The 58,065-nt window shown below is 46.7% G+C and overlaps 5 protein-coding genes across 6 annotated transcripts; 3 read left to right on the top strand and 2 right to left on the bottom strand.

Annotated features, from left to right (window-relative positions):
• Positions 1–1,181: 1,181 nt before the first annotated feature.
• On the top strand, positions 1,182–7,728 carry LOC306948470 (carboxypeptidase A2-like; the record flags this gene model as incomplete). The annotated part of the gene is made up of 11 exons (XM_079538108.1): positions 1,182–1,246; positions 3,241–3,322; positions 3,997–4,131; positions 4,300–4,398; positions 5,138–5,239; positions 5,387–5,488; positions 5,683–5,793; positions 6,133–6,223; positions 6,583–6,782; positions 7,276–7,360; positions 7,541–7,728. 11 exons carry the CDS (start codon positions 1,182–1,184, stop codon positions 7,726–7,728), a joined length of 1,260 nt encoding a protein of 419 aa, XP_079394234.1.
• A 1,836-nt stretch (positions 7,729–9,564) lies between these two features.
• Positions 9,565–18,338, top strand: LOC306945143 (uncharacterized protein; the record flags this gene model as incomplete). Its single annotated transcript, XM_079533848.1, has 22 exons — positions 9,565–9,629; positions 10,207–10,288; positions 10,972–11,106; positions 11,261–11,359; positions 11,508–11,609; positions 11,798–11,899; positions 12,398–12,508; positions 12,628–12,718; positions 12,832–13,031; positions 13,416–13,500; positions 13,592–13,752; positions 14,804–14,862; positions 15,019–15,100; positions 15,578–15,712; positions 15,794–15,895; positions 16,275–16,376; positions 16,461–16,562; positions 16,674–16,778; positions 17,003–17,093; positions 17,538–17,737; positions 17,961–18,045; positions 18,151–18,338. The coding sequence occupies 22 exons, from the start codon at positions 9,565–9,567 to the stop codon at positions 18,336–18,338; spliced, it is 2,484 nt and encodes an 827-aa protein (XP_079389974.1).
• A 2,045-nt stretch (positions 18,339–20,383) lies between these two features.
• Positions 20,384–27,893, bottom strand: CEP41 (centrosomal protein 41; the record flags this gene model as incomplete). The annotated part of the gene is made up of 11 exons (XM_079539157.1): positions 20,384–20,514; positions 20,899–21,114; positions 21,297–21,411; positions 22,253–22,320; positions 22,601–22,752; positions 22,932–23,070; positions 23,532–23,601; positions 23,969–24,030; positions 26,542–26,589; positions 27,342–27,405; positions 27,861–27,893. The coding sequence occupies 11 exons, from the start codon at positions 27,891–27,893 to the stop codon at positions 20,384–20,386; spliced, it is 1,098 nt and encodes a 365-aa protein (XP_079395283.1).
• A 1,275-nt stretch (positions 27,894–29,168) lies between these two features.
• On the top strand, positions 29,169–33,709 carry MEST (mesoderm specific transcript; the record flags this gene model as incomplete). Of its 2 annotated transcripts, XM_079544546.1 has the most annotated exons (11): positions 29,169–29,322; positions 29,433–29,512; positions 29,594–29,671; positions 29,965–30,101; positions 30,974–31,032; positions 31,182–31,222; positions 31,303–31,373; positions 31,770–31,871; positions 32,840–32,916; positions 33,139–33,202; positions 33,592–33,709. In XM_079544546.1, 11 exons carry the CDS (start codon positions 29,169–29,171, stop codon positions 33,707–33,709), a joined length of 981 nt encoding a protein of 326 aa, XP_079400672.1. The 2 variants fall into 2 exon arrangements, with proteins under 2 accessions (XP_079400672.1, XP_079400673.1); XM_079544547.1 differs by lacking the exon at positions 31,770–31,871.
• A 925-nt stretch (positions 33,710–34,634) lies between these two features.
• On the bottom strand, positions 34,635–54,900 carry COPG2 (COPI coat complex subunit gamma 2; the record flags this gene model as incomplete). Its single annotated transcript, XM_079543813.1, has 24 exons — positions 34,635–34,765; positions 35,437–35,535; positions 35,827–35,965; positions 36,507–36,604; positions 37,380–37,551; positions 37,739–37,878; positions 37,988–38,050; positions 38,702–38,827; positions 39,708–39,811; positions 40,254–40,329; positions 40,756–40,999; positions 41,396–41,491; positions 42,688–42,876; positions 43,382–43,449; positions 44,099–44,232; positions 44,836–44,993; positions 45,830–45,916; positions 46,635–46,727; positions 48,294–48,369; positions 48,726–48,805; positions 50,836–50,907; positions 51,730–51,810; positions 52,426–52,474; positions 54,860–54,900. 24 exons carry the CDS (start codon positions 54,898–54,900, stop codon positions 34,635–34,637), a joined length of 2,616 nt encoding a protein of 871 aa, XP_079399939.1.
• Between the last annotated feature and the right edge of the window lie 3,165 nt (positions 54,901–58,065).

The raw sequence follows: 58,065 nt of genomic DNA, 5'->3' as shown, positions 1-58,065 counted from the left end.
CAGTCCTTCACCAAGATTTTCAGGGTGGAAGGCATGGCTCCAGGGAAGGGCAATCTGAGGCTGACTGCAGAGTAGCTGAACTGTCTCTGTTCTCTCCCGTATTAGTTCCCAGTAGCCCTATCTACGCATTTTACAGCACTTTCAATGCCTGGCTCTTCCTTAGTAGTGTTTATAATGGGATAAAGAAAAAGTGCATCCAACAGCCCTGCATCTCTACCTGTCACTCTGGGACAACCACAGCGATGCTTTCCTGTGATCAAAGGCAAGAGAAGCAGTTCTCAAAGCTCAGCCAGGAGAGAACCTCCAGTGTTGACAATGGCAACTCATACAGCTGGGCACCAGTGTGGAAGGCCAACGAGATGCAGTCCATCCCCCATGAAGCGAGCCATAAACAGCGTCCAGCACAAAGGCAAAGGGAGACAAAGAGCTTTTGGATCAGGGAACAGCCCTGTGGGCATTGCAAGGCTGAGAGGCTCCAGCAGTGGCTGCACCAGCACTTTATTGAGACTTCTGAGAATTCTTCATTGGATAAGGACGTCTGGCAAGGTTATCCAAGGAGGAGAGTAGCTGCAGAGCTGAGTTCCTGAGTTCCTGTTCACCCATGGCTTCGTTTCTGCTCATACTGTGCATTGTCTTCATGTGAAACTTGCTGCATCCTTAATTTGCATGAAGAACTGAATCCATATGAAATCACCACATCTGAAGATTGGAGATGCTAGTTTCAATAAAAAATATATATAATAGAATATATAACTTGTGAGCTGGAGCTCATCCTTCAAAATAACTGGTCAGTTCAAGCATTTTTGATAGGGTGAGATCTTTCTGCTGTGGTAGGCTAGTGGGGTAGGAGAAAAACCCATGGCCAAGAATCTACAGGTAGGATTCCTTGCTCCCAGAAACAGTTGGGATAACATTAAATTTCATTCTACTTTCCTCTTCCTGGAAAAACGTTTACTAGAATTCTTTGTGAGCAAAGCATTGAAAATAATTCTTTACTGGTTTGAACCCGAGTGGAAAAAAATTTCTGGAGCAGAAATTGGCCTTCTGTCTATTGGTTACCTTGAAATGCTGATACCTGTGAGAATTTAATCACATGGAATTCATGTGTTTTGAAGAAGGGATTCCTAACAAATCCTGTATAAATTCCCCTTTGCTAGACTGAATTGCCCTTCGCATCAACCATGAAGCTGATTTTGATCTTCAGTGCCCTCTTTGGGGCTGCCTTGTGCCTGGAAACTTTTGTTGGGTGAGTCATGCTTTTGTGCAAGACCTTTCACTGCAAGACTCTATTTTCCACTTGTTTTTCTTCCTTATCTTTACAAAATCAGCTTGGGGAACATTCTTCGCTTTTTATGACCAACTTGTTCCACAGCTTTGGCTCTCCCTTGTTTGAAGGAATCCCTTTAGTTTCATCTGACTCGTTTGAGGAGAAGAGTTTAGTTGCAGAGTTGAGCTCCAAAATTCACATTCAAGCAAGGCTCTGTTGCAGCTTTGATGCAGGCTAAGGAAAGATCTCAACCAAGACCTGAAGTTGAACCTCACTGCAGCACTTGAGAGAGTTCAGATCTGATCCAGCACAGACCAGAGCCAGAATATCACAGCCTGCCTTTAGGTCTGAAGGGTCAATAGTTTCCCATTGTTTCTGAAGGTTCCTATTTCTCTTTAAACACATAATATACCCTTCAGAGCCTTTCTGAATAACTTGAATCTTTATTTCCAACCATTCTGAAGGTTCTTCTGTATGTTGCATTGCAAAATTATTCCTGATCTGTTTCCTCACTGCCTCATGGACCCCATAGGAAATAATAAAAGGAAATAATAGAAAACCTAAGAGTAATAGATGTAGTGAGTGAACACCGGATTCTACTGAGTAGATCTCTACATTGAAATGTAAGGATTAAGAGAAAGAAAAATGATACACATTATTTACTAAAATTCAAGTAATATTGTTAATATCAAGGCCAGGAGAACCTATTAATCTGATTCCTGGCACAATGCAGACTGGGTTCTTGTGAATTCATTCCTCAGTCACATCCAGAAGTATGGTTAGTGAACCTCATCTCTTCTTCAGGGAAGAATCTAATTCAACATAAATCATGGAGAATCCAATAGTAAGTTAAAGTGGTAAAGTGCCTTCTTTGTAAAAGAATTTTACACCTCAGTTAAGCAGGTCAAGGAAACTGGAGTTAAAGAGTTTTTCTTCTCAGCAGCTGAAGTCACACTAGCAAACAAATACACACATAATGGAGCTCCTATGTTAAGTTTCTCCTTTACCTTTTCCTACAATGTGATTTCCAATTCTGCAGTTACTCATGTTGATTTGCACTGAGTTATCTCCATTTTCCAGCACTGCTTGCACTGAGCCAGGTTGGGATATGGGGCCTCATGGATGTTGCCTATCTCCAACAGTAGCCTAGGGAAGAGGATGCAAACAAACCCATCCCCATATGCCACCAGCAAAGGCAGCATCAGCACTGCTCACTTTCCCTAAAACCACCTGGATCACTGTGTATCATTTTCATGTTCTCAAAACCACTTAGGGACATCGTGATGGCTGCGTTGTGCTGTAGTCAAAATCAATGTCTGAGATTACCCCTGTAAGCAGCAGAGCAAGGAGCTTCCAGGAGGGGATTAACTCCACCTGGATTTACAAGCCACTCTCTCATGGTAACGCAGGGGAATTTGTCAATAGCCTGACTAGACTGAGGAAAAGTGAAACAAGCCCCACATTTAGTGTTCTCTCTGCTTTGTTTGCTCTGCAAACATTCGATGGTTCACAATTATTTTTTTCCTAGCAAGTTCTTGACAAAGAAGAACGAATAGAGAGAGCATGAATCCTTGTAGCCAATTAACAACTCATCCACACGATGTATTGTTTGTGATGAGATCTTGAGCATTCCCTTTATCTTGTTACTAATCCACTGCCCATATACCAGGCTGGTTCTGCAGGTTGTAGATTGAACTCCTGGGCAGCACTGTCAACTAAATTAAAGAAGTCAATGTGGGCACCCTAGTGGGGGTGGTCGGGGTGTGTTGTGTTGGTGGTTGGGCTGGATGATCGTTGTGGTCTTTTTTCAAACTGTATGTGTCTATGATTCTATAACTACTCAACAAATTTGTAATCTCAAGAGTAAGTTCAACCAGACCCCTTCTCAATCATAGGGTCATAGATTGGCTTGGATTGGAAGGGACCTCAAAGGTGATTTAGTTACAACCAAGGCAGTTTCTAATTTATTGCAGGCACCAGGTTCTCCGTATCAAGACAAGAAATGGGGAACAACTGAAGAAGCTACAGTTTTTGGAAACATTGGATCATCTTGAGGTATTTCACTGTCACAGTGGCATTATTTAACACCTCAGTCTGAAGTAGGGTTTAGCCTGGTAGGACTTTGCATTAGATCTGGAAGCTTTGCACCATGACATGGGGAGATACTGTCACAACATGTGTTTTTTAATCTGCTAGTTCCACTGTCAGCCTTGCAGTCAGGAGTGCATCCAAATTTTCTCCCTATTGGGTTTACAGTTGTATTTGAACTGTTCTTGATCTTAGGATCAAAACCCCATTGTGAAAATGGGGATGCTAATACTTTTTTACTTGTCACCCAGAGCAGTGGAAAGAATTTGTTAATCAATCTGCGTTATATTGAAACAGGAAGTATGTTATTAAGTTCTCAGTTATTACTGCTCTTATTGCCATTGGTGAGAATTTTTCTTATCACTTTCTTTAAAAAAATATATTGATTTGAATATTTTAGAAACTAGACTTTAGAACAGCCCAACCAAAGGAGAAATAAAAGCAATGCTTTTCATATTCTTGAAACTACTGCTCCTAAAAGGAAGAGTAGTAAAATGATCTCCATAGAAGGTGAACACTTCCTTCTGCAGGATGGGGAGCAACACTGCAGGAGTTCTTCAACTCTGTTTCTAAACCTTTAGGAAAACTATTGCAAAGCACACTGTCCCCCAAACCAAATCCATTTTCCCTTCTCTTTTCAGCTTGATTTCTGGTTAAATCCCTCCACCCCTGCCCTCCCTGTGGATGTACGAATCCCTGCTCACAGCCTCCAGGCAGTCAAAGTCTTCCTGGAGTCCCATGGGATTGAATACTCAGTCCTGATTGAAGACCTGCAGGTAGGTAATGCTGTGTGATCAGCTTTTAAATCCTGGGGAACCAAATATGACTCGCAGTCTGGCCTCTTTCAATGAGTGTGCAGTGCCACCGTTTCATTATTTGACAAACGTTTGGTCACAAGTTTGGAAGTGAAGCATGCTTTCCAATAATTGAATGGCTTATTTCAGGTTGTTCTCGACAGAGAAAAGCAAGATATAGTTGCCAGTCAACAAATGGAACGCAGCAGCAGCACTTTCAACTATGGAACTTACCATTCTTTAGCTTCTGTGAGTATGTCAGATCCAGATTTTGGGGAAGATTATTCTTTTTTTCTGGCCTTTTTTTTTTTTTTTCATGCTGTCTTCAATCAAACATATTAAGATTGAAAATTCCTTTCTGTCTTCTTCTGGTAGATAGTTTGGTTTTTAAACGTATGAATTTCATGGTCAGTCAGCATGGGAAGCCAACGCTCCCTCACAGAGTGTTGGAGCAGGCAAATGTTGATTGTACTTCTTGCTAAACTTCAACAGAGTTCTGTCAAAGCCCCTCAGGTCTGATCTTCAAATGAAACTGAGAATTAAACGAATGTAAAAAAATACAGGATGCTGGTAACCATCCTGTAGATAGAGGGAAAATATGTTTACTACCAGAAGTTATTAAAGAAGGTTTTGAAAGAAGTTTTTGAACTTATTCCTGTAATAAATGGATCTTGATCCAGGCTGGATGTGGCTCTGGGCAGCCTGGTCTGGTGGTTGGTGACCCTGCACATAGCAGGGGGGTTGAAACTGGACGATCATGGTTGTCTTTTTCAACCCAGGCCATTCTATGATTCAGTGATGGCTAGGCAGTGCTTCTGTCTACATCTGTGATGTTGGGAACAGCACTGACTATGCTGATATAAAGTGTGGTGAGGTTTTGGCAAGACCATGGCAAGGAGATAAAAGTGGATTTCAGCAGGACCTGCAGTTTTCTGGGCAGCGCTGCACATAAACGTGATGTAAAAGGCATCGTGGCTTTTCATTTCAGATTTACCAAGAACTGGACAATCTTGCATCTGAGTATGGCAGCATTGTCAGTAAGATCCAGATTGGGGAATCCTATGAAAATCGGCCGTTGTATGCGCTCAAGGTACGGTACATCCCACATCACAGTGTGCGTATGAATATAGCGGTACTAACATCCATGTGTGGTGTACGTACAGCACAGTTCAGCCTTGTCTGTATGGGATGATTTTACTGGATGAGGGTTTTAAATACTTCCTCTTTTGTTTGACAGTTCAGCGCTGGAAGAGGAAAGCGCCCTGCGATCTGGCTCGATGCTGGCATCCATTCCCGAGAGTGGGTTACCCAAGCGAGTGCAATGTGGATAGCTAGAAAGGTCACTTTGACAGTGATTGATGCTATTCTGTCTCAAGCATGCCTCTACTTAGAAGTTCACTGCGCCTGCATGTGTTCAGCCTGCTTTGTGGACTCTCTTTTCCCTGCTCTGAAAGCCAGTCTTGCCTCTGTACAATGTTAGAGGGTAAGAAATTTGCTGATAATCACCATGTGATTATCGTTGTGTCTGCATAGATTGCCTCTGACTATGGGAATGATCCATCCATCACTTCTCTGCTGAACAACCTGGACATTTTCCTGCTGCCAGTCGCTAACCCTGATGGATACGAATTCACCCACACCACAGTGAGTAAAGCACATTGCGTGTCTGAGCTGACTGAGAAAGCTGTCATGCCCTTCCAAGCCAATAAAAGTGAGGGAAATAAGCTCTGAAAGTCCATTTCCTGATGTTTTAAGGTGGAGTTACAAAAGAAGCCAAAGACAGTTGTCTAATCCATCTTTCTCCTTCATTGTAAGTTCACCAACCCTTTGATTCTATGACTCCTTGGCTGTCAGCCCATCAGAAATATTCTCAGGCTTGTGTCTAGCATCCCTTCCTGCTGAAGGCAAACTATTTCTAGACAGCAGGGTTAATGCAAGGACTGAGGCCTGTGCCTTTACAGCCAAAGCGTGCCCTTGTTTCAGAATCGCATGTGGCGGAAGACCCGCTCCAAGAACTCAGGCAGTCTGTGTGTTGGAGTGGATCCAAACAGGAACTGGGACGCAGGTTTTGGAGGTAAGGATAAAGTTTCTGGATTCTAGCTGAAAGAAGAAAATTCCCTTTTGTGCCCCTGGATCCTCTTATACTGGACCAGCAATCTCCTTAATGTAAGGGACTCTGGAAGAAAATTATCAGATAGAGTGGTAGCTGTTTTATAAAGATAATTTCATGTTGATTAATTGCTAATGAGCAAAGGATGAAGGAAGTAATCTGTATCTTCCAGAACTGGTGTCCCTTGGGTATTCTGCTCTAGTATTTATCAGCACTTAAAGCTTTTGGATCATAGGAAAGCTCATCTTAGTGTTGATCCACCTTGAACTTCCATGAGCACCAATTCTTGAAGATTTATCTTTGCTCCCACTTTGTACCAACAGGTCCTGGAGCCAGTAGTAACCCCTGTTCTGACTCTTACCATGGACCCAGTGCCAACTCAGAGGTGGAAGTTAAATCAGTTGTGGATTTTATTACGAGTCACGGAAACATCCAGGCCTTCCTCACCCTCCACAGCTATTCTCAGCTCCTGATGTATCCCTATGGTTATAAATGCACTCCACCAGCAGACAACGCCGAGCTGGTGAGACACAATGACTTGGGTTTAACTTCTTCTGTTCTGTCCAGCTGGCTTTCCACACTGAAGTTATCAGGATGAAAACAGGGGTCGTCCATAACAGTAACCATCCATGAGAGCAAGCAAAGACCTGGGGAAATGCAATGCCTTTAAAAGAAAAGCCATGGTCTTACGCAAGCACACGACCTCCCTCTCCATTCTTGGCCTTTGCTTATCCAGTAATCCTTCTTTCTGCTTGAAAGACAGCATCTCAGCTGTAATGTCTGTGATAGAGTATGAACCACTGTCCTAATTGAAGTGGACAGGACTGTCAGTAGGATGAGTAATTAAGAAATTGATTGATTTGGTGTGACTGTATTTTTTTTTTTTTTTTTTTTTGTGGGAGTGAGAACAGGCTGTAAACCAGCTTGGAGATTTTCCTGAGTACAATTCAGGCTGGTGAAATCTCAACATTTAATGTGGCTACACTCTGACTCATCCTTTATCCTTCCCTCTGCAGAACACCATAGCGAAAGCTGCTGCCAATTCCATCCAGTCCCTGTATGGCACCACCTACACAGTGGGGAGCATTTGCACTACTATCTGTGAGTAATTTTGCTCTTCTGATCCCCTCTTGGGAGCAGAGCTCCTCCTGGAGAGTGACTTTGGAGCTGAGTTCTCCCATGGAAACCTCATACTTGCTCCTCGCAGGCATAAGAAGTATGAAAGCAGAACTCTGATCAATCCTCTGTTCATCCTCTGGTTTTTCTCCCTTTCTCTTTCAGACCAAGCCAGCGGAGGCAGCATTGACTGGAGCTATGATTATGGCATCAAATACTCATTTGCCTTCGAGCTGAGAGACACGGGTCGCTATGGATTCCTCCTTCCAGCTGCCCAAATAATCCCCACTGCTGAGGAGACCTGGCTGGGTCTGAAAACAATCATGGAATATGTACGAGACAACCCATACTAAAAGCAGGGATGGGAACCAGCTGTCAAGATCAGCAAGCTCAGAAATCCTCTTCCTTTGGTGTGCTGTAATCATACAGCAGCTGTCTGAATAAAAAACCTGCGTGCGTTCTGAGTGTTTCATAGAATCATAGGATCACAGAAACATTAATGTTGGAAAAGACCTCTAAGATCATCTAATTCAACCATCCTGCCAACAGGGACCTGTTGAGGGACCTGCCAACAGTATTGCCCAATAAACCATATCCCTAAGTACTGTATCTACACGTTTCTTGGACACTATCCCTGTCATGTTGGTTTCTGTGCCTTTCTGTGGGTCTGGTAGACTCCTACAAGGTGTCACAGATTTTAGGACTCAGCCAAAAGATGAGCTTGGAAAGGAGAAGACTGCATCAAAGCATTCTGCCCTATGGTCTCTTGGGTGCCCTCTGCAGCTCCATCTTCATTAATAAATGCCAAATGTGTTTGCACCAAGCAACAATTGCCCTTAGCAGCATTTTGTACCTTTATCAAACCTAACAGGTTTATCTCTTGTCCTCTAATCCCCCAGCAGCTGGTGAGTTACTCATTGCTCTGCGTGCTTGGCAGGAGAGCAAACACTCCTGATACGAGTGAGTGAAATGTTAGTTCAGACTCATTGGCAAGGCATTAAAAGTGATGGTACTGCTGCTATTGGGTTAAACACAGCTGTGTTGGGTACAGAGCAGCCTGTATCCTCCTGGCACTCATTTTTCAACCTGTCCCAAAACCCTGTCCTCCAACTGGTGATAAAACGCTGCTGGGAAAAGCCTGCTGGTGTGGAGGACCAGGGCTGCAGAGCTCCTGGATCCCATTGAGCTGCAGGGACTCTTGCTGAAGTTGCAGACCCATGAAGCTTCAATCCAAACATCCATGTCTTGAGGTTACCTGGCCCTTCTGAAGGCATATGGCTGGAAGATTACATCCTCTTCTGGGGTCTGCAGTACCAACAGGACCCAGAGCAAGTCTGGTGGAGGCCACCAGGAAGGACAGGAGGACGTCTCTTGGTGGGACACTGAGATGGGTTGATGTGGCCTGGAGATGAGATGGACCCAATAGCAGCCCTCCCATCCTTATGAGGATACTATTGTGAAAACAGGACCAGGAACACTAAGAGAGACAATGGGATCATCTGAAACGAGAGATTCAGGCTGGACACATGAAAATCTTCCACCAGGATGCCAACCCAGCAACAGAACAGACTGTGGGGTTTCCATCGTTGGAAGACTCCAAAACCCAACGTGGAAGGACCTGGGCTTCCCCCAGGGCCGAGTCCTCAACAGGCTGTGAGGGCTCGGAAGGCTCCAAAATCTGACATGGAAGGACTTGGGCTGCCCTCAGAGCTGAGTCACTGGAGAGGTGGGATACAGCCCTCCAGATATGCCATCTCATCACAGCTACACCATGATCCACCTCAACCAAGACCTCAATCCTGGCACCTCAGCTGGGACCAGCTCACAATCATCATCACAAACACAAATAGGGTATCCTAGCTAGGAACCTTGTGATTTGGTGTTCTGAAGCCATAAAAGACCCCCAGCTGTGGCACCAACCCCTGTCCCACCCACGGGAGCACGTCCTCACCGTCCGTCTGTGGCAGCACTGGACTTGGAGGAAGATGTTATCAGATCCTTCCCCGACTTGGCTGCTCTTTTATTGACTTCTCCAAATAAAACAAACATTTGGGCTCCCGGAAGCCTTTGCTGGCTTATCTGCTTGTGGCTAGTGGCCCTGTGGGGACAACAGAGCTGGCCTTGGTGAGGGACTATATAGGTGCCCATATATGCATTTAGGACCAAAGGCTTACCAGCACCTGGTCAACATGAAGGTCCTCCTGGTCTTCACTGCCCTCCTGGTGGGCACCTTCAGCGAGCAGCTTTTTGTGGGGTGAGTCTTGCTGAAAGCAGCAGTTGGGATAGGGATGGGACAGGGATATGAATGGGAATGGGTTTGGGGACGGGGATGGATCCTGCTCACCTCATGCATGAAGAAAAAATCCGTTTGGGTGTTTCTTTCACTGGTGGTGGGACCTCCAAGCATTCCCCAGGGAACTGAGACACATTTGGAGTCATGTTTGAGATCCTCCAGAGAGCTGTGCTTCAACAGAGCAGGAGCACATCACCTTTGGCTCCATGATAAAAGCAAAAAGCTCTGCTAATGGGTTTTATTTCGTAATGCTAATCTCTGAAAATCCCTCCCCAAATATAAGTCACTGTTATCAAAGCGTCTGCTCTGTTGTTTCACAGAAACACCCTTCCCTTCTGCCAATGCCAAACCTGCCTTATTTCCTACAATTTTAGATGTTCTTGTGATCAAAGGAAGGCATGAGACCACCTTGAGCTCCCTAGTGCTTATTTTTTTTTCCCATGCATGTTCTGAAAATGCAATTTCTAAGCCAATAAGGACCACTCATACCATCCCCTTCCTGTCCCCTGCGCCCACTGATGTCTCTACCACCCATTAGGGACCAAGTCCTCCGTGCTGTGGCCAGCGATGAGGAGCAGATTGCCCTGCTCAGGGCACTGGGTGAGCAGGTGGACCTGCAGGTGAGACCACCATAATATCAATTTTTACTAATTTTTATTTTTTTACTTGAATGAAGAAGCTGGGTTGCTGTGGGGGAGTGAATCCTGGCAAGAAATTATGGCAATGGGAGTAACAGAGAGATAAATCAGTGATAGGGAAGAGACTCCCTGCCACAAATCTGATTTCAGGTTTATCTTTACCAAAAGATTAAAACTGGCACACAGTGACTCCATCGTCTCATTGCAGCTGCTCAGTTCACAAATCCTCTTTATTCAAAGATGTGTCCATGAGTGATTTGGGCTGAAGTATGTCTATAGAAAAGATCCATTGAGTAAGGTAAAGAGCCTCCCAAGCCTCCTGGTCCCCAGGTTTGTCTAGACATCTTTTTGATCTTTGAAGACAGTAGGAATGGAGAACGTTTCATATGCTTCAACGCAGTAGAAATTGAGAACTTTGTAGAACTTTCAAGGCAATAGGAGTGGAGAACATCTTAGATCCTTGAAGACAGTAGGAACAGAGAACTTCCTGGATCTTTCAAAGCAGTAAGAATGAAGAACTTCCTAGATCCTTGAAAGCAGAAATTGAGAACATCAGATGCTTCAGGACATTTGAAATGGAGGCTTTCTTAGGTCCTTTACAGCAGTTGAAATGGAGACCTTGGATCCTCCAAGGCAGTAGAAATGTCTGTTCTTGTCCCCACCAGATTGACTTCTGGCGCGACCCCACCAAACCTGGGCGCCCGGCTGACCTGCGGGTGCCCTTCTCCAGGCTGCAAGCGGTCAAAGTCTTCCTGGAATCCCATGGCATTTCCTACAGCATCATGATCGAGGATGTGCAGGTAGGGTGGTGGAAATGAGGGGAAGAGAAGGCAATAGTGGACAATGCTTTGCAAAACCTACACATGGGGTGGAGATGGTGGGTTTTGGAGGCAAGACGCAGACTGCATTGGGGCTGGGTAGGATATTTCTACCTGAAAACTTTCTCTCTCACAGCACTTACTGGATGAGGAAAAGAGAACCATGATGCTGTCCAGGCGGATGGAGAGAAGTACCAACAAGTTCAGTTTTGCATCCTATCACACTGTAGAGGAGGTACTTTGTTCTGCATAGTTTTGCGTTTGTGGAACCCAAAGTATGGCTGTGTCCAGGCAAACTCTGCATGTTGTGTCTGGTGCCAGATATCCTAAAACCCAAAGGTAAGCTAGGATGAGCTACACATCCCAGCACCTCCTCCTTTCAGATCTATGACTGGATGGACACCCTTGTGGCAGATTACCCCAACCTCGTTAGCAAGATCCAGATTGGTGAAAGCTACGAGAAGAGACCCCTCTATGTGCTGAAGGTGAGTACAGGGCCAACCTCTTTTCATCCCAACCAGGTGCAGGAGCACTATGGAGTCTCCTCCTTGGAGTTCTCCAAAGCCACCTGGATGTGGGGTTGGGCACAGATCAGATGGAACAGCGGTGCCTCCAACCCCAATCCTTCTGCCATTCTGGGAGCCACAGGGCTGACATTCCATTCTCTGCACAGTTCAGCACTGGGGGATCGAATCGGCCAGCAGTCTGGTTGGACACTGGCATCCACTCACGTGAATGGGTCACCCAAGCTACTGGCGTGTGGACAGCCAACAAGGTAACCCCATAACATGGACATCGCCATCCAAGTGGGGTGGGGAGTGTCTGTGGGTGAATGAGGCATCACCCAAATCTCACTGGCATGAAATAGCCCACCATCACTGCATCCATCCATGGCAATAAGCTTGGACATCAGCTGGGGCTGTATTGGGCTCCCAATCCCAATTTCTTAAATAAAATCCAAACAATGGCACCAACCTCATCCTAAACGCATGTATAGGCCGTAGAAGGGAGAGAGAAGGGAAAAAGGGATGAACAGGTTTTCAAAGTCAGGGTGATATTCTTGGGGTTGTAGCTTGCAGTCGGGTTGGGATTGTAAGCAGTGGGGACTGTCCACGAAGGTTTGGGTGAAGGGCAAAAGTTGCAAACCCAAGCCATCTCCATGGATGCTGTGGTTGAACCCAATTGGGAAAAAAAAAAATCCTACAGCCTCTCCAGTTCTACAGTCCTTTGTTCCTGGGACAGTGAGACAGCTCCCACTCCTCTCCCAATACAGCTTGCTGAAGATTATGGCCAGGACCCCACTGTCACCTCCCTTCTGGACACCATCGACATCTTCTTTGAGATTGTTACCAACCCCGATGGCTACGCCTTCACCCATAGCACTGTGAGTGCGGGGACTGTGGGGTTACGTATCCCAGTGGTTGGTTCCAGCCATTATGTCCAGCAGTACTTTTTTGGGTAGCATATGTGGAGTTGACTCCATGCACCTGTGATCTCACATAGAACCGTATGTGGAGAAAAACGAGGTCTGTCAACGCTGACTCCTCATGCATCGGTGTGGACCCCAACCGAAACTGGGACGCAGGCTTTGGAGGTGAGGTATCACTCACATCAAAGGCTTGAACCTTCCTGCTGCTGGGGAGAAACCCGGGCTACAAACCCTTCCAGTGCACCTCATTGCATGTTTTCTCCTCCATCATGCCCCAGATTCTGGTTCCAGCAGCAACCCCTGCTCTGAAACCTACCACGGTCCCTATGCCCACTCTGAGAGCGAGGTGAAATCTATTGTGGACTTCATCCAAAGCCACGGGAATGTGAAAGGACTCATCTCCATTCACAGCTACTCCCAGATGTTGATGTTCCCCTATGGCTACAAGAATACACCTGCACCCGATCATGACGAACTGGTGAGATGGCCCCAAAAAATGGCTATGGGGCTGCAACCACCAGCTTTGGGGGGAAATGGTTGGAATAGATGATCCTAGTGGTCTTATCAATCTTGATGATTCTACGATCCTATGAAAAGTCAGGTCAGACTACGCTGGGACCCCAATGTTCCTCCTGTTAGATGCAACCATGCGTGTTGAATCCACCATCTTCCAGGTCTTTTGAGGAGAGTAGTTGCGAGATGTGCCTCTTTCTGACAAAAATTAAGGGTGTTTTGGAGAAAAGCAAAAGTAGATGGGTAGGAATAGATGATGGGTTCTGAGTCCTGGTGTCCTGAGGTCTCTACTGCCTTGGGGAGATGTTGAATCTGCTGGATCTCACTGTTCTGGGCATCTCCTTTGCAGAACGCGTTGGCTGAAAAGGCAGTGAACGACCTGGCAGCGGTGTACGGGACAGAATACACCTATGGCAGCATTGCAGACACCATCTGTAAGCATCCCTACCCCAAAACATCTTGACCAACCCTACAGCATGGCCAGCGCTCAGTGCTGGGGTCACGTCTTCCTTCCTCTCCCTACAGATCTGGCAGCCGGCACCACCGTCGACTGGGCTTATGAGAATGGGGTGAAATATTCCTATACCTTTGAGCTGAGGGATACGGGGCGCTATGGTTTCCTCTTGCCCAGCAGTCAGATCATCCCCACCGCCACCGAGACATGGCCGGCACTGCTGGACATCTTGGTCCACATCCAGCAGAACCCATACTGAGCCCACTGGTGTAAATGGGGAGGTGAACCCCATTGGTCCTACCCTACCATACAACTCAATAAAAAAAAAAAAAAAAATCCCATAAATTCTATGTGGTTTAAGCCTAGATCTTTGGTTTTTCATGGTAGGTTTCAAAAACCCATAGAATATCCCATATGGAAAGGACCCATAAGGATCACTGAGTCCAGTGAATCACAGAATGTCCCGAGTTGGAAATGTTCCATAAGGATTATAGAGTCCTGGCTCCATATAGAACCACCTGAAAACCAGACCATATGGTTGAGAAATGGTGGGGAAAAAAAAAAGAAAAAGAGTTAGGAATCTGTTTTTAGGAATTTATGAATATTATTCTCCCATTTTTGTTTTGGTCTTACACATTCCCATCCCTGTTCTCTGCCTGTCCCCAAAGGACATTGGAGAGCGTGGATGGCCAATCCCAAATTTATTGCTTTTGGGGCAGCTCCAGTGTCCCTTCCCTTTTCTTTGGGTAGGCAGAGGGGCACCTTTGGGGACAAAAGGGACAATCTTTGTGTGCCAAGGGCTTCTAAGAATTGGCTGTATTATTTTTCCCAGCTGAGACAACCTGCACCTATGCTAAACTTTCATCCAATTCCCACCCCCCAAACAAACAGTGCGGTTTGGATCATGAGAAAACCAACACCTTGCACCTTGCTCAGCCCAACATTACCCTTTTTCTCCTCCTCTGTGGGTGGTGGGATTTGGGATCCAGCACCTGCTGTTACCTTCCCATGTCCTGCCCGCTTGAGTCACCGACGGCTCCATCCGGTTTCCAGCTCCCAGAACAGGTTTCACTCAACCTTGACCACACCGTCTGGAGCCTTCCCATGGTCCTGGGAATTTGGGCAGGTGGAGGGGGCCGGGCTGGTGATCACTAGGATTTAAGAAGTCCCGAGGTGCTGTGAGGACCTGGGACATATTCACTCGGCTGGAAATGAGGGCACTCCTGCTGCTGGCTGCCCTGGGGGCAGTGGCTGCTGCCACCCCTGAGAATTTTGTCGGGTAGGTGGGTCTGGACAGTGGAGGTGGCTGGGATGGGGATATTGACTGGAATGGTGACAATGGGTTGGTTGGGGACATTGGCTGGGATGGGGGCGCTGACTGGGATGGGGGACAGCAGCTGGTTCAGCCCCTATTTGAGAAGGACAGCAGTGTGTGGGATGGATGGCTTGATGGCTGTGATGGCTGTGCTGAACCCCACAACACCCTCTGACCCCACAGGCACCAGGTGCTACGCATTGTCCCCAGCAGCGATGCCGAGTTGCAGAAGGTGCAGGAGCTGCAGGAGCTGGAGCACCTGCAGGTATGGGATGGGAGAGAGGGGGAGCCTTTAGGGACCTCTTCCAAGTCTTCTACTTTGCACCCCTGAGCTACGGTGCAGAGCAGGGATGTCCCATTGCTGGGGTCGGGGAAGGACCGTGTCCCATGGTGGGGAAAGGACTGATGATGTCTCATATGGGGAGATCCACTGTGAGATAAGGGGTATGATGTCCCATAGTGGGATAAAGGGAGGATGATTGTCCTTAGTGGACTTGAGAGGAGATGATGTCCCATAGTAGGGTATGAGGAATGATGTCTCGTAGAGGAGCGGCTGGTGGGACGATTTCCTATTGCTGGAGAGGATGATGTCCCATGGTGGGGTAGGAAGATGATGTCCCATAGTGTAGTAGAGGTGGAGAAGATAACCCATAGTGGACTACGAAGAGAAAACCAGAAGGGGGAGGTGGAGGCACAGTCTAAGGCAGAATCTGACCCTCATCCCATTTTCTCCCCAATCCAGCTAGATTTCTGGCTTTCACCCCGTGGCCTTGGGAACCCGATTGACATCCGCGTGCCCTTCCCCAGCCTGCAGCCCGTCAAAGCCCACCTGGAGGCCAACGGTGTCCCCTACTCCATCATGATTGAGGACGTGCAGGTCGGTGGTGCTGGTGCGAGTGGTGGGTGGGAGTCACGGGCTGGTGAGGGATGAGGTTTCATCTTGCCCCACATCCCACAGGCGCTGGTGGACCTTGAACAGATGCAGATGCTTCGTCGCCGCCGTTTCGTGCCATTCTCCACCAGTACCTTCGATTACACCAGCTATCACACCCTGGACGAGGTAATATTCTGCATGGGGGAAGCTCAAGATTTGGGGCATTTTGGGGGGAAAAAAACCCCACATTTTGGAATTGCTTTTGCAAAGGGGGTTGTTCTAAATTAAGGAATTAACGAGCCATTCATAGAGTCATAGATTCATTAAGGTTAGAAAAGACATTTAAGATCATCCAGTCCAACCATCAATCAATCAGCACCATGCCCACTAATCCATGTCCTTAAATAAAATCATAGAACAGTTAAAATTGGGAAAGACCTCTCAGATCACCAAGTCCAACCATCCACCTACCACCAATAGTGCCCACTAAACTATGTCCCCAAGAACCACGACTACTAATTCATCTACACATTCATGATCCCCTACGTCCCTCTCCCAAAACCAGATCTATGCCTTCATGGACCTACTGGTGGCTGAAAACCCAAACCTGGTCAGCAAGCTGGAGATTGGCCAGACAACAGAGAACCGCCCCATCTATGTGTTGAAGGTATGGGATTTGGGGCCTTTGAAGCAATCAGGTTCATGAGTTGGTCCTCCTGTGGTCCCAATTGCCCCATTTTTGCAATTCCAGTTCAGTAAAGGTGGCACGAATCGCCCGGCCATTTGGATTGACACTGGCATCCACTCCCGTGAATGGGTGACACAAGCAAGCGGCGTTTGGTTTGCCAAGAAGGTATGGGCAGATCTTACATCTCCAAAGCCTACAAGGTCCTGTAGACATCTTGAGCACGGTGTGATCACCCCAATGGTGCTCCAGCCAGCCCGAAATCACCATCCTCTCTAGATTGTCGAAGAGCAAGATGAAGGTCTGGCCAACATCCTGGACCAGATGGACATCTTCCTGGAGATTGTCACCAACCCTGACGGCTTTGTCTTTACCCACACCTCGGTACGGTGCTGGCATTCGTCTCATCTCTGTTTGTTGGAGCTGGGGAGTTGGATGTGGGCACTGCACAGTCCCCGAGAGCTCAAAGCCTCTCTATCCACATGTCTGTCAGTTAAAAAGGGGACATCCATGACCCATCCGTGTCCCCCGAAATGCTTTTGCTTCTCTGCTTGAGGCTGGAGGTGCTCCAGCCCTGGATTCTGGTTGAGTTGGTTCTGCCCTTCTAGAATCGTATGTGGCGCAAGACCAGGTCCAAGCATTCTGGATCTCTCTGCGTTGGCGTTGACCCCAACCGCAACTGGGACGCAGGATTTGGAGGTCAGAACTCTCCCTTTCACCTGACAGATTGTGTTCTGCCCTCCAGGTGAAGGCTCTGATGATGTTTCTGGCTCAGAGAGATCCACTGGTGACCCCAGGAAAGGGATGGGCTTTGGGTTCAAGGCATGGATTTGCATTCCATCAGGTCTTTTGTGTCATCAGAAAAGAGATGGGCTTTGTGGTCGAGGCATGAATTTGGGTTCCATCAGGTCTTTTGTGTCCTCAAGGAAGGGATGGACTTTTGGGCTATGACTAAGCTAATGGGTTTTGGTTCCATCAGGTCTTTGATGTCCCCTAGTGACCAATACGGTAGAGACCACCATTGGAAACCATCACACAATGTTTACGTGGAGCCCCAGAAGCATTCCTCCTTGACCTCTTGCAACTCTCTGAGCCACCTAGATGCCAACAAATGCCATATTTTCACCATTCTCTTCTCCCTAGGCTCTGGGGCCAGCGGCAACTCCTGCTCAGAGACGTACCGTGGGCCCTATGCCAACTCGGAGCCAGAGGTGAAGGCCATCGTGGACTTTGTGAAGGACCATGGGAACATAAAAGCTTTCATCTCCATCCACAGCTACTCCCAGCTTCTGCTCTACCCCTATGGCTACACCACCACTGCCGTGCCTGACAAGGAAGAACTGGTAGGGCCTATTTAGGGGACACTGTGAAATGCCCACACTGCACCCCATGCAAGCAGGAAAGAAGACCCCCCCCCATAGGGACTCCTTGAGGCCAACGCTACTGAGTGTTGCCTACTGTTTTTTGACTGTAGGATGAGTGTAAAAGCCTTTTTTTTTTTTTTCCTCTCCATTCTACCATAGACTTTCCCTTACCCCAAATCACATTTGTGTGTCTTCCCCCCAGCACCAGGTCGCAAAGGAAGCTGTGGAAGCTCTGTCCTCTCTGTACGGCACGAATTACAAGTACGGCAGCATCATCACCACCATCTGTAAGTAATGGAGGTTGTTCTCCTCCCAGTGAAACCAAAATCACTCCTCCTCATGTCCTACCACGAGTCGCAGAGCGAGCAAAGTTCTGCTCTTTCCTCACCAAGATCAAGCAAGCGGAGGAACCATCGACTGGACCTACAATCAAGGCATTAAGTACTCCTTCACCTTCGAGCTCCGGGACACGGGACGCTACGGGTTCCTGCTGCCTGCCAGCCAGATTGTCCCCACTGCCCAGGAGACGTGGAAAGCTCTGGAGGTCATCATGGCACATGCACGGAATCACCTCTACTGAGCAGGATCTGGAGCTGAGTGGTGGTCGAGTTGACTGGGGAGAAGAATGCAATAAATAAGTGAGAAAAAAAGTTAAAAAAGGATGGTTTGGGTGGTGTTTCCCTCCTTCCAAACACAACAAAGTGATCCAGTTGATAGCCAACATAGTGTGCGTTGACCTATTGAAACTTCCAGACTCTGAGTTTATTCTTTCTTTCCAAACAATACCAAGTCAAAAGTTCAAAAAAAAAAACCAACAACAGAAAAAGCAACCACTAAAACCCAACCATCCACAGAAACTCATCAAGGTGATCAGAGAGTGCATTTGTTGCCCTCGATTTGAAGGATCTTAAACAGCACAAACAGTTTTCTCCCCCTGTTTTGGAAGGCTTTCATGCAGATCAAAGCAGGTTTTCAGCTGCTTCTCGAACCACTGGACAACAAAATCAGGATTTGATTTAAGGCAGCACACACAACCCTCATTCTCATCATTTTCAGCTGGATGCATCTGTAACACCATCACCTCCTCGTGCTCGTCAGGGTGAAATAATTCCTCTACCCCCACACTGCTGGACCAGGAGGAACATAAATAATCTCCTGGTGCTCTCATGTTCACACTCAGCTTCACTTATTGCCCTAGAAATGGTACTAACCAGCCAACTAAACCAGGCAAGCCACCATCTGAAGCCAGCTGGAGATGGCAGCTGGTTCAATACTTTTATTTCACAGGGACATGGAAGTGGAGGTACCATACAGAACAGAAAGAGGCAGACAGCTCAGGACATGGAGATTGAAATACACATGGGAGGCAGCCCCATCAAATCCCAGTGCTCATTTCCATGTCCTACCCAAGGTGGATATCCCACTTTCCATCTTCATGCCGATGGACAGAAATAAGACACAGCCCTGCTGTACTTTTTATTTGTGTGTCAATACCTGACCAGGCCTTGCACTGCACACTTCAGTACATCCTTACACGCTCCCTCTGGAGGTGCAGGCCAGAAGGTGATCAGGATGAGCTTTCCAGTTGCTGGCTGCAGAAACATCACTGCAGTGAGCATTTCTGATGTAAGACTTGGGGCTAAGTTTGGTGCTCCTCCTCCCGTATTTGATACTACGAGTGGCTGAACAGAGCAGTCCAGAGGCACAAAAGCTGCTCATTATACCTCTTCCTTTCTTTCACAGGGATACAACGTAGGTAAAGCTGGTTGTGATTTCCACACCCTGCCTCTGCTTCGTCACTGACTGAATTTCAGAGTCGCTCAGATACTCCAGCCAGCATTGGCACAGTGTGAGCACTGATGAGATGAAAGCTTTCATGAAATCTCCACATCCTGTTCAGTTACCAGATTCACTTTTAGTGTTATTTTCAGGACTCTGATGAAAGAAGAAGATATCCCCCCCTTCAGCCACCCTCATCTCAAACAAACCCACTCCAAAACACGTTGGGAAGGATATACATAGGAATAAACTTCAATCCCCCTGACTCACCTCCAGAAAAACAGAGCCATCTCATAAATCATCCATAATTAAAGACAGCTATTACGCCTCTGCGCCACGCCGGTCGTTATTTCCCAAAACATCTTTATTACAAACACTTAATAAATAAACACAAGAGAGTGACGGAATCCTCTCCACCATTTTGGCAATTTGCTCAATATCCATCCCTGCCACAAAACACCACGGTTCCTGCTCACAATTTTCTGACCCGTTTCCTTTCACCGTTAGCACAGAGCCTGCAGCTTTGAGCCGGGCACAGAGGAATGTTTGCTCCAGACACAATTCCTCAGTCTGAACTGCAGGTCTTACAGATCCATTGCTACTTGGTTACAGGCTTCACTACCAGTTTTCCCCCCTCCCCTGTCCTGAAGGTCACTTCACCAACGTGACGCTGCTCCTACAAGATGTCACATCAACCCTTCCATCTCCCCAGCCTTATCCAAGCTGCCATTTCATACATCACCACCGCTTTCCACAGCGGATTCCTAAAATGACAAACAGGGCTGCACTGCTCAGCGTTCCCAGAACCTGGACTCTCATTTATTCAGTGGAAGGAGAGACGGCTGCTTATTTCCACGGCCTGTTCTGGAAGCTGCTCCTGCTGAGCACGCGGGATCCTGCCGTGCTGGGGAGGCTGGGGCTGCTCCGTGCTGTCGTTGCTTTGGAATCACGTCCTGAAGAGCCACGGCTAAGGCGACCTGAAGGAAAAGGAGTGGAAACACAAGTTGAAGCTGCGGGATGGAGAACGATGACGTACCAATGGTTTGCTGCCCCTCGTCACTGTCCTAACTCTAATCTTATAGACTCTTCAGTAATTCCTGGACAGTTTCAATCAGACTTCTTTTGTTCTTAAGAACTTGCAAAACCAGCTCACCACCAAGAAAACCTAAAGGCATTCAAATACAGCGGGCAGCACGGTGCACGCCTGCCCCAGCAGAACCAGGATCGTGCAGCCATACAAGATTCCAGTTCTTTGGGAATAGCACAGTTTGGAAATAAACCTCTCCCCTTTCCCAGCCATCTCACTGCAAGAATACAGCAAAGCAGGAGAAAGCTGCGTGGCATCTCTCTTGGATTCTTACTGGCAGTGTCTGAAGGAAGCTGCTCCTCTTCGAGGTAGTACTTAATCTTCTGCAGATCTTCTGCTGAGTACCTCCATTTGCTCTCAGCACGTGCGGGTGGCACTTTGGGAACAGCCTTTCTTCGGGCAGACCCTGGGGGAGCTGCCACCTGGCAGGAGATGGGGAGCGAGCCAGTGACGAGTCCTTCTGGGACCTTCTGTGCAAGCACCTTCAGCCCTGGAGATGTACAGCCCACGTGTTGTTAATGACCACCATCCAACGTGGGAGCAGCGATTTCGCCATCACAGGACGGAATCCGACCATCCCTTTCCCACCTCCAGCTCACCCAAAACCCACTGGAGCCCATTTGGGATATACTGAGCCCACTCCCCCCACTGTCCTGCCCGTCCCCCACTGACCTCCAGACAACATGAACAAGTTCTCAAAGCCCCTCTCACACATGGTGGTGGCAGCCTGGCTGGCGAGCCGTTCGTCGTCGTCGTACAAAATTATAATCTTTCCATGGGCATTTTTCTGATGGGTGGAAGAGCTAAGGGTGTATTTGTCAGTTTGAGGGGACTTAAAAGCATAGAATCATAGACCAAGGTTGGAAGAGAACTCCAAGATGATCCTGTCCAACTGCTGATTGAGACCTAATACGCTTCAGAATGAAGCTGGAGATAAACTCCCTGTGTGATTTCCAACTATTGGGTAGGAAAGCCTTCCCCTCAGTGTTTCTAAATCTGATTTCTCAGCAGCTGAAGCTTGCCAGGCACTGGAAGGGCACAGCCTGATTCCCTCTGTGAGCATATATCTCACCACTGATCCAAAGACTGGTTAGCAACTACCAGTCAGAAACAATTTGTTGACAACCTCCCCTCTCCCCTGCGGCCCTCCCACACTAACAACTTGGGAAATGATCAGCCTAATCCCAGCTAATAATCCTCTTTTTGTCCTCCTGAGAAAAGACAATCCTCATCAAGGTGCTGGGAGGAAGCCAAAGGATTGGATTTGAAGCCCAGTGATCGAGCAACAGCGAGACAGCTGCCCAAGGGATACAACTGTGGCTGCTTGAAGGCAAGTCCAATCCCAGGAAACACCAGATTCACACAGCTCCCACTGAAACCTCTTGGTTTCTGCTTTAAGGAACTAGAACTCAGCATCTGAAGGCTGCAGCAGAGCCCCACCAAGTAATCAAAGCCTGCAGAGAGGAGTTTCCCTCCCACCCTCCTTGAAATCCCAGGATTTTGGTGGCTAAACATTGTCCTGGTCAGAAGAATTGCTTTTGGAATTGGTTTTAGAAGCCCTTTGCCAACGTGTTACCAGTTGGTTTTTCTCATTGCTGTTGATTCCACACTACGTATATAAAGGATACATATTCCAGAATACTGTTTGTATATGGATTCATGGCTCTAGACAGCATTGTAATAGGATAAGAATAAGCTGCAGAGGAAGGAAAGAAAAAAAAGAAAAAAAGAAATCAGACGGTGGCTGAACACCAACATCACAACCTGCAACACAGCTGACACAGGGTTGTAAGAGTAATAGATACAAAAACCAGATTGGAAACTCGGTGAATAAGGGATTAATATCAGCCCCATTCCCTCATCCCTTGCCAGGGAGGACGGATGTGTGGACGAGTGCAGAGAGCATCCAAGCAAAGCCCCCCAGAACAACACGCAAGCCTTCAGCCGACAGCAGGCTGGGATTCCAGGCTCCTCACCTCCAATTATGTGACACTGGTCGTAAGCATCGCGGTCTCGTACATCCAACAGCAGGAAGGGGCAGTCAGGATAAGGAGTATCCTTTGCCTGGGTGTCTGCTTTCTTAGGAGTGTCCTTTTCTATGTCCAATTCACCGACACCACTGATCAGACTGCAAGAGGAAAGCAGACGTTACGCTGCCAGTGCTCCCTCTGAACACTTCTCTTAACCCACGAAAAGCTGCTTTTTCCCCCTCCCAGTTTTCCTGACACCTCATTTATGTTTTAACAGCTGGTAAGAAAACAGTTATCTGCCACGAGAAAAAGGGGGTTTTGTGTTGTTATCAGGCACCTCTGCAGCGTGGACCGATACGATTCTCCACCTCCGGTGCTGTTTATGAACAGGACAGGGCTGGGGGGTGTCCCATTGGGGCTCCCTTGGCCATTTGTCCCCGCTGTGAGCTCGGCATCTGAAGCAGCAGAATTGCCATCTGGGGAGAGAGCGGGGCAGAAAGATTAAAGTGTTGCAGGAAATGGATGAGCAGGTTTTGATCCCAGGCTCTATTTGATGAAAGAAAGCGCATCTCAGCAACGGCCACATCCTCATTCTCTGACAAGGATGATTTACTGAGAGCCCCACGTCAAAAAGGAGAAAGAGCCACGTGATTTCTGAAAGCTGAAGATCTCCTTCTCAGGAATTGAGCAGAAATGTGACAGCTCATCTCACTCTTGCTGTTCGTTATATAGAGTTACTGTGCCAGAACTTCTCAGTGTGATGACTTTCCTTCTTGAGAGCATTTCTGCTTTAGGAGTTATGCATCCCAGAGCAGAATGGCTGCAGGAGGGGTTATTTTCCCCTGGTTAAGGGCTTGCTATGCCTGCTAGGGCGCAGTTCAAGGTATGACAGCGATCTACAGCTCCATTTCTTTGTGCTCACAATAAATATTGTTACCTTCCAGTCTGTGAATCTCCTCGTTCGTCACTTCTAAGGTTTCATCAGACAGAGAAGCAACCTGAACGACCTGCAGGGAACAAAAGCAAGCCACAAAGCCTTGATACACATACACAGCTATCAGTGAAAGACAGCAGGGATCACCTTAAGGAAAAATAATCCTCAAGCCAACATATCTTTAACCCAGCATACTTTCCACTGCGCTTAGGGATCAAATATAGATGTATATTTGAGAGGGATTCGCAGTGCTAGAGCCATTTATTAAACAAAAATCGTATCAAAAAGGAAGAACACTCTGCTTCAGGACAAAGCAGGGAAAGAAGCTGTAGAAGAGCCCCATGAGAAAAGAATTACCCATTGTCTGAGGCTACGTAACCACAGGGAAGGCTGTGGGTGAAGCAAGGACAGTGAGCAGGACAGAGAAGATCCACACTTACCAATTGGGCAAAAGTTGTCACTTTCAGCCTTTTGAACAGCTCGTCCTTTCTGTACCTGTAATCTTCAAAAACAGAACAGAAGAGGTTCAACACATCTCAAACCCATTCCCAGCCCTTGCACATCGCAGGGCAAGGCATGGCCTCAGTTACTTTGCAGATCCCTGCAGAACGAGGCTGAGCTACACCATGCTCTAAGGTTTTTTGGAAACACTGAGCTCTAACATTAGATGCCTGCTTCAATCTGACTGTTTGAGACACTCCAGGTCTTCTCAATAAATCACAGGAACTGGAATTTAACACAAAGTGAGCAACCAACACGAGGGGTGTAAGGCAGGGAACGGAACAAACTGCTGCAGATGCCAGCTCAAAGCAGACATAATTGCCATAGAGAGATGGGGCTAATTAAATCCTAAGCCTGAAGACAAAGCTTAGAGGATGAGAAAAACCCCATTGGAACAACTGGCAAGCAAGCAGAGCAGAGATGATGGAGCTCAGAGGTGACAGGGATGGAAGCCTGAGTGCTTTGAATGCTCCTCCTTCCCCTTCCTCCTTGCTTGTGAGGCTCTACCCTTCACATCACAGATTCCCATTTGGAAACAAGTAAAATCCTTTGCATTTTTCTTCAGTATCTTCAATAACTGCTGGGGATACACCTGGATGGCTTCTCTCTGACTAAGAGGAGCTAATAATGCAGCACAGAGCCTTCATCCAATCCAGTTAAGCAGCTCTAAATCCCACCATCTGCTGAACTTCCCTCAATAAGCAGCAGGGAGATGGGGGAGGAGGGCTCCAATCCTCATCCCTGTAACTGCTGTATGAGGAACAACTGCCACGCTCCCCTTATGGGAGCACTCTGTGTGAGATTCCCATCCCATTCCTGCAGCAGCAGGCTGATTCATTGCCAGCAAACAGACACCAACAGGTTTCAGAAAGTCAAAGAGCTGAAAGAGATGCTCAGAGCTCCTGGAGGATTCTTTGGTTTCAAGCATCAGCTCTGTAACTATGAGACAACAGCAGTGATTCTCTCTCAGGCAGCACCTGCCCAGCACAAAACCCAGGTCATGAGAAGAACAAGAAGTGATTTTGGTTTAGGAGAACTAAAAGCAGCAAAGCTTACGGTGTCACACGTGTATGTGACAGCAGTGCTTTAATTGCAACCACTGTGCAAAACTGGAGGCTTTCTGCCAGTCTCAGTTAAGGAATCTTTACCCCTGAATAAGCTTTTATAGCCCAGCTCTTTAGCACCCAACAGTCGCCAGCACAAAGCCAGACCTGGAACAAACAGCTGAACGCCTGAAGAAGGACCTCAGCCATCACCAAAGAGCGCAGAAGAAGAGCTGCTCCTGCCCACAAAAGCAATGCTACGTACCTGGTTCTGCCCTGGGAGCTCCGTTTGGATTTTCTGACATTGTGCTTCGGGATGCAAACGCTCTGCGGGGTGTGGAAAAGTTCCTCCAGTGCTGGAGCACAGAGAAGGGAAGAGACGTGGCGTCTCTCCTCAAGTCGCTGCTCCAAAGGACAATGATCACGCTCCCAGCTATCTTATTTTTGATTCCACTGCAGGCTCGGGGTATAAAGCCCCACTCTCTCACATTACACAGAGACAGAGAGTTCGCTGTGCTACGCATTCAGAGTCAGACCCAAACGGTGTCATCTATCCATGAGAAATCAAGGGAGAGGTGTTTCTGAACTGCCTGGGAACACAAGGTGCCCATTCAGGGTAAACACAATGGGAAAGTTCCTGCCGGAGCCCAGGACCAGAAACAAAAGGATTTCTACCCGAGGAGAAATCAGATTCACAGGAGAGATTGAAAACCAGCTACACTGACACAACAAGATTCTCAGAGCTGATAAAAGCGATGGCAGCGCAGTGTTTGGGACTGAAATCTTAGTCTGTCCACACAGGATTTTGGAAAATAAGGGTGTTTCTCTCTTGGCTTTCCCAGAAGATCTGCGGTGCGTTGCAAACAAACAGCAACAAAGGGGCTTTTTGCATGAAGCCAAACACAACCACGTTTACGTGCCACGTTAGTGACCTCCCTCACACACTGAGCACTGCCACCTCACTGTGCTGCACCAAGAACGAAGACCGAAGATTGAAAATCCTAATTAATCCTCTTTAATTGTGGGGGCTCAGGGGTTTAATAGCTTTGCTGGCTCTGCGTGAAAATAGTGCTGACAATGGCTGGAAAGAAAGCAGGAAAAGCTCAGCTTTATCAGCATGAATTTCAACAAGCTCCTTTTCGGTGGGAGCACAGAGCAAAGGATGGGATCAGCTGTGCTTCCAACAGCCCAAAGCCTCAGTGCTGTTAGGTCCAACCTAAATCACCAATTATAGCCCCAAAAAAGCAGTCAAGAGGCACGAAAAAGTGGAAGGTGCTCACGAGAGAAGCAAAGTAGGAGAACTGGGGTATTTCTTCATGCTGCTGCTATGTGTTTATGGAGTTTCTTCCTGTGGGCACTGCCAGAGAGAAGATCTCTGAGCAAGAAGAGGGCTCAGCACTGCTGCTCAGAGCTCCTTCAGTTTGGAACTAACCCACACAGTTACATCCTGCCCCACTCCAGGTACTCACTTCTTTTGATTTCCTCCAGCTTCTCAATGTATTTTGTCAGACTGCATCCTGCAACAACAGCAACCAAACCGCTTGTTACAAATCAGTGCTTTTCATCACGGCTTAAATAACTTTCAGAAGGAAGGGATGGCCGTGCTGAAGCTTTGCTGCACCTACAGGCAGGGTGTAAAAAGCCCCTGTAGGGGATGCAGGAGCTCACAGGCAATGGTCACAACTAAAAGAGCTCAGACCTTTGGTGTGCACTCACAGTGCTAAGGAAATCCCTCTGCAGAATGCATTTAACTGCTTTATTTTATGGGATTTTCAGCGTGGGGCACCAAATACAACTTCCACACCAATCCCTCTCTGCTAGAAAGCAGTTCTGGTGAGATTTCAGAGGACAACACCATGGCCTTCAGGAGGCCATCACCTGCAGCTGTGGTTACACTGTCCTTATCCCCACACTGCCTTGGGGTACCACTGCAAACAGGTAAAATCCAATCACTTTAACTGTACAAAAAGCTCAAAAGGGACCCTTCTGAGCAAATAATGACTGAATTATACTTTTGTCATATATTAACTTATAGAAGAAAGGCCAACACGTAGCGACTCCAAGCTCGGTAACTTCTGTGGGAGTGCACAGATCAGAACCTGACTGATGAATAACAAGGCAACTATCACAAGGATCCAAATTACGACGTGAGCTCTGACCCTGCTGCGCAGGATTGGGGTAAAGCAGCTGAGATGCTCAGCATAACTATTGCTGTTATTCCCCTCCCCTCTGCTGGGCAGTTTTCAGCCCCACTGACGGTGCCACTCACCGGTATCGAGGCGGGTTTTGATGTGTTGGTACCGGGGGTTCTGAGGGATGCGCCTGGTTAAGTACTGTGGGATGAGAGGGGAGGAATCAACGCAGGAAAGAGGAAAGGATGGGGACACGGGGACGACTCTAAGAGCACAAAGAGCAGAGAACAGCCCCGCAACGCCCTCTGACTGTCGACAACCAGGCTCGCAAAAGGGCACCAAAGCACCAAAAGGGCTCCCAAGCCCAACTTCACCCCTCCATAACATCCCCCCAGCCCTACATCACACCCCCATACTCCAAGCACACCCCAAATCCTAATTTTTATCCTAATAATTTTTATCCTAATAATTCCCCACACAGAACCTCTCCTCTCCTCTGCTCTCAGCCCCCCCCCACTATTCACCCCAAGGCCCCCCCCAACCCTTTACCCTCACGGCCTTCACTTCAAGGCCTCCTCCTCTGGGACCCCCACCTCTCTACCTCTGGCCATCCCCCCACGTTCCTCCCTTGCCCGTACCGTCCCCTTCCCGCCCACCTCCGGGTCACCGACGCTCCTCCTGCTCGACATCGTCTCACCACGCTTCACACGCTCCGCCGCCTCCCGCCGTCCGGCTCTGTCTGCCCCCACCACGCAACAATCCCCGCCCCGATTGGCCGCCCGTTCCCCTTTCAGCCAATCACAAGAGGCGTAGAAACGTTCGGCGACCTGACGGCGTTCTGCCGTTGCCAAGCAACGGAGAGACGCCGGGCACGGGGAGGGCGTGGCCAGACTGAGGGACATGCGCATGCGCAGGAGGCCCTGCCCACGAGATGGAATGGCGGCGTGGGAGCCGCGCACCTGAAAGCGGGTGAGGGAGCGCCCGGCCTGAGGCCACGCCCACCGCCGCCAGGGGCGTGGCCTCCGCCAATCAGGAGAATGGAGAGAGTGGGGGGAGGGGGCGTGGCTAGATGTGGGGGGCGTGGCTTGCGCGTGGAACAGGCGGGGCTTAGTGGTGAAGAGGTGGAGCTTGGAGGGGTGAGGTGTGCGGGGACGTGGGGAGGGTTATGGGGACGTAGGGGGGGTGGTGGGGGCTGTGGGGAGGTTATGGGGACACAGGGAAGGTCATGTGGTCACAGGGTGGGTTATGGAGCCACGGGGAGGATTATGAGTTGGGTGTTGTGGGGATATGGGAAGGGTTATGGGGACACGGGGTGTTGCAGGGATGTAGGTACGTTTTGAGAGCATAGGGAATGGTTATGGGGGCACGGGCATGGGAAGGGTTATGGGAATGTGAGGTTATGGGGAGATTAGGAGATTATGGGGAGGGAACTGGTGTTTATGGGAGTCAGGTTATAAGGCCTGAGAGGTCATAGGGACATAGAGGAGTTATGAGAACAAGGGGTGGTTATTGGGATGAGGATGGTTTATGGGAATGGAAAGGGTTATGGGGACGTAGGGAGGGTTATGGGCTTTATTGGGATTGGGGGTGGGCTTTATTGGGATATGGGAATGGGCGGGCTGTGGGGACATGGAGAGGGTTACGGGGTATGGTTATGGGGACTTGGGGAATGGAGATGGGGGAGTGTTATGGGGAATGGGAAGGAGGACATGGGGGAGGGTTATGGGGACATTAGGAAGGTTATGGGGATGTGAGGTTATGGGGACTTTGGGGGAGGTTATGGGGATGCAAGATTACAGGCATTTTGGGGGTGGTTATGGGGATGTGAGGTTATGGGGACACTGGGGGAGGTTATGGGGATGTGAGGTTGTGGGGACATGAGGTTATAGGGATGGTGGGATATGGGGTGGATGGCCATTTGTGGGGATGAAGTTATAGGGACGAGCTATCCCACCTCCTGCAGGATGAAGGAGTGGTGGGTGCAGGTGGGGCTGCTCAGCGTCCCACTCCTGGCCGTGTACCTACACATCCCACCCCCACGGCTCTCCCCAGCGCTGCTCTCCTGGAAGGCCTCTGGAGCTTTCTTCACCTACAAACACCAAAGCATCTTCTACAGAGGTAAGGACACCCCCATGGCCACCAGGAAATTGGGTTGCGGGCGATATTTGGGCTAAAATCCTTTTGTTTTGGTGGTGCCGCATCTTGAGGTCCTTCCATTCCCTCCACAGATTCCACTGGTGCTGTGGGCAGCTCCGACATTGTCGTCCTCCTGCATGGCTTCCCAACCTCCAGCTATGACTGGAGCAAGGTGAGAACATGGGGACACCCCGCTGGGATTCCTCCCTCCTGGCAAAACTCCTATTTTCCTACATTTTTTTCTTCCTTGCAGATATGGGAAGGACTGACCCAACGCTTCCACCGGGTGATTGCTCTGGATTTTGTAGGGTTCGGGTTCAGCGACAAGCCTGTACGTAAGCCTAGAAAGAGGAGCTATTGGGGGTTTGGGAATTGGTGTTCATTTGGGTTTCACATCCCAATTTCTTCCCCCGTTCTGAAAAAAAAAAAAGAGACATTCTAATAGCAGAAGGGATAAATAAGGTTGATAGCGGAGATGGGTTCAGTCAACGCACCACCCTTTCTTGGGTGTGATGTCCTCTAGGGCACATGGAGAATGATTACGGGGACATCTCCATCAGGCTCTTTATTTTGAAGTGTCTGTGGGTTCACATGCTCTCACGGTGATTCTGCTTTCCTTGGCAGAGACCCCACCACTACTCCATCTTTGAGCAAGCCAGCATCGTCGAGCGGCTGGTCCGTCACCTCGGCCTCCACCACCAGAGGATAAACCTCCTGTCCCACGATTATGGGGATACGGTTGCACAGGAGCTGCTCCACAGGTTGCTGGGCTGGCTGCTCCACGTTCATAGAATCAAATAGTTGTTTTCGAAGGGACCTTAGAGGCCGTAGAGTCGTGGGAGGTTGGGTTGGAAGGGACGTTAGACATCGTAGAATCGTGGGAGGTTGGGTTGGAAAGGATGTTAGAGATCATGGAATCATGGGATGTTGGGTTGGAAAGGATGTTAGAGATCATGGAATCGTGGGATGTTGGGTTGGAAAGCATGTTAGAGATCATGGAATCATGGGATGTTGGGTTGGAAAGGATGTTAGAGATCGTAGAATCGTGGGATGTTGGGTTGGAAAGGATGTTAGAGATCGTAGAATTGTGGGATGTTGGGTTGGAAAGGATGTTAGAGATCATGGAATCATGGGATGTTGGGTTGGAAAGGATGTTAGAGATCATGGAATCGTGGGATGTTGGGTTGGAAAGCATGTTAGAGATCATGGAATCATGGGATGTTGGGTTGGAAAGGATGTTAGAGATCGTAGAATCGTGGGATGTTGGGTTGGAAAGGATGTTAGAGATCGTAGAATTGTGGGATGTTGGGTTGGAAAGCATGTTAGAGATCGTAGAATTGTGGGATGTTGGGTTGGAAAGCATGTTAGAGATCATGGAATCATGGGATGTTGGGTTGGAAAGGATGTTAGAGATCATGGAATCGTGGGATGTTGGGTTGGAAAGCATGTTAGAGATCATGGAATCATGGGATGTTGGGTTGGAAAGGATGTTAGAGATCGTAGAATCGTGGGATGTTGGGTTGGAAAGGATGTTAGAGGTCGTAGAATCGTGGGATGTTGGGTTGGAAGGGCTTTCTTAGAGATGCCCCCCAGCTTGCAGAGGGTGTTTCTCCATCTCCCCTTCTGTTTCCAGGTATGAGCACAATAAAACTGGCAGCATCCTGATCAACAGCCTCTGCTTGTCCAACGGAGGTGAGGTTTGCCCAGCACATCAGGATGGGTGGTAGGGTCAGATTTTAGAGGTCCTTCGGCTCAGGTTTTTACTAAGATTGCTGAAAGACTGGGGAATGCAGAACAAAACAATTACAGTATTACACCTCTGTTCTCTATGATCCTTCCAGGAATCTTCCCCGAAACGTACTACCCCAGATTCATACAGAAGGTGAGCCTGTGGGAAAAGCACACCAGAATCACCCATCTGTGCCCTGCAGTGGTGCCACCTGCTTTTTCTTTCTGCCCCAGGTTCTCAAGGATGGGGGCTTGCTGTCCCCCATCATCACGAGGCTGATGAACTTCTTCTTCTTCTCCAGAGGGTGAGTTGGGCTCTGCGATGGTGGGTTCCATCCATGGGTGGGGGATGTGGAGAAGGGTATTTGGTAAAGAAATATAAATCCCAGGCACTGTCCAAGCAGAGGTTTGCTCCTGAATTTGTATAATCAAACTGAGGTTGGAAAAGTGGTTTATTTTGCTGGAATCCTTCTCTCCTATGAGGATGGAATTGCAATAAAACCTCTAAACCACCCTTTATGGGGTATAGGATCAGGTTTGTATTTTCACCAGATGTTGCTCATTTCTTTGATTTCCAAAAGGCCTTCGGGCCGAATGCGAAGCGTGTTTGGGGGGATGAGCAGTAGGGTTTGCTGGCACCCACGTGCTTCACAGCATAACGGAGGAGCGCTGACCCTTTTTGTGCTCTGGATTCTTTTCAGGCTTGGAGCAGTCTTTGGGCCATACACGCAGCCCTCACAGGCAGAGTACTGGGACATGTGGACGGCGGTGAGGACCAACGACGGCAATCTCGTCGTGGACAGGTAGGCCGCTGGGATTTCACAGAATCACAGAATCACAAGGTTGGAAACGATCTGCAAGATCATCCAGTCCAACCACCCTCCCATTCCTATCAGTGCCACAAGCTACTAAACCATCTCTTGTAGCTCCTCATCCAGGCGCCTCTTGAACACCACCAGGGACGGCAACTCCACCACCTCCCTGGGCAGGCCATTGCAGTGCCTGACCACCCTTTGAGAGAAAAAGTTTCTCCTAATGTCCAACCTAAACCTCCTCTGGTATAACTTCTGGCCGTTTCCTCAGGTCCTACTATTTGCCTGGGAGAAGAGGCCAGACCCTTTTGCACCACAACCTCCCTTCAGGAAGTTGTAGAGTGCAATGAGGTCTGCCCTAAGCCTCCTCTTCTCCAGACTGAACAATCCCAGCTCCCTCAGCCGCTCCTCATAAGACTTGTGCTCCAGACCCCTCACCAGTTTCGTTGCCCTTCTCTGGACACACTCCAGGGCCTCAATGTCTTTCTTGTAGTGAGGAGCCCAAAACTGAACACAGTACTCGAGGTGCGGCCTCACCAGTGCTGAGTACAGGGGGATGATCACCTCTCTGCTCCTGCTGGCCACGCTATTGCTAATGCAGGCCAGGATGCCGTTGGCCTTCTTGGCCACCTGGGCACGCTGTCAGCTCATGTTCAGCCGAGCATCAACCACCAGCCCCAGGTCCCTTTCCTCTTCACACTCATCCAGCCACTCATCCCCAAGCCTGTAACGCTGCATGGGGTTGTTGTGGCCAAAGTGTAGAACCCGACACTTGGCCTTTCTGCGGGAGCTCTTGAGTTTGACGCTTTTGAAGGTTGCCAGCGCTCAGCCAGGCATCAGGATGCAGGATCCTCAGTCTCCAGCTGCTTCTGTTGGGCTTTGGGATCTCTGTTTACCCCAAAAAAGATGTAGGGTGTGATCTGAACACATCGGCTGTGTAACAATGGGCTTCTCTTCAGTATTTTGCAGTACATAAACCAGAGGAAGAAGCACAGAGACCGCTGGGTCGGGGCTTTGATGTCCACCTCTGTCCCACGTAAGTAGGAACTTTCTTTTTTTTTCCCCATTTGGAGTGAGGCTCCCATCCCTGGAGGCACTGAAGTGTGGTGCTGGCTTCCTTCCATTCATCAAGGAGCTTCTTGCTGATGAGGATAACAAGGCTCAAGTTGGATCTGTGCAGGTTCACGTGGGTCACCTCCTTGGCTCGGTTAAGGATGTCCATGGATACAGAAGTTCAATTTGTGCTTCTTTCTTGCAGTGCATTTAATCTACGGGCCCCTGGACCCTGTGAATCCACACCCAGAGTTTCTCCAGCTTTACAAGTAAGACACAGAGCAGCAGTATGCAGCTGGGGTTTCGTTATATGGGGGGTTTTGTCTCAGTTCCCTTTCCATAGGTTGGTTTTCCTTTTCACCTCCAATCTACACAGTCAGGCTGGACAGTAGTTTGGAAATTGTTTCCCAGTTTTAGGCATCAAAGTCACAATTCTTAGTCACAGCTATCGTGCATGTGATGATAAATCTTAACTGTCTGATGTGGTTAATTCCAGAAAATAGAACAGGGGTCAGCTGCAGCTCTTGGAGGGTTTCTGATGCCAAAATCCAAGTTATGGAGAGAATCCCAACTGTGAAAGAAGGCATTCATCAGCTGGTGGCTTTCTGTGCCTGCTGCAGTTCCTGTGCTTAAGTCTTGCTCCATTCATTTCCAACAGAAAAATGCTTCCCATGTCCACAGTGTCGGTGCTGGATGACCACATCAGCCACTACCCCCAGCTGGAGGATCCAACAGGCTTCCTGAATGCATATTTGAACTTCATCAACTCCTTCTGAGCTGCTGCAGCTCTGTTCTCTCTGTTTACAGCTCAAGAGACCTTAAGCTTTATCTCCAGATATAAGACTTTGAATCTGTAAACCCTCAAAGTATAGACAGTGATGCTACGCTGTATTTGCAACTGTCAAGGGGCATCTAAGCACCCTAATTTTGGCTTTGGTAATCTCTTCTTACATGGAAGTCAGCACAAGGTCCCTCCTTCCCCCTCTATTTCCAGGACTTTTCACAGCTTGAAGCCCAGGAGAAAGCTGCAGTGGAGTTTGGTACAATCTGATAAGGTTCAGAGAATTGATATTCCACAGTGCAAAAGGAATATGCCATCCATAGGTGAAGTTTAATCTCTATATACATCGGGTTTTTTGGTTTCTATTTTACACAAAATTGTTTTAAAGATTGTACATTTATGGGCTAGCAGAGTCTGCAAGGTTTTGTTGTTTTTTAACTACTTAAATTTAACAGCACCCCTTTAGGAATAAGGGGCTTCTGCTAAGTAAACAGCCCCTGTGGGCTCATTTTTTGAACTGAAGGCTTGGAAGCAGACGGAATTAGAAGAAGAATTTTCTATTTTATTGAACAGTCATTCATAGGAATTCTACCATTTGGACCAGCGTTTATTTTCTGTTAATAAAAATCAGTTTTGACAAAATTCCAGTTCCATTTTTCTTACCACCTACCATCTTTTATTTTCCCTGCTCTACTGCCATCGGCCAGAGACAATAAGTTAGAGAGGAATGAGCGAGTGATGCTGAGGGAAAGGACAAGGGAAAGGCTCAGTACCAGCCAGCCACTACTGTAACATCATACAAAATATTTACCAAATGGAGGAGTAAAAACAACATGCAGAAGGACAGACAGACAGCTTGATCTGGTGTACATCCAGCTGCTGTTTGCAAAGCTCCCACCGCAGCTGAAGCGCTGTAACGCTCAGCCTACAGAAGCCAGGATGACATCTACAGGCATTTCTTCCTTGCTTCTGACTGTCACCTGCATGGTCACGCCATCTCCCAGCGCAAGCCTGGACCTTACCAGCACATCACAACCACCTCTGTATACACCTGAAGACCAAAAACAACAAGAAGACACATTGAGCTTGTGGCCATTTGCACTGAGACTGGGGATTAAACCGAAACTTTAAATTCCTTCAGCTCTTGAGGCCAAGACTGAAGGTAATAACAGACATCCAGACTCAGCATGAGTTGCTGGGGGGCCAGGCAGATTTACATGGACAAAAACCAGGAAGGGAATAGCTAAAGCTCACTTCCAGTTGGCAAAGGCAATACTGCCTTTGTACTTTGTACTCCAGATTCTGCCATGAAGGCAAAATCCACTGTCTCAACTTCCAGGAGCTGCCCAGAAGCATAAGCCTGAACCACAGTCACCAAATAAATGTGACACAACAGGCCATTTTAGGATGAGGCTTTTTCAGGAACTCGAAAACAAAACAGTCCTAGAAACCTACTTTTGGCAAGGAATTTAGTTAGGTGTTTCTGGAAGTTCTTCTTCAAAGGATTCACTGCTGTTCCCACATGCAGAATACCTTCATGCTGAGACACAAGGCCTAACCTGAGTACACCCACAGTGGCAGGCAGCAAAACGAGCACCAGCTGCATGCAAAACTCACAGCTCTCCACAGAGAGGAACAAGAGCAGAATCTCCTTGCCTGTTTCCCATCATTTAGTAAAAAATCTGTCTGAGAAACATGGATGAAAACAGTGTGAATACGTACCAGCTAAGTAGAGCGTGTGAGAATTTTTGTTCTCTGGCACTTTATCTGATCGCTCACAGGGCTGCATGCCCAAGAACTTGATGATGTTGTTGACAGCTTCTGCATTCAGAAATTGAAAAAGAACGTTATCTCCAGTTCAGTGCCAAGCTTTCTGTGAGAACTGACTTGTGATGTCCTTCCTGCTGTCTTTAAACAGCCTAAAAAGGCACTGCCAAGCTTCCACTCACGACAGCCCCAGCACTGCAACACAAAGCTTTGTTGCTGGGACGTGATATGACACTGGAAGGCACCAAATCCTCCTCCTCCCACACTAACTACCTTCTTAGAATGGAAGATTTACCAGGATTACTACTGCATGGGTCAGTGATAAATGAGGACAAATCATCTTACCGTCGAGGGTTTTGATTGAACCCAGTGCAAAGGTTTCTTCTTTCTCAAAGTCGTCTCCCACTTCTTCCCATGCAGCTGCAAAGTTGGGCTTCAAAACCTTCTGAATATGGTCAGACACCGTCACCTCCAAATCTTCCAACTGACAGAAAGAAAAAAGCAAGGGAGATTTTCAGCTGCCACTTACGAGAAGGATCCAACTCTTAGAAAGAAAAACAAAGGCAGAGCAGCACTTTGATGAGACAATTCTGGCGTGACTGGCTTCAATTTCAGAAGAAATGCGTAATAATACACTAAAAAAAGCAGAGAAGAAAAAAAAAAAAAAAAAAAAATCAGTATTTGTGGTGGCCATCTGTAAAGCTTAGAAGAAAAATATACAGAAAAGAAACAGTGGCACCAAAGGAGAGCAGAAAATGGGGCAGTTGCTTTTTGAGTCAGAGTTATTGCTTCCTTCACACCTGCTACCTCAAATCCTGTTTTCACAGGGCACTAAAAACAAACTGACTTTTGGCAGATGTATGGTTTTGGGTAAGGATCTAAGCAGGCATGAGCTATGAGATTTTGGAAATAGTGTTTCAGGTACACCCTGTGTTCTCTCTCATGGGCTTCAGATCTGAAAGAAAACCGTTGGTGCAATGGCCACGTACTCAGAATTAATGACAAGAAGACAGTCCAGAACTCACCACGTACTCATCATCATAGCCATCTTCATCTGGGACTCCTGTGTTTGGGTCACAGTCCCGGACAGTAAACTTCATTGTGCAACTGAAAGTACAAGCAACTGGGGAGGAAAAGTCCATACAGGTTAGTGGTGCAGTTTCTTCTGTTTGAGCTCTTGCTTCCCAAAAAGGAGTTTGGAGGAAAATACATCAGCTTTTCCCCAAAAGACAGAGACATGGCAGTGGCCAAAATGCTTTCCATCTTAAAAAATTTCCCCTAGACTCCAAGATGAAGATCAAAGGAAGATCTCAGAGGGGGAGCGTTCCACAGTGCGACAAGCACAACTCCACCAACTTGCAGCCTGGTCTGCATCAGCCACCAGGACAAACACTGCAAGGGTTCCTGACAAGTGGACTATGATCCAAAAAACACAGTTTAGGGATTCAAACTAGCTCTGATCTTCTCTGGTTTAGAGTGCTAACCAAGACATCCACTGATAAGCTGAGTCATGTTAAATCAACTTCAAATCCAACTGAACTTACTTGAAGTGTGAACAGATTAGGAGAAAGAAATAAAGGTGTAATCTACCCATTGATTTTCCTCCATTAGCATTTTTGTTTTGCTGATTCTATTCCCAAACACTACCCCAGCATCCGTGCTTTCATTGAGTCAAGGTAATAAATTCAGTTTCCCATACCATCTGCATTCTGTTCCTCATTACCATCTCATTTTTAATCATCCAATATGAATGATGAAAAAAAAGAATCACGTGTGCAACTTTGCACAAACAGACCCTACACAAAAACCAGCATGTATGGCAGATGAGAAAAGCAGCACTGGAATCTCAGGATGGGCTCAAATCCCACAGCCTGAACAGTTCAACAGCTGATTGATACCTGCAGTGGGGTCATCCTGGGGCATCTGGACGAGGGTGTAACACATGCCTGGCTGGTTGTAAGCCAGGCTGGGTGCTGGGATGCAGCAGATCACATCATAAGCATCCGATGGCTCCATCTGCACAGTGACTCTTTCTAACAGCTGATCATTTAACGTGTTTGTGCAATCAAACTGCAGAAGTACAGAATGAAAAGGTCTCAAGTGCAGAAGCAGCATTTCTAATCAGCAGTTGCCCCCAAATTAGCTACAGTGCTCTGGCAGCAGTGCTTATTTTCCCTTAGAATCATAGAAAGGCCATCAAGATCCAACCCCCACCACCACAGGGAGGGACACCAACCTCCAGATGTGGTACCCTTACCTGGAAAACGATGTGATTTGTGAACACATGTTTGATACAACGAACAAAGTACTCTGTTTCTGCTTCTGTGAGCTGCACTGGTTCTGAAGACTTGAATAACGGCCCCAAGCTCTTGAACTCTGGAATGGCTGCCAGTTGCTCTGCACAGAGAGGAAAAGGAAACTGACACTCAGTGACAGCCTTGCTCATTCCTCCCACCTGACTTGTAGCAATCCTCCCACTACTTCAAGCACGAATCCTCTCACATACCTTGGAATATATCCTGACGTGAAGGAGCAACTTTTTCAGGTTTGCTGGTCACTAGGGAAATCTCTGTGAGAAGAAAAGACATTGTGCTGTCAGCTCCACTGTGCACTTCTAAATGCCTTTGTGTCTCTGCTAAAAACTCATCAGCCTGTAGCATTTCAAACCTTCTGCTCGTTATCACTGCCACTTCGTTACATGTGCATTTAAAAGTCTTTTCTGCTGGGCAATATTGGATTGCATGGAAAGGAGAGATTTGATAAAGAAAGTGCACTGTAATCTAGAACAGCCAGCAAAAAGCTCACCACACTGACTGCATGACTGCTCCAGTTTCAGTATGCAGCACAACCACAGCTGTGATACATGAGCACAGCAGTACTCGAGACAAGCTGTCATTTCTCAGAAGTCATTAACTTCCTTACTCTGCTTATGTGAGAACATTCAACCCAGGGAATTTGAAATCCCATATCTAAAAGATAAGAAAAGCAGAAAGGGGAAAAAAAAAATCCCACAACATTTTCTAGAAAGGTTTTGCAAGGTCAAGATGGAAGATCAAAGGAAGCCAGTGAAGTGATTTGGTTCAGCCTTCAGCTGAGTCACAGTCTTGGCCTCATCCTACCAGGACAGCAAGCAGTTCACAGACACCAAGTGTCATTATGGCAACCTGAAGGCTTACAGTCTTGCCTAGAACCTGATTATAGAAAGCCTGAGCATTATTACCTGCTTTCTGTTCAAAGATGGGTGCAGTGGCCAGCGGAACTGTTTTCATATCAAAAGGTTTGTCAGAAGGCTCCAGTGTATATTGGTGCAGGGCTTTCTCCATTCCAGGAACAGAGACAGTCAGCCCTGTGACACAGAACAGCAGACAGAAGGTTTGACAGGTGGAACTGTCAAAAACCTACAGGCACTATGATACAGGGCTGACAAATGAACACAGCCAGTTCTGTATTGTCCACTGCACTAGAAGCAACAAGGCATCGGTGTCTGAAAAAACTTACCAGTGTTTCAGCCACATCCTTCTTGAGATCAAGTCAAATTATTCAAGAAGTTCTTCTCTGTAGCCTGTCCATTGGACCAGACTGCAGAGAAAAACTCTATGGAATCTAGAGCTCACAGCTAGATAGACTTGGGCTTGGGCTAACAAACAGCTGGTAAAGTACTTCCACTTCTTAATAAACACACACACACTTGCATACATGCACACACATGAAGTACATCAAGATCCTGTGCAGAATAAAAAAGCTGCTCTGAAGATGACAGAGAAATTTGCCTTTCCAAAGGGTACTGCAGTCTAAACAGATCACTTGAGAGAAGTCATGTTGCAATAGTCTTAAACCTTAAACACTTCACTTGCATGACCTTTTAGCCACAGGACCATAAAACATTTTTATAGCCAACTGTCACGGCAAGATGTTTCAACCTCTTTTTTTTTTTTCATGGAGAAAACAGAACAAAGGTTAAGAAACTTGGTCCAAGCAGAGGAAGCAATGATGAAACACCCATCCAGCTTTCCTGCTGTTTATCTAGACAGCCTTTCCCATATTATGCTAAATATGCCATTCTCAGTTGTCATAAATATTGCCTAGCAAAGTGACAGTGCTGGAAGTTAGGCTCCTTCTGGTTATTCTGACCCAAGTTACAAAAGATGTTTTGTAGTCTTCTTACAGCAGCAGTTAAATAACAGCTCAGCCTTCAAAGGGTGCACAGAATCCTCCCTATCACTCACCATTAAAAATATAGGCAGCATTCAGGGCTATCTGCCTCTGCTGAAGAACATTCAAGTAGAACGTTGCTCTGTCCCGAACCTCATCATCGCTGTCCATCATACACCTGTTGTGGAGAACAGCAGGGCAGCAGTCAGCTCTCTCAGGAAGGTACAGACCATACATGAAGGCAAGAGATGCAGATCTGTGAAACTGGAACAGCTGAGATCACTACTCAGCCACACACAAGTTACTCTTTCTGAGTAGCATGGAAACCTGCCTTCTTACTACGGATGAATGCAGAAGTATGCATGCTTACTGAGGCACTGTAGACTTACTGCCCTCTCAGGAACATTCTCACATCAGATTGTCAGATGATTGGTGACTAACCACACCTTGCACTGACACCTTCAGCACTCCTGGGCTGCTTGCAGACATAAAGAGACACCCTCTGCTCAGCAGAGCCTCCACATTTGGAGTTCTGGTTTGGTCTAACTTGCTTCTTCATGGAAACAGACTGCCCAGTGTCACCAGCTCTCAGCACATACACAGCACTCATACCCACCCACCTCTGCAAAAGCACCAAGATGCTTGGAAGAAGATTCTCATTTTGGGCACCAAATTTTGCTAATGCACTTACAGCAGCTAGAAGAGAAAAAAAGGGAGGTGTCAGTGGTGCTAAAGCTATCTGCAAACGTTTTCACAGCATGATTCAGTGCTGTGCGCACCGTTCTCCTACAGTCACAATTGCTAAGGTTGTCGCTTTCATACCACGAACCCTTTAGTGATGTGTTATATGATACAAACTACACCAGTATTTTCAGAAAGAAATAGTTAAGTGCTAGGGATTACAGACCAAGGCCACCTTAACGGCCCTGCAACCCTTTTTCCAAGAGAATTCTCCACCAGATGACCTCATTCCAGGTAGCTTAAAGTCCTTTTCACAAGCGATGCACAGGAGTTACTTCTTAATACCTCTGGAATAACCATTGCCTCCCACACCCATTTTCAGCCCTGAGATTTCAAACAGAAGTGAGACACGAATCCATGGAGCTCTGGAGGAGAACTTACCAGCCCTCACAGCCTCGTTCTCCAGCACCACCCTGTTGAATATAAAACGGATGTACTTGGATGGGGATGGAGTCCTGGGCCCCTCTTTTCCCAGCAGGTGCAGGATCTTTGTGGCAAGGACAGTGTGCTCACAGTCTTCAATGAACTCGCAGAGGTGAGCCAAGCCAGATTCCTTACTCTCAGGATTCTCCTCAATGATGCTAATTATACAGTCCACAATGGCTCGCTTGTACTCAAAGCCTCCCTGGGAAGAGAAAAACAAGAACACTCACCAGGCAGGCAGAGCTCAGACCACAGAGCTGCACAGCTCCCCTCAAGCTTCGATTACTTCTTCCCATGAAGGAAAAATAACACATTTACACTAACAGAAGAGAGCAGGAAGGCTGGATAATCTAATAGGGTCTTCCCATGGGTCAATATAGGCATAGAATCTTAGAATTTCTTCAGATCTTTTTTTTTTTTTTTTTAATGTACCAGCTCTAATTCACAAGCATCTTTTAGACAGGTTTGACCCACAAAATAAACAGGGTTTTGGTGATCACTCAGGCCATTGCTATGCAGCCAGTGATGTAAAACATGAGACCCTTCCCACCACCAGAGCTACCTGCCAAGAACTACACCAAGGAAGTTTCAAACATACATCATCCCTGAGCATGTTGGAGAGGAAATTCATCATGACGCTGTGTTTCCGAGGGTATTTCTGGCACAGAGCACTGATAGCCTGCACTACCACCACCTGCAGAACAACACAGATGCGTGTTAGTCACACATTTATCCTTCTGTGAAGGCACAGGCTTCTCACCATCTCAAACTTTCACCTTGACAGATTACATTATTGTACAAGAAGGATGAAACCTGGCTGTGGACTCTCAGCAGGAATGCATTAACAACTCCACGTCAACATGCTGCAAGACTTGGCTCTGCTAGGGAGGCTGTATTCTGGAATGAATTCAAAGGCCCATTCCTCCCACTGCCCTCTAATGACCCTAATCTAATTCTAACTTGACAGGTCATATTTTGTCCCTAGAGCTCTTTGCAGTTTCTAACTTACTGCTTTTAATAAGCAAAAGCAGTAAGTTTTGATAAGACCTCTGCACACTGATGTCAGCTTTCCGTACTCATGCTATATTCCTCAAGGCAACTCTGCAGTGTGAGGGGGAAATATAAGATGAACAACCCCTAGCCAAGTCATTACCTGATTTTACAGTGACTTTACAGACTGAAGCAATACAGACTCAAGTAGAACAGTTAAAAATCCCTCTCCAAACTGGCAAGCAGAAGACAGTAGAGAATTTTCTAGGAAAATGCACAGGAGACAGTTATCTACCAAATGATGTTTCACCTTTTTTGGAGTGGTGAGAGGAAATGAAACAGTGTATTTCACAGAATCATAGAATCACAGAATGGCCTGAGCTGAAAGGACCACAAAGATCATCCAGTTTCAACCCCCCTGCTGTGTGCAGGGTCACCAACCACCACACCAGGCTGCACAGAGCCACATCCAGCCTGGCCTTGAATGCCTCCAGGGATCCAGGGGCATCCACAGCCTCCTTGGGCAGCCTGTTCCAGTGCCTCATCACCCTCTGAGTGAAAAACTTCCTCCTAATATCCAATCAAAACCTCCCCTGTCTCAGTTTAAAACCGTTCCCCCTTGTCCTATCACTATCCGTCCTCAAAAACAGCCATTCCCTGTCCTATTTAAGTGCTGCTTTCAAGTACTGGAAGGCCACAATGAGGTCTCCCCACAGTCTTCTTTTCTTATTTTGACAGCTGGAAAACAGACAAGCACACCTTCTGAATCTAAAGCTGCCTTTACTCTATCAGACTTACTAATAAATCACTGGAGGGTTTAACAAATGGGAAAAGCTTAATAAAAACAAGAATGGGAGAAAAACCTGCAGCTGGAAAGAGCAGAGGCCTCCAATGCCACACCTTAAACTCATCTGATATTTCTGACACGAAGGAAGAGATCTGTTTCATGAGCCTGTCCACGCTGCTCTCACTCCCTGTCTTCAGCAGGGTGGTGATGGCGAGGGTAGCGATGCTGCGGTTGGAGTCGGTGATGAGGTTTTCCAGGTCCAGGTTGCAGGCAGTGACTGCAGATGGATGCTTCATGGCCACCTGCAAAGGAAACCATTTCAAAGCTGTAAGGGTTTGGCAGCCACACAGAATCATAGAATCACTCAGGTTGAGAAAAAGACCTTAAAGATCATCGAATCCAACCACCTAACCATACTACCCTAACTCTACAGCATGGCTTGATCCAAGTCTTGCTCTGCTACTGCTGCAGCTTTGGAATCAGAATGTCATTTCCTCCACACATTTTATTTATACCTTTTACAGAATTAAATATTCAAGGCTCTGCTTCTTACATAGTTGAAGAGCTCACAAGTTATCCAGCTACAGCCTTGTGGTCCAGAAATGAGCAAATACAGCTTGAATGCAGAAAAGATTTCTGTCACACCAGAATAACTGGCATGGAAAAGACAATCTTCCAACAAGGAGTATTTCTGAATACAGTAATCACATGAATAGTTGCTCTGTTTTAGGCAACACACCATCAGGCACCAAAGTCTGGCTTTCTCTGATGCTCTTGTGCTTGTTTAGAAGATCTTGAAGCACTCACTTTATTAAGGGTCCGTACAGCTGCGTATCTCAAGACAGGTTTGGGAGAACTACAGAAAAGCTGGAGCACTGAAAATAAAGAATCAAGAGAAGAAACTCATGACAAAATGCTACAGAGGAGAGATGTCAAATAAAACCTGGCTCTAGGCACCTTATGAGAGCTCTCATGCCCACAACAGATGTGGAAAAGGAAGTTGCCCTGTACCACCCCTCTGATATTGAGAGGTGCAAACAATACAGTCAGAAGTCACTGCTGCAGAAAATTAAATGTAATCTCTTTCTAAAAATGGGAGAGGGAAGTCTCACGTATTCCCATCCAACTGCAGATGGCATGCTGAGCATTCATGCAATTCTATTTGTCATTTATCACTAGTTTCAAAAGCAGATTAAACACGGCCTTCAGTTTTACACCTTACAACAATAACAAGCTGTTTTCTAGTAGTAAGTGTCACATCTGTGCTATCAAGTTCTCTACCTTTTCCCTCCCACCTCCTCTTTCTGTTGATAGCACCTCTGCTGCCCCCTCTCTACAGCTCTGAAGGAAATGGGGAAGAAGGAATCAAACCACTTCCCATCCAGAAGGCCCCGAACTCGAGGACAATCAGAGCATTTACATTTTGACTCCAGTGCTTCAGTTAAGCTGTACTCATCTCTCCAATGCGTTTTTCCACCCTTTCTAACAGCTAAGAAAGATGGTAAAAAGGACTCTTGAACCAACCCGAAACAGCAGGTGCCAGCTCCCTTGCTGTGCAGTTTGGCAAATGGATGATTGCAGAAGCAGCTTCATAAATAACCATTTCGTGCTTGTTCCGCAGGCAGCTCTCAATGAAGTCAAACAGTGGACTTTCATGCCTACAAACAGAAGAAATTTCACACTGTGATGCTGAACTACACACAAATCCCAACGTGGTGTTGTTGAGAACATGACAGAAGGCACAGTTAGCACATGGTTCTCTTGTTTCTTGCACTGTTGCGTTGCTCAACTCATACTTGAACAACAAAGCTCCAATCCCCTACTATTCCATTCATCTTAAGCTCATCTACAAGCCACAACTCCTGTGTTCAAGAAACACTTTGTTAATTATGTATTACACATCACTAACAAAAACGTTCACCAGTCAAAGAATTGCATCAGGAGATGAATTTCTTATAGATCTCTGCTAGTATGAGATCAGATTAGGATAGAGGCTTCTGTCTGTATGGCTGTAATACAGGTAGATACTGTGTTTGAACTGCACCTAACTAGAAAAGCACAACAGCCTCCTCCCCTCCTGAGATGGCTCAGCAGTTTTAATCCCACTGCCAACTGAATTCTGTTGGTATGGTGCCAAACCCAAACCGAAAATACCCAAACCTCACCACACAACTACCACACAAACCTCCAGGCATCAGCTCTGCCTACTTCTACCTCAAAGCACAATTCATTTGGTAATTCACATGCTGCTTCTTTCTTACCCCTCTTCAGATTCCTTCAAGAGTTTGCTTGCAATCCGGATCAGCATGCAGTAAGCAAACTGGGATTTCAGGCCAGACTTGGTGAACTTATTCAGCATCTTGGAAACTGCGAGACGGTCATTTTTTCGGAGGTGGTAGAGCAGCCCCAAGGCATGGTACTAAGAAACCAAAACCAGGCACAAGAACACATGAAGGCATTCAATATACACTGCAGTTGGAAAAAGGCAGGTTGTTAGCCCTCTTCTGCATCTTACAATTGCAGTTCCCCAGCGTTAGTTCCTTCTAATCTCAAATGATCTGAGTTTCCTGACGAGCAGCAAAGATATGCAGTATTTCTTTTTCCTGCCTTCCCATTGAGAAAGCCTACAAAGAGCTCTTCAGTTACTTTCTTCCCTTTTCTCCCCATTAAACGTCAGAACTCTTCAGCTTACTTAACTGTGATGCACACTAAAGCTTGCTTTTATAGAGCATGCTTAACTTCCAAGATACCCCTTGAAATCACAGCTGACTAGAAAATCCTTGACGTGTTGAAAGTCCAAACCATAAGAAGCACAAACTGTAAAGTACAAAAGTCCAAACTGAAGCAAAAGGAACACTTCCAGTTGCTTGCCAAGGTTCTTTTGCCATAGGACCAGCTTACATAAAGCTTAACCAAGCTGCTGACCGAGCACCAACAAAGCTGGTTTTGTACATTTGGTGCTCATTCTGTCTCATAACACTGAACATATGGAATGAACAGTGGCATTCCAGCCACAAGAAGACTTGTGGGGAAAAGGCAGAGGATTGCAATAAAGCACCATCTCTTAATTAATAAACATGCAGTGGGGTTGGGGGAAAACTTGCGATTTTTGAAGCTGTGGAATCATTTCCTTCAAGTCAAAATTACCATTAAAAAAAAAAAAAATAATAATAATAATAATAATAAAAAGTAATTGATGTTAATGTTTTTTCCCAAGGTTGTTTGAAGAACTTACAGAATAGCACTGACACATACCTGTACCATGATGTTGTCACTGGAAGCTGCCTCCTGAGCTTCGTTGATCCATCGTTTGACTACATCATAACTGATCTTCATCATATGCTGCAAGAAGCCACAAACTGAGACTGCAAACAAGCTAATATCAGAAGCACTGTGAAGTATATTGCTTTGATCCATCAGTGAGGCCAGCCTCTTTACCCAATGCCCTTATAAACCACTGCTTCTCTTGCACCTCAGCCTCAGCCTTTCACTTCCCCCCCTTTAATACAAATATTAAACAAGCAAGATATTTTCCAGCCTTTGCTCTTAAACAATGGAGAGAGAAAACACAGTGAAAGTCTTCAGCTGTCCCTTCTACTACGTACCAACAAAAATAATCTTGTATGGCAGTCTATTCAGGGCAGCAATTCCACTGATTTCTTATCTGCATAGCACAGAGGAAGCTGCTTTTACTTTCTGTTGCAGCTCAGAACCACCAGCGCCCATTCCTTCCCAGCACAGAACAGGTTGTTCTTATTTACTCACCAAGCTGTTAAGCATTTTCATGGCCATCAGTGCACTTCACTTTTGAAAACCAAGACAAGCCCCTCACTGGTTAAATTAATGTTCCATACTAACTACATGCTGAACAATTTGCACTTCAGCTGTTACAAACAACATACTTGAAAAGGGAGAGAATATTAAAGAAGGAGATGGAGAAGAGAGACTGTTTGAGACCCAGGAAATTCCACTGCTACACAAATAGCAGACTACTTCTCCTAGAAACACAGATTGTCCTCCTAGAATGCACAGATTTACAATGATCTGCTGCTTTACTTACTAAGGAAGACACCAGTGCAGAACTAGATACGCTGGGGACTTTGTCCACAATGGCTTGCTTCATGTATCTCTCAATAGCTTGTAACATTGTACCCTGTGAAAAAGGAGGGGGAGAAAAGTATTGATACTCAAACACTAGAGGCAGAACATAAGGGCAGTTTTAAGATAAAAACATATGCAGAACATACCCAAAAAAATGGATATAATCCACTTCACCTGATTCTAAAAACACTTATTTCTGCAAGTGCCAGCTCCTGAAGGTTCAGTGACACAATCCAAGTCCACAGCAAAGTAATCTTAGACCAAAAACCATACCTCCAAAGCTCCTGCCTTTTAACTGCATGGTTTTAGTGCTATAGCTCCACAGAATTATCACATCACTAACATAGAATGGCCCGGGTTGAAAAGGACCACAGTGATCATGGAGTTCATGAAGGAATTGAGTGCATCCTCAGTAGGTTTGCAGATGACACCAAGTTGGGAGGTAGCATTGATTTGCCTGAGGGTAGGGAGGCCCTTCAGGGGGATCTAGATCAGCTGATCACTGGGCTGAGGTGAGTGTGATGAGGTTCTGCACTTTGGCCACAGTAACCCCATGCAGTGCTATAGGCTAGGGGATGAGTGGCTGGATGAGTGTGAAGAGGAAAGGGACCTGGGGGTGTTGGTTGATGCTCAGCTGAACATGAGCCAACAGCGTGCCCAGGTGGCCAAGAGGGCCAACGGCATCCTGGCCTGCATTAGCAATAGCGTGGCCAGCAGGAGCAGGGAGGTGATCATCCCCCTGTACTCAGCACTGGTGAGGCCACACCTCAAGTATTGTGTTCACTTTTGGGCTCCTCACTACAAGAAAGACATTGAGGCCCTGGAGTGTGTCCAGAGAAGGGCAACGAAACTGGTGAGGGGTCTGGAGCACAAGTCTTATGAGGAGCGGCTGAGGGAGCTGGGATTGTTCAGTCTGGAGAAGAGGAGGCTCAGGGCAGACCTCATTGCACTCTACAACTTCCTGAAGGGAGGCTGTGATGAGGAGGGGTCTGGCCTCTTCTCCCAGGCAAATAGTAGGACCTGAGGAAATGGCCGCAAGTTGTACCAGAGGGGGCTTAGGTTAGACATGAGGAAAAACTTCTTCTCTCAGAGAGTGGTCAGGCTCTGGAATGGCTGCCCAGGGAGGTGGTGGAGTCGCCGTTGCTGGCAGTGTTCAGGAGGCGTCCGGATGAGGAGCTATGAGATATGGTTTAGTGGCTCGAATGGTGATGGGAGGATGGTTGGACTAGATGGGCCTGTATGTCCTTTCCAACCTTGTGATTCTACAATTCTATGATTCAACCCCCCTGCTGTGTGCAGGGTCACCAATCACCACACCAGGCTGCCCAGAGCCACATCCAGCCTGGCTTTGAATGCCTCCAGGGATCCAGTGGCATCCACAGCCTCCTTGGGCAACCTGTTCCAGTGTGTCACCACCCTCTGAGTGAAAAACTTCTCCTAATATCCAGCCTAAACCTCCTCTGTCTCAGTTTAAGACCATTCCCCCTTGTCCAGTAGATGGCTTCAGAGCAGTGGCAGCTCTACTTCTATTCTAAGTATGCACCCTGCTACAGAACAGACACTTGATTTTAAATACACTTGTCATCTCTGAAACAAAAGCGTTGTGATTTGTACTTACATCAGTGATCCTGCAGAGAGCTCTGATGGCTGGGCCTCGATATAAGTCTTCCTTCCCTGTCATGTCTTTGGTCAAGCTGAAATAACCAAAGAGAGCCTGTTAACACTCCCTGAGCATCTCAATGCCTCACTTTGTGACATTCAGCTCCCCTCATTTAATTACTGTTCAAGCAGTTACCACATAACTGCAAGGATCCAGAATGGCTTGAAACAACATCTTAAGAATTAGCTATTTGAAAATCAGTAACATTAGAAGTCTGTAGAAATACATAACATTATATAATACACCATTAAATTGCTTTGCCATGGACCTGGCTTATTTAGCTCCTTCACTCAGCAGGATTAAAGAAAAACCCAGCAGTTAAAACAAACACGTTTCAATGCAGCTACTTGCTTCAGAGCTCTGATTCTGTGTTTCCTGAAGTTGTACTACCTGCTTGTGACAATGATGACATCCTCAGAAATATTGGCCATCTCTTTGATAGTAAGGTAGCACATTCTTCTAAGGGTTTGCTGTGAAAAAACATTGCAGAAAATCATTAAACTCAGAAGCAGTAACAAATGAACACTCCCTAAAAGTTTCAAAAATAAACAAGACACAGGACTCTTCCCCCTGTGTCTATACGAAGTATGAAAGTAAAACCATGTTTGCTAAGCAGACAACAGTCCTCTTGCTTTCAGACAAATCAGAAAACAAATAAGAGAGATAAGAGAGATGTCACTGAATTGTAGAATGGCCTGGGTTGAAAAGGACCACAATGCTCATCCAGTTTCAACCCCCCTGCTGTGTGCAGGGTCACCAACCACCACACCAGGCTGCACAGAGCCACATCCAGCCTGGCCTTGAATGCCTCCAGGGATCCAGGGGCATCCACAACCTCCTTGGGCAACCTGTTCCAGTGCCTCATCACCCTCTGAGTGAAAAACTTCCTCCTAATATCCAATCTAAATCACCCCTGTCTCAGTTTAAAACCGTTCCCCCTTGTCCTATCACTATCCATCCTCACAAACAGCCATTCCCTGTCTTGTTTAAGTGCTCCTTTCATGTACTGGAAGGTCACGATGAGGTCTTCCCACAGCCTTCTCTTCTCCAAGCTAAACAAGCCCAATTCCCTCAATCTTTCCTCATAGCAGAGGTGCTCCAGCCCCCTGATCATCTTAGTGGCCCTCCTTTGGACCCACTCCAAGAGCTCCACATCCTTCCTGTACTGGGGGCCCCAGGCCTGGACACAGTGCTGCAGATGGGGCCTCACAAGAGCTGAGTAGAGGGGTACAATCACCTCCCCTCTCCCTGCTGGTCACTCCTTTTTTAATGCAGCCCAGAACACAGTTGGCCTTCTGGGCTGCAAGCACACACTGCTGGTTCATGTCCAGCTTCTCATCCACCAAGACCCCCAAGTCCTTCCCCTCAGGGCTGCTCTTGAGGAGATCTTCCCCAAGTTTGTATAAATACCTGGGATAACAGATGATAAATTGAACACTAGCCAATTGTGTGTGCTTACAGCCCAGAAAGCCAACACTATCTTGGACTGCATCAGAGGAGAGGTGGCCAGCAGGGCAAGGGACATAATTATCCCACTCTGCTTTGCCCCTGTGAGCCCCATATGGAGCACTGCATCTGGGGTTTCCAACACAGGAGGAGACTCCAGAGGAGGGCCACGAAGACAATCAGAGGGCTGGAGCACCTCTCCTATAAAGACAGTCTCAAACACCCAAGCTTGTTCAGTCTCTAGAAGAGAAGGCTGCAGGAAGATCTAATAATGGCCTTCCAGTATTTAAAGGGAGATGACAAACAGAAAGGAAAGAAACTTTCTGGACAGTTGAGAGTGACAGGACAAGGGGGAATTGTTTTAAACTGAAGGAGGAAAGATTTAGATTAGATGTCAGGGGGGAAATTTTTCACTGAGAAGGTGGTGTGGTGATGGAACAGGCTGCCCAGAGAGGCTGTGGGTGCTCTGTTCCTGAAAGTGTTCAAGAAAAGGCTGGATGGAGGGCACTGGGCAATCTGATCTAGCATTCAATCTAGGACTTGGCAACCTTGCCTGTGGCAGATGAGTTTGAAGCTTGATGATCTCTGTGGTCCCTTCCTGACCATTCTATGATTCTACTGCAAACTGATTCACAAATAGAGCAGGCCAGGCCATTCAAGTGAATAGAAGTATCTGAATTCACAAACAAGTTGTTAATTTTATTCAGAGAACTAAGCAGGTGTGGATTATTCGCAAGCACAGGAACCATCCACAGAATTCTACTGATTTGTATACCAAGCTTTCAGTGATTGTTCATATTTTTCACAAGAGGAATTCAGCTCAGGAAAAAAAATATAAATAAACCACCAAAACCAACCTGCAGAAGTAACTGCATGTTATTATTCAGTCATTTGTTTCCAAATGGGGAATTGCCTCCAGCAAGTGGTTTGCTGACTGAACTTGCTCACTGAAGTGCTTGCCTCGCCCTCTTCCCAAAGCCTGGAACTGTTTTGTAATCACTGTGAATCCAGCCAAAACCAAGGAGACAGAAATCATTAACCACTGGGTACTTACATCATTAGACTGAAACAATCTGGTCATTGCAAAAAAGGCTTCTGTAGCTTCAGTGGTTCCAAAATGTTCACCCTGAAAATAGCACATAAGATGAGAGAGAACTGTAATTATCCACTAGCCTCCACTTGTAAACCTCTATTTAGAATCCCCATTCACACAGCAAGAATCTTCTCTTTGAAGACTTTTTCTTCTTGGGAACGACAGTCCTACCCTTGCCTTGTGTTTCCCAGGGAACACACACCAAGGTCACCACAGTTACACACTTGGTCTCAATCAAAGTGCTATCCAAAATGATGGAAGAGTTTGTCAAGTAGCCTCTGTTCCCTCTTCTGACATCACTGTGTCAGCAATTGCTTTGGTTTTGTTAAGAAGGATGTACTTAGAGATGACTTGTGCCAATCAGCACTGAACAGCACAGAGCCATCCCAGCTGATGGTAACTATGTTAGAAACTGCCCTGACTCAGGTGTATGCAGGAATCCTGATTCCACAGTAACCTACAGTAAATCTTCCTTCCTTATCACGCTTCCAACTTCTTCACAAACAAAAAGAACCTTTCACTCCCTCACCCTCTGCCTTCTGTTCTCATTTCACCTCTATTTCAGTCAGGTGAACATATATGACTTCATTACATGATGCCTCAGTGAACACGGGCAGTTAACAGCTCTCACTTGGCACTCAGAAAAAGACTGAAGAGCTTTAGGGACACAGACATATCTCACCTTAGAGGGAAAGTCAGAAAGGGAAACATAATGCTACATCACAAGTTCCCTGTTTGTGGCGTAGTTGTGCTGAATCTGACTGCAGGAGGTACAAAACCTCTTCCAAAATGAAAGTAATCAGAAATTCACCTCGTGAACGTGCAATCTGGGTGATAAGGCACGACGACAGTTACCTGGTTCAGCAAGTAAAGGATCTTGGTAAGTATGTGCAGGCATCTTCGTGGATTTATAGGAGTCTCATTAAAGATCCGTGCCTGCAAACTCAGCACAAATACTTCTTACAACATAACCCAACAATAATAATTTCTCCTTGAAAGCAGTTTGTTCTCAACCTCAGCAGCTCATAAGTTCATAAGTTTTTTCATTCTAAAATGCATCCCAAGGAACATCCTCTTGGCATTCAGTTCAAGCTGGATAGGCAGCAATCTGAACTGGACACAGTGATTCAGTTTACTGTTTGGTACTGGCAATATAATTTAAAATAGAAGTATAATCTAGAATATCTCAACTCTGCTCCTTTCATAGCATCTGCTGCCCAATGATTCAGCACAGAACAGAAAAACTGAGGCTCCTTTTTGCAGCTGTTTGCCACCCCCCAAAAATTCCTTGTTTATTTAACCACGCTTTCACCTCACCACTTGGTGGTACACAAAGCTGCAGGAAGCTTTTTAATACATGAAAGCAGGCAGGTCAGTTCTTCAGAAAGATCAAACTGCCACGCATAGAACCATCGCTGAGTAACACTGTGTGCACTTTCACACCCACCCAGTGTGATTTTAAATTAGCTATCCGCATTTAATTGTTCACATCTCCTGCTAGCTGCACTGTAACTCCTCCTCAAGCTGCTAATGCTTCAAAACCATTCATACCTCCTGAAGCACAGCACTCTTCTCCAAATTCTGAAAAGGATTGGAACCACTACCTGAGGAAGAAGAGAGACCTCATGGTTAAGAAAACACATTCATCAAAACAGAGAACATAATTAAGTTGTATGTGTAAGGGGTGATCATCTTTCAACACAGCTGGAAAACGAGCAACAAGAAAATGACTTACTGGTGAAGCTGCCTTAATGCTCCCTTTATATACCAAAAAAAAAAAAAAGCCAAAGCAACCAAAATCTGCAAGAGGGCTTCAAAAACATTTCAGAAGGGGAAACAGGGTGTTAATTTTGCTCACATTTATTTCTTTTTGAAAGAGGAAAGAGAGGATGGAAGATTCATACGGCTCCTTCTACCCTGGGTCTTTCTATGAGCTCTAATCCATCTCTTGTCCTGTTATAGAGGAACATTTCAACTCCTTTGCCCTATTTTGGAACCAGCTACATCAATCACTATCCGTCTCATATATTAGATATATAAGCTACATATTAGATATCTAATAAACTGAGTTTGAGTCTCAGAGAAAGCAGAGAAACCTTTGGTTTCAGGGAATATAAGGAAGGCAAAATACTGTTTTTCTCTAAGATTTCTGAGGAGTGCTAAACATTTTACTTCTTTGAGATGACATTTCTCTGCTGGCAGCATAGAGAGAAACCTTCTAATTCACATTGCTGGTGAAAATACCTCTCAGAATCACTGATATGGACACACAAATCCCTCCAAACCCTACTTCTGAGCCCTTTCCTCCAACAGTAATGTTTCATTTTTCATTCACTCATCCTTCAGTTCTCACACTGCAAGCAGAATGAAAGAAAACTCAATCCAATCAGTCCCATCTTGGGAATCACAGAATGGCTTGGGCTGGAAGGGACCTCAAAGATCATCCAGCTCCAAACCTCTGTCACAGGCAGGGTTGCCAGCCACTAAATCAGACAGCAAATGAAGTTGCCCATGTCCACGTCCAACCTGGCCTTGAACACCTTCAGGGATGGGGCACCCACAGCTTCTCTGGGCAACCTGTGCAAGCACCTCATCACTCTCAGTGAAAAATTTCCCTTGACATCCAAACTAAATCATAGAATAGAATGTCCAAACTTGGAAAACATTCACAGTATCACCCAGTCCAACCATCCACCTATCACCAATAGCTCTTGCTACATCATATCCCTCAACACAACATCCAAATTCCTTGAATACCTCCAGGGTCGGTGACTCCACCACATCCCTGGGCAGCCCATTGCACTGCCTGACCACTCTTTCAGAGAAGTAGTATTTCCTAATGTCCAGCCTGAATCTCCCCTGGTGCAGCTTGAAGCCATTCCCTCTGGTCCTATCACTGTTGCACAAGAGAAGAGGCCGACCTCCAGCTCACTACAACCTCCCTTCAGGAAGTTATAGAGAGCAATGAGGTCTCCCCTGAGCTCCTCTTCTCCAGGCTGAACATTCCCAGCTCCTTCAGCTGCTCCTCATAAGGCCTGTGCTCCAGACCCCTCACCAGCTTTGTTGCCCTTCTTTGAACCCCCTCCAGGGCCTCAATGTCTTTCTTGCAGGTGCAGCCTCACCAGTGCTGAATACAGGGGAACAACCACTTCCCTGATCCTGCTGACAACACAATCTCCCCTTTTAAGTCTAGAAACTGTTACCCTTTGTCCTATCACTATCCACATACATCAAATGTTGATTTCTCTCCTGCCTATGAATTCCCTTTAAGCACCAGAAGACCACAAGATTTCCCTAGAGCATTCCATTCTCTAAGCTGAAAAAGCCCTGCTGCCTCAGCCTGTCTCTATAGGAGAGCAGCTCCAGCCCTCTGAGCATCTTCACGGCCATCCATTGGACCCATCTGAAAAGGCCCACATCTTTATGCTTAGGCCCATACATGGACACAGGACTCCAGGTAGGACCTCACGAGGTCAGAGCAGAAGAGAACAGTCCCGTCCCTGCAGTGCTGTCTCCCTCTCCATTGACACAGCCCAGGATACTTTTGGCCGCCTGGGCTTTCAGTGCAAGACCTTAACAGTGCACAGACTCAACACAGTGACCACGTGCAACTTGAACTGGGGGTTAGAAGACCTCAATAGAGAATGGGTCCGGTGCAACCTAAACTTAATTTCCAGACGACTTCGTGGAGTGAAAACGTTCAGCCTACAGCCCCATTCACCACACTTGCACTCAGCGTGGGCGCTCCCAATGCTGTCCAAACCACAAAGTCTCCGTGTGAGGAAGGCCGGTGTCCCAACACCGCTACTCAAGAACGATGAAGCCGAGTCCCGTTCCTCAGAGGCCGTTACCCGCTGCCCTCACCACCGTTTCAGGCCACACACGCCCTGCCCTCCTAATATTCGCTCCCCGCAGGGAAACACCGCCCAGCCCTGATCCCGCTGCCTCCTCCTCCTCCTCCTTCCCCCTCCCTGCCATCAGCAACGGACCGGACTCCTCGTCCTTTTTGTCAAACTTCTTGATCATGTCGCCAGCACTCGCCCTCCTCCCTTCGAGCTGCGGTTCCTACCGGAAGGCGCAGCGGTTCCCACCGGAAGATCCGCCTCCCCGCCTGACAGCATGCCGTCTGATTGGTCAGGAAGCTGTCACTCAAGCTTCTACCCTCAGTTGTAGAGGCAGGTCCCTTCCTTCTCTCTGAGCCACGTCCCCCCGCCCGCAGCTGATTGGACGGGGCTGAGGAGGGCGGGAAGTTGGCCTTAAAGGGGCCGCTACGTCATTTTGTGTGGGGGTGTTTGATCTTCTCGACTGACAGAAAAATAAATAATCTGAACCCCGTAATAAACAATAAACGCACATTTTAATCACCAGATACCCTCAGAAAGGGTTGTTGTAACCGAACTACAGGATCCAGCACTTGATCTTGTTGAACTTCATCCCATTGACATCAGCCCATCAATCCAATATGTCCCGGTCCCTATGAAGGACCTTCCTACCCTCAGGAGATCAACACTTCCCCCCGACTTGGTGTTGTCTGCAAACTTACTGAGGGGTGTACTCGATTCCATCATTCAGATCATCAATAAAGATATTAAATAGAATGGACCCCAGTACTGACTTCTGGGGAGCACCACCCCAACAGATGGGTGGGGAAAAGGAAGGGGAAGGGGAAAAGAAAGGGAAGATCAGGAGAAAGGAAAGGAGAAAGGAAAGGAGAAAGAGAAATAGGAGGGAAAAGAGAAAGGAAAAGAGAAACAGAAGGGAAAGGAGAAAGGAAAAGAAAATGGAAAGAAAGGAAAGGAGAAAGGAAAGGAAGAAGGAAAGGAGGAAGGAAAGAAGAAAGAAAGGAGAAAAAGAAATAGGAGGAGAAAGGGAAGAGAAAAGGAGAAAGGGAAGGAGAAAGAGAAATAGGAGGAAAGGAGAAAGGAGAAAGAGAGGGAGAAAGGAAAGGGAAGAGAAGGAAAAAGGAAAGAGGAAAGGAGGAAGGAAAAGAAAATGGAAAGAAAACAAAGGAGAAAGGAAAGGAAAAAAAGTAAATTAAAAGAAAATCGGAAGGAAAAGAGAAAGGAAAGTAATACGGTTTCTTAGCCAAACTGAATGTTGGTTCAGTCTCAACTGTGTTCTTTGGACACACTCTGGGTCTAGTTGCAAAACTGGCTCCTGTTTACTTCAGCTGTTAACTGCCCAAACCACCTGAGTGCTCCCCTCCCTTTATCTGCCCGTTCTCTTGTTTGCTATATTGCTTTAGTAGATTAAAATGGCAAGAGATAAAGGCATTAATGAGCATGATTGCAGGTGCTTTTTGGAGTAGTCAGGTGCCAAATGCTGAAATTGATGAGTGAGCAAACCCTTAGGGCCCTGCTGCTATGCGAGTAGATGGGAGCAGGGGATTTCTGCTGATTCTCAGGTTAACGCTGCTCATGAGCCAAATATTTTCCTTCCAAAGTTGTGTTTCACATTTGCCCACTGAGTGTATTTGCTGAAACACTAAGATCTGAGGCTAGAATTAATCTCCCCCAACTTCAGCTAGATAAAAATTACGTGTCTTGTCTCAGATGGTCATCCAGGTTTCTTCTTTATTGAGTAGAAGGTGAAAGGGGGGGAGGGATGGAGATGTTGCACATGGACCAAGCATCCCATCTGGAGGTACAGACATCCACTGAATGCCTTTCCTCAGCCTCTAAACTTCCTTGTTATCTCTGTTTTGCAGTCAAGAAGTGAAGGGATATGATAGCATGATGTGCTACTAGCTGTGACAGAGGTAAAGGCTCTGGGATATTTTTACATCATTCCTTAGGCAATGAAATAGGAATGGAATAAGAACAGAATAGAATAGGAACGGAATACAAATGAAAGTTGAACTGGAATGGAATATGAATAGGAATGGAACATAACAAGATTGCAATGGAATAGGACTGGAATGGACCCGTTTGCTTGCTTGTTTTAGTTTTGTTTTTTTGTTTGTTTTAAACCTGCATGTGTTTTTTTCCATGTTCTCTGCACTTGGCTAGCCAACTTGGTAATAGCCAACTGAGTTGCACAACCAAGGTGATAGCACAAAGGCAAAAGCAAACAGCAAAGACGTGTTGGGAATGTCTTTTCCTATCAGCATCACTGAAGTGTCTCAGACTCGGACCCTATAGAATCTTCTGCTGTGGGCACAGTTTCTTGTCGTGTTTAATACAGTTTAAGTGAGGAGCATTCCAAAACTCGTCTTCTTCCCTTTCCTAGCCGCTTGCTTCAGATGATTCCCTGTGGAAAACATCTGTAAACAATTTTCTTCTTAAACTTGAACTTTTCTTCACATTTTACCAACATAGTTCATGAAGAAGATATGTATTTCATCACAGTTTCTTGACTTCTGCTTGTAGTGCTGTCTGTTTACCTTCGCATGGGATTTTTCACAAAAAGGACATTATCAAGCTTCTTTTTCAATAATGCACTGATATTTATACTTACCTGTAGTTCCTTTTAGGGTTGCTGAGGTGCAGCCAGTTCTGAGCCAGAAGGTTAGGAAGTTTTAGACAAGAAACAAAGAGTGGAGTGGCCATTTCTGACATGTCCAAACTCAACTCTCCCATTGGCGGTAGAACCAACTTCTGACAATACTGCCTTTTTCCTGGAAAATGCCCAGATAATAAGTTCAAATCTAATTGTTATCCAATAGCAGAGTGAGGAGATGGCAGCGATGGATGAGTTGGTTTGTTGTCCCCGTCCCCCCCCCAGCATTGCAAAAGGCATAAGAAGAAAGCAATCTAGAAATGCTCACCATTACCACAGACTTAGTTATCTGCTTTTCCTTTCCCATGCTTTATTTTCCTCTTTTCAGGCCATCCTTGATAGCTCCACTTGAGACAATTTAATTGTGTTTATTAAGTACGAAGAATGATTGCTATTGCTTTAAAATAAACAGCATGGCGAGGAATCTCAAACTCTGATTTCTGTAACCACTAAAGTATTCAGAAAATTTGTTCCATCAGAAACCTCAGCCCTGCTTACATTTCTTTTGCCAGATGGAAGAAAGAGCTTGCTACCTTTAAAAAACCAGTCAGCTCTTATCATTTGAGCCCCCTTAGGCGGTTTGGAAGTTAATAAAACCTCACTAAACAACACGCATTTTCAATTGTTTGATCTGGATGAGAAATGCAGAGCTGGCGTTTTGCTAAACTCCTTTTATTCCACATTGCAGCTGTT

The sequence above is a fragment of the Tetrao urogallus genome (assembly GCF_951394365.1).
Source record: "Tetrao urogallus genome assembly, chromosome: 1".
NCBI lineage: Eukaryota > Metazoa > Chordata > Aves > Galliformes > Phasianidae > Tetrao > Tetrao urogallus.
Note: the sequence above shows the minus strand (reverse complement) of the source record. Positions and strands in the feature narration are given on the sequence as shown.